Raw genomic sequence first — 71,307 nt, 5'->3', positions numbered from 1 at the left:
AAACAGACACTGTTCCTGCCTCATTCACTATTATGGCTCAGGTCTCAGGGTCCCCTGGCTGAGCCCTTCCTTGGGACCCCCCAAATGGCTCCAGACCCTCTCTGACACGTGAAAACAGAGGGGGAATAGGGTGACCAGATGTCCGGATTTCCAGGTTAAAGTTGGAAGAGTCCCAGGCGACCTGGGTTGATTGGTCACCCCATATGGGGGTGACTTGCTCAGTGTCACCCCATCACTGCCTAGTTGGGACGAGAGTCAGGTCATGAGATGACAGTGGGGGATGTTATGGGGGAGGGGATGCTGATGCAGCCATGGGCTCAACTGGAGACCTCAGAGCTGACCCTTCACAGTCTGGTTCTGCAGTCTCTGTGCTGTGGTCATATGTTCTACAGCCCTTTTCTTTTCTTTTTTCTATTTTATTTTTTAAACTTTTTATTTTATATTGGAGTATAGTTGATTAACAACGTTGTGTTAGTTTCAGGTGTACAGCAAAGTGATTCAGTTATACTTATGCATGTATCTATTCTTTTTCAAATTCTTTTCCCATTTAGCTTGTTACATAATATTGAGGAGAGTTCCCTGTGCTATACAGTGGGTCCTTGTGGGTTATCCATTTTATTTATTTTTTTAAAAAAACATTTTTCTTTTTTTAATGAAATCAATATTGCTTCTTTGTAAATTTATTTATTTATTTATTTTTGGCTGCGTTGGGTCTTCATTGCTGTGTGCAGGATTTTTCTAGTTGCAGTGAGCGGGTCTACTGTTCGTTGCGGTGCATGGGCTTCTCATTGCGGAGCACAGGCTCTAGGTGTGCGGGCTTCAGTAGTTGTGGCACGTGGGCTCAGTAGTTGTGGCGTGCCAGCTCAGTAGTTGTGGCTCGCGGGCTCTAGAGCTCAGGCTCAGTAGTTGTGGTGCACGGGCTTAGTTGCTCCGTGGCATGTGGGATCTTCCTGGACCAGGGCTCGAACCCATGTCCCCTGCATTGGCAGGTGGATTCTTAACCACTGTGCCACCGGGGAAGTCCCCATTTTAAATATAGCAGTGTGTACATGTCAATCCCCAACTCCCTAACTATCCCTTCCCCCCAACCCTTCCCCCCAGCCCTTTCCTTTTCCGTCCCTGTATCTGGGCCCGCACTTCAGATCTTAGAGCCCATACGGATCCTTCTGGAAGCTTTCACGGGTCATTCCCGTAACCGGGGACAGCATCTCCCGCCTCCTCCTTTCTCTTGCTTTACTGCTGCACAGTCATTCTTCAGATCTGCCTGGGGTGTTCTCACGTATCTCTCAAGCTGAGGCGGTAACTTATCCTCCGACACTGCTTTTAGAAAAATAAATTAGTCCTCAACCTGTCAAGGGTGCTCTCTCAGCCCAAGGTCTCCGTGTGGAGCCAGCAATCGCCTCTTCTGTTTTCTCTGATTTCTCTTATCTTCCCTCCTTCTACTCTGCTTTTGTATTCCACCCCCGATCTTTGCAAATAATAAAAATAAAGCAAATTCTAGAAGATATTTTGCCATCTGAGATTAGGGGTGTGTAGGATCTTCTTGAATCTTCCATCCCTTTGCCTCTCTCTTCAGGAAAACACCCACTGGCCCGAGCCGGCCTGTCTCCATTACATCTGAGTGAACGGGGAGCGATACATCCAAACAGGCAGGTTTGTTTTTTGGTCTACCCAACACCAAATAATTTGTCTGAGCTGACTTTTTTTTTTTTTTTTTTTTTTTTTCGGTACGCGGACCTCTCACTGTGTGGCCTCTCCCGTTGCGGAGCACAGGCTCCGGATGTGCAGGCTCAGTGGCCATGGCTCACGGGCCCAGCCGCTCCGCGGCATGTGGGATCCTCCCGGACTGGGGCACGAACCCGTGTCCCCTGCATCGGCAGGCGGACTCCCAACCACTGCACCACCAGGGAAGCCCTGAGCTGACTATTTTTTTAAAAACCCTAAATGGACTTCACAGGGACTTCCCTGGTGGTCCAGTGGCTAAGACTCTGCACTCCCAATGCAGGGGGCCCAGGTTCGATCCCTGGTCAGGGAACTAGATCCCACGGGCTACAACTAAGACCTGGCACAGCCAAATAAGTAAATAAATATTTAAAAATAAATAAATGGACTTTACATCTTGCTGAGAAGTTTATTTCAATCTAGGAATAGGGGTGTTTGGGGAAAGTTGGGTTTCAAATGGACTTTACATTATGACTGAAGACGGATAATTAGCAGGGGATCAATCCAACCTTCTGCTTTTTGTGCCTCAACATTAGATAGAAGATAAAGCAACCCAGAGACGTTGCTACTTGGAGGGTTTTGGTCCACTTCTTGCAAAGCTAATAAGCACACTCCCGTTTCTCCTTTGGTAGAAGTGTCAGCTTTTCACTCAAGAAACAAACACGTTTTCTGCACCAACTGTCTGCAAAGACTTTGCAGGGAGATGAGGGTAAGGGACAGGTGTGGAAGGCCCTTCTCTGTCCTTAGGAGTGTATGAGAGTCTGGAAGTTTCTCTAAACCAGGTGCATCCCTGTGGTACTTTATAATCACTTTCCCAGCTAGGGGGTCTGCTGCCTCCATGGCACCAGTTTTCTACTTGTGTGAAGTCATTTTACCAGCACCAAACGTTCCTCTTTCTTGTGTCCACAGTCACAAGGAGAGACACAAACTTCCACCCTGTCCACTCTGTGCTGATGTCTCTCAACAATTATTTTATGGAGGTAAAATGTGTGTCACATAAAATGCACCATCTTAACCATTTTTAAGTGCGTGGTTCGGTGGCATTAAGCACATACACATTGTTGTACAACCATCCCCACCATCCATCTCCAGAACTTTCTCATCTTCCCAAACTGAAGCTCTGTCCCCATGAAAGACTCCCCAGCCCCTCCCCCAGCCCCTGGCCCCCACCATCTACTTCCTCTCTCAGTGGATCCAACTCCTCCAGGACCTCCTGTGAGTGGGATCAGACAGCACGTGTCCTTTTGTGTCTGGCTTCTCTCACTGAACATCACATCTTCAAGGTTCATCCACGGTGTAGTGAGTGTCAGAATTTCTTTGGGAGCAGAATAAACATGGAGTGACTGGTGTTGGGAGTGGGTGATGGTGAATGATGAGGCTGGGGAGGGAAGTCAGGGCCGAGATTTTGAATTTGGTGCTAAGGGCAGTGAGTAGCTACTGACAGCAGGGGAGTTGCACGATCATATTTGTATAGACCAGGGTCTCCCCCCGAGCACTGCTGACATGGGGCCCAGATCATTCTCTCTGGGGGGCCACCCCGAGCACGGTGTGGTGATGGAGCAGCATCCCTGCCCCCACCCCCTTGATGCCAGGAGCCCCCAGTCGTGACCACCACGGATGTCTCCAGACATCACCCAGTGTCCCCTGGGGGCAGGATCAGCCCAGATGAGACCCCCTGGTCTAGGCACATCTCTCCAGTTGTCTGAAAAATGGCCAGGTGGCGGCAAGCCTGGGGTTAGCAAGACCACTACAAGCCCAGGGAAGGAGGGCAGGTTGTGAGAGCGGGAATGGCTGGGTGGGGCCCCTGGACAGGAGGAAGGAGGTGGAACAGCCAGATTTGAAGGTGACCAGCAAGGAAGAGAAGAAGGATGAAGAAGTGACAGGAGACCCCAGAGGCTGGTCTAGGGTATCGGGGTTGGGAGAGGTGGTACCCGAGAACTCAGGAGAAGGGAGGTAAGAGGCTTGTCAGGGGAAGGACACCCCATCCCGGGGACATGTTGAGCTTCAGGGGGAGACATCCAGGTGTCCATTCCTGCCTGAAGCTCCAGAGAGACATGAGCTGGAAACTTCTGTTTGGGGGTTGTCAGTGGATAAATGATCCTTGCTGACTTGGGTTCTCCTTGGGAGGGAGAAGGGCTTTTGCACGGACTGTGGTGTGGATGCCACTTACAAATAGCTTGACAAGCTTTATTTTTTTTATTTATTTATTTTGTGGCTACTTGCGTTGTCCCATCAAGATTTTGCCCCCAAAGGAGGCCAGTATTGAGAACACGAAGACCTCAGGTGAGGCTCCTCTGTCTCCAGGGCCCCTTTTCGGACTTGGAAGGTGCGCTTAGGAGGGAGGTCCTCTCCTGACCACCGGCTGTGCATGGATCTGCCCAGGCCTCATGGGAATGGGCGTCCCCGTGTGTGGGGAGGTGATGCCATCTAGAATTTGGAGAAGCCTGAGGTCATGTTGATTGAGCGCTCTCTTTTTTACAGTGGTGGAAGAGGTGGTGAAGCGCTGTAGTGTCCTTGTAGAAGTTGCTGCTCCCTGCTTTGGTTTGTCCAAGAGCCATAAATCTTGATGTCCTAAGAGAGAGAACCCCAACTTGAACCAGTTCAAGCAAAGGTTGGCTCCAGTGCCTGGGCAGTCCAGAGGAAGACCTGGCCCCAGGCAGGGCTGGGTTACTCTATCTTGTCCCCTGAGGTCCTTCCCTGGCTGTGCCCCCTCCATCTATCCAGGCTCTTCCTTCCAGATTGACCTCAGCCCTCCTTCCTGTTAGAGGCCAAGATGGCAGCCAGTGGCCCCAAGCCTAGCCATGACAGCTTAGGAGCCCCACTGGGAAGAAGGCTGCTCCCTCCCTCCTATTATTAGTTAAGCCCTATGAAGTTGATCATATCCTATTGTTTTTGGCCTACCAAAATGGCAATTTTATACTGCTGAAATTCAAGGAAGAAATTTGGTTGGCCTACTTCAGTCATGCAATCCTTTGGACCAATCACTGATGGGGATGAAGGAGTGGGTACTGTGATTGGCAGGCCTGGGTCCAGTGTGGACCAATCACTGATGGGGTTGGAGGAGTGGGTACTGTGATTGGCAGGCCTGGGTCCAGTGTGAACGAATCACTGATGGGGGTGGAGGGGTGGGTACTGTGATTGGCAGGCCTGGGTCCAGTGTGGACCAGTCATCAATAGGGATGGAGGGGTGATTACTGTGATTGGCAGGGCTGGGGGCCAGATGGGTGGGGCATCATGACTGGGGCATCTTTTCTTCCCCCAAAGAAAGGGGAGCATCGGTTCCCACCTTTTCCAGCTTCCAGAGGCGCCGCATCCCTGGCTCATGGCGCCTCCTGCATCCTCACAGCCAGCAGCGCAGCATCTCCCGTCTCTCTCGGCCTCTGACCCTCCCGCCTCCCTCTTATAAGGACCCTGGGATGACGCTGGGCCCCCTCGGGGAATCCAGGGTCCTCCCCATCTCAGGGGCCTTAACTTAATCCCACCTGCAAAGTCCCCTCTGCCCCATGACATATCCACAGGTCCCAGGACCAGGACGGGGACGTCTTCAGGGGATGTTATCTTGCCTGTCACAGTGTCCAAGCAAAATGCCATTTCTGTGGAAGGACCTGGAGACACTGTCAGATGTTTTGGACCAAACAGTCACTGCCTTTTCTGAGCTTTGCTTGGTTCCAAGGCAGATTTTGGAGCCTGATTTTTATCTGCACTCTACCAGGCTTGCCAACAGCTGGGTGAGGTTTCTATGCCCTTCGAGGAGGCCGAGTTGGGGTCGGGCTGGGTCACAGATGCACTGGCGCGCATCCAGCCCAGGGTTTGCTGGACTCGGAGGTGGGGTGGGGCTGGCCCTGAGGGTGGCCTGGCCTCTCCTGAGCTTCCTTGTTTGTTCACAGATACTGGCTCTTGGCCTCCACATTCTGGATGTTTCTGTCTGTGACCAGTTTTCCCTTCTCACATCTCTGCTTCTGGCATGTCAGTTCCTCTCCCTCTTAATTCCTTTCTATCTATTTTTATTGGGGTAAGTTATACATAACATGAAATTCACCATTTAACCATTTTTAAGTGCACAGCTCAGTGGCATTAAGTACATTCACACTGTTTGGCAACCATCCCCACCATCATCTCCAGAACTTTCTCATCTTCCCAAACTGAAACTCTGTCCCCATGAAACACTTGACTCCCCAGCCCCTGGCCCCACCATCTACTTCCTGTCTCTATGGATGTGACTCCTCCAGGACCTCCTGTGAGTGGGATCACACAGTATTTGTCCTTCTGTGTCTGGCTTCTCTCACTGAGCATCATGTCCTCAAGGTGCATCCACATTGTATCAAGTGTCAGAACATCCTTCCTTTTTAAGGCTGAATAATATTCCACTATATGGATGGACCACATTGTGTTTATCCATCATCCATCAGTGGACACTTGGGTTGCTTCTACCTTTGGCCATTGTGAATATGCTGCTGTGAACATGGGTGGGCAGATATCTGTTTGAGACCCTGCTTTCCTTTCTTTTGGGTGTATGTGTACCCAGGAGAGGAATTGCTTTAGCGTATGGTGGTTCTATGCTTAATTTTTTGAGGAATGTCCAGACTGCTTCCCAGTCAGCTGCACCATTTTGCATTCCCAGCACCAGTGCACGAGGGGTCTGATTTCCTCACATCCTCATCAACCTTGCTTTTTTCTAGTTTTTGATGACAGCCATCCTAGGGGGCGTGAACTCTGTCTTTTTAACTCTTTTCCTTCGAGAGGCTGGCAGGGCCCACTACAAGATCAGAGGTCACAGTCTCCACGCAGGACTGTCCTCGATTCGAGATCAATTGCAAGTTCAGGGATGTTCTGGGTGAACTGTGTCCCCCCTGCTGTCCTAACCCACAGCAACTCAGAAAGCGGCCTTATTTGGAAATAGGGTCTTTGCAAATGTAATCAAGTTAGAGTGAGGTCATTTGGGTGGGCTTTAAGCCATATGCTGTCCTTATAAAAAGGGGACATTTGGGTTGTTTCCACAGCCTGGCTATTGTAAATAGTGCTGCTATGAACACTGGGGTGCATGTGTCTTTTTTTTTTTAATTAATTTATTTTATTTTTGGCTGAGTTCAGTCATTGTTGCCGTGTGCGGGCTTTCTCTAGTTGCAGCAAGCGGGGGCCACTCTTCGTTGCGGTGTGCGGGCTTCTCACTGCGGTGGCTTCTCTTGTTGCAGAGCACAGGCTCTAGGCGTGCGGGCTCAGTAGTTGTGGCACGTGGGCTCAGTAGTTATGGTTCACGGGCTCTAGAGTGCAGGCTCAGTAGTTGTGGCACAGGGGCTTAGCTGCTCCACGGCATGTGGGATCTTCCCGGACCAGGGCTCGAACCCGTGTCCCCTGCATTGGCAGGCAGATTCTTAACCACTGTGCCACCAGAGAAGCACCACATGTGTCTTTTTGAATTATGGTTTTCTCTGGGTATATGCCCAGTAGTGTGATTGCTGGGTCATATGGTAGTTCTATTTAAACCTTAATTGCCAAGTAGAAATAGAGACACAGACGTAGAGAACAAATGTATGGATACCAAGGGGGAAAGGGGTCGGGGGGAGGAATTGGGAGACTGGGATTGACATATATACACTATTGATACTATGTATAAAGTAGACAACTGATGGGAACATACTGTATAGCATAGGGAGCTCTACTTAATGCACTGTAGTGCCCTAAATGGAGGGGATATGTGTATATGCACGGGTGATTCATTTTGCTGTGCAGTAGAAGCTAACACAACATTGTAAAGCAACTGCACTCCAATAAAAATTAATTTTAAAAAGCGGACATTTGGACATAGACACACACAGGGAGAATGCAATGTGAAGATGGAAGCAGAGGTGGGGGTGATGCTGCTATAAGCTAAGGGACATCAAAGATCACCAGCGACCCCCTGAAGCCAGGAGAGAGCCTGAGACAGATTCTCCCTCGTGGTTTCAGAGGGAGCTAGCCTGGCTGACATGCTGACCTCTGACTCTTGGCTTCCAGAACTGGGAGCTGACAAGTGTCTGTTATATAAGGCAGTGGTCCCCAACCTTTTTGGCACCAGGGACCTGTTTCGTGGAAGACAATTTTTTCATGGACGGTGGTGGCAGAGGGATGGTTCCGGCGGTAATGTGAGCAATGGGGGGTGGCAGATGAAGCTTCCCTCGCTCGCCCGCTGCTCACCTCCTGCTGTGTGGCCCGGTTCCTAACAGGCCACGGACCGGTACCAGTCCACAGCCCAGGGGTTGGGGAACCCTTGATATAAGGCACCCCACTTCGTGGTGCTTTGTCATGGCTGCCCCAGGAAACTGATAATGGGGGTGGTTCCCAAAACCACCCTGCGGTTTGACAATTCACTAGAAAAACTCAGAAATCACTAAGAGCTGTCATAGTCATTGTTATGGTTTAAGATTAACTGTAACAGTTAGAGGGGTTAAGATCATTGATTAAGGTCAATCAAAGGGAGAGACTCACGGGGCTAGTCCAGCTGTCTGAGTCCCTTCAGGCTGCTATCACAGAATACCCAGACTGGGTGGCTTATACACAACAGACGTTTATTTCTCAGAGTTCTGGAGGCTGGGAATCCAAGATCAAGGCACTGGCAAGGCCGGTGTCTGGTGAGGCCCTGCTTCCTGGTTTGTAGGTGGCTGTCTCCCTGCTGTATCCTCACACGGCAGAAGGGTCCAGGGGGCTCTCTGGTGGGGGGGGTCCCTTTATAAGGGCACTAACCCCATTCATGAGAGCCCCACCCTTATGACCTAATCACCTCCCAAAGACCCCACCTCCAAACACCATCACATGGGAGTTTAGGGTTTCAACATAAGAATTGGGGGAGGACACAAACATTAGTCCACAGAATCAGGAGAATCACCAAACATGAAGTGATGCTGTCCTCTCCCCGTGCACTCAGGATGCATTATTCTCCTGGCATTGATGTGTGATAACACACATGGATTATTGCTAGTCAGGGCAGCTCCCCCAAGCTATGGGGTGCAGAGATTTCACTGGGCATAACTGATTCATTGACTGTCCATGTGGTTGACCTCAGCCTCCCAGAGATCACTTCCCAGAACCAGAGGCAAAGGCCAAAGGTTTTTTGTTTGTTCGTTTTTGTTGTTGTACTTTTTGTTTTTAGAATGTTCTTCCTATTTTATTTTTTACCTCCCATTGTTTTGTCCTTAAGTCGTAGAATATGAGGAAATGTCATAGAAAATAGGGCATGGGTTATGTAGCTCATTAGGAAACCCACAAGAACCTTCTGATGACTTAACAATCCAGTTCGCTTACAGGGCAATTTTATTGGCAAAGGCCAAAGTTTTGACTACACATCCCCATAAGGAGATATCTCTACCCCCCTTGAATTCCTACCCCTTTCTCTTCCTGATGGATTTGCCTTCTCAGACACTTCTTAAGGAAAAACTAAGAGAAGAGAAAGCAGGTATGATGGCCCATGCGTACTCCCGGGACCACTTGTGCAAAGATGGGGTTTTGCTTGGGACAGAAAAACCCAAAACATGGGCTTCTCTGCTGGGGATGCCAGGATCCTGGCAGCTGACCTCAGTGCAGTGAGTGCTGTTGGGGGGCCGAACCTAGAGATTTGTGCTTTCCACGGAGGGTCGAGACCCCACTGACTGCAACATTGAAATCAATGCCTGTCTAGATGTCCGACTCGATGTAACATGGATGGTGATTACCACGTCTTTGCCTGTAATGGCTGTTTTGACTGCATCCAGGATTTTTTAAAATATTTATTTATTTATTTGGCTGTATCAGGTCTTAGTTGTGGCATGCGGTATCTTCATTGCCGCATGCAGGATCTTCATTGCAGTATACGGGATCTTTTAGTTGTGGCATGCAGGATCTCTAGTTGTGGCATGTGAACTCTAAGTTGCAGCATCTGGGTTCTAGTTCCCTGATCAGCGATTGAATCCAGGTCCCCTGCACTGGGAATGTGGAGTCTTAGCCACCGGACCACCAGGGAAGTCCCTGCATCCAGGATTTTGACGTGAAGCATGTTCACTATCATTCAGTTCTAAATATTTTTATTAATTTAGCTATTATTTCTTCTTGGAATTATTAATTCACTAGAAGTGATTTTAGATTTTCAGTCATAATTTTCTTGTTATTTCTAGACATCTCATTTAATTACACTGTGGTGAGAGAAGTGCTCTGAGAGAGTTTTTGGGTTTTGTTGAGACTTGCTTTGTGGCTACTGTATGATTAACTTTTGCAAATATTCCATGTGTGCCTGAAAAAGGTAAGTTTGTTCTCTAATGCCATGAATATATATTTCCATTAAACAAGATTGTCTGGTGTCTAGCTTGCTATTTGGTACACATGAGGTTAGAATTTTTATCTCTTCCATTTTGTGACTTTCACTGTTTACAAGAGACCACTTAAAACACCTGATAGCTTAAAAAAAAAGTCTAACCTGACAAATTCTGTCTTTTACCTTGTAAATTTAGTACATTTGCACTTTTTCTTTCTCTTTTTCTTTGTTTTCCTCCCTTTTTCTTTTATATCTTTTTCACTGTACTTTTTTGGAAGTCATCCATTTTAGTTCTATTATTAAAGTTACCCTTAAAATGTTATCATGAATGCTTCACTTAACAGATTTGGAATTTGTCAATAGTCTCCCCGAAACTTAATGTCTTTTTAAAATATTTATTTATTTATTTATTTTTGGCTGCGTTGGGTCTTTGTTGCTGTGCGCGGGTTTTCTCTAGTTGCAGTGAGCGGGGGCTACTCTTCGTTGTGGTGCACAGGCTTCTCATTGTGGTGGCTTCTCTTGTTGTGGAGCACAGGTTCTAGGTGCTTGGGCTTCAGTAGTTGTGGCACGTGGGCTCGGTAGTTGTGGCTCAGTAGTTGTGGCACACGGGCTTAGTTGCCCCGCAGCATGTGGGATCTTACTGGGCCAGGGATCGAACCCATGTCCCCCGCATTGGCAGGCAGATTCTTAACCACTGCACTACCAGGGAAGTCTCTGAACCTTAATGCCTTTTGACTGCAATCATCCCCTCTGTCTTGTGTGCTAGTTCAACCTTGGTTTTTATACATCCCTAATTGGTCATTATTACTAATTTATACATGTAATGCTTATTTAGATGTTCCCACATGTTCACCAGTTTCTGGGCTCACAGTGCTTCCTGCTTTTTACATCTTTTCTGTAAATTCAATTTTATTCTCCCCCAGATACATCCTTTAGTAGCTTTTTCAGTGAAGGTCTATTAGTGGTTAAGTTTCTAAGTCTTTTCCTAGAACTGTCTATATTACATCCTCTTCCTTGACTAAATGGGTTTAGACATATAATTGGTTTTTGTTTGTTTGTTTGTTTGTTTTTGTGGTACACGGGCTTCTCACTGTTGTGGCCTCTCCTGTTGTGGAGCACAGGCTCCGGACGCGCAGGCTCAGCGGCCATGGTTCACGGGCCAAACCACCCCGCAGCATGTGGGGTCCTCCCAGACCGGGGCATGAACCCGTATCCCCTGCATCGGCAGGCGGACTCCCAACCACTGCGCCACCAGGGAAGCCCAGGCATGTAATTGTTGATTGACCTATTTCCTCTCAGCAATTTGAAGATATTATTCTCTCCCTTCCAGTTTCTTTTGTTTTCCTTTTTTTTTTTTTTTTTTTTTACGGTACGCGGGCCTCTCACTGTTGTGGCCTCTCCCATTGTGGAGCACAGGCTCCGTACGCGCAGGCCCAGCGGCCATGGCTCACGGGCCCAGCCGGCTCGGCGGCATGTGGGACCTTCCCGGACCGGGGCATGAACCCGTGTCCCCTGCATTGGCAGGCGGACTCTCAACCACTGCGCCACGAGGGAAGCCCTCCAGTTTCTTTTGTTTCTGATGAGAAATCTGCTATCACTCTTTTTCTTTTTTTTTTTCTTTTCTTTTTTTTGTGGTACACGGGCCTCTCACTGTTGTGGCCTCTCCCGTTGCGGAGCACAGGCTCCGGAGGCACAGGCTCAGCGGCCATGGCTCACGGGCCCAGCCGCTCCGTGGCATGTGGGATCCTCCCAGACCGGGGCATGAACCCGCATCCCCTGCATCGACAGGTGGACCCTCAACCACTGCGCCACCAGGGAAGCCCCACTCTTTTTATTTTTTAAATATTTATCCATTTATTTATTTATTTGGCTGTGCCGGGTCTTAGTTCTGGCATGCAGGATCTTCAGTTGCAGCATGTGGGCTCTTAGTTACGGCATGCGGGAGCATGGAATCTTAATCACCAGACCACCAGGGAAGTCCCAAGAAATCTGCAATCACTCTGAATCAGCCTTCCTTTATAGATAACCTGTCTTTACTTTCTGGTTACTTCTATAATTTTCTCTTTGTTTTAATTCTGTAGATCATGGTGCTTTTCAAATCTGAGGATGCATGTCTTTCAACAACTCTAGAAAATTCTCAACTAGTTTCTCTTATAATATTTCCTCTCTTCCCTTTGTCTAGTCTCTCATTCTGGAACCCCTGTGAGATATACAGTGGGGCCTTCCATTTTTTTCTGTGCCCTGTGTCTGTTAACCTCTGTCACAGGTTTTCCATCTTTTTACTTCTCTTTGCTGCATTCTGGGTAACATATCTATCTTCTGAATCATTTATTTTTTTATTGCTCTGTATCTGTTGTTTAACCCATCTACTGAGAATTTAATCCTAATGACTATAGTTTTCATTGCTAGAACTTCCATTTTTTAAAAAGTTATACCCATTTTTTCATGAGATCATTTGTCATATTTTCAATTATTTTATGTCTGAACGAATTTTAAGCATACTTGTTTTATAATCTCAGATAGTTTCACTTTCTGAATGTCTTCAGTGTCTAGTACTGCCTTCTTGTGTCTGCTGATTCTTCCTGATGGTAGTTTTTTCTCTCGTGTGTTTTGCAATTTTGAGGTTGGGAGCTTATCCTTAGCATGCTTTTATCTGTGGGAATCCTGCAGAATCTGAGATGAGGGTGTGTCTCTCTTGAAAGGTTTTGTTTTACTTTGTTTTTCTGTCCTCCACCCATTGGGTTTGACTGCTTACAAGCAGAGGAGTAACTGGGTTTTCCTGGTGAAAGGTTAGTCTGGCTCTAGTGAAGATATTAAAGTGGAGGGTCCAAGTCATTGTAATAATTCAGATTTGAGGTGGTGACAACTTGCACTAGGCAGTGTGGATAAAGACAAACAATGGATCCTAGACCAAGGGTCACCACATTATGGCTCACAGGTTAACTCCAGCCCATTGCCTGTTTATGGAAACACAGCCATACCCATTTGTTTACATGTGCCTGGTACAGCTTTCATGACATAATAGTAGGGTTGAGTAGTTACGACATAGACTGTGGGACTACAAAGCTGAAGATATTTACTCTCTGGCCCTTTGCAGAAAAGGTTTAATGACCCCCATTCTAGAGAAATTCAGGATATAAAATCTGCAGGACTTGGTGACAGACAAGGTATGATGGGGGTAATTACATTCATCCCTCAGTATCTGAGGGGGATTGGTTCCAGAACCCACCATGGATACCAAAACCCACAGATGCTTAAGTCCCTTATATAAAATGACTTAGCATTTGCATATAACCTATGCAATCCTCTTATATACTTGAAATCATCTGTAGATGACTTATAATACCTAGTACAATGTAAATGCTGTGTAAATATTGTAGATACAATGTAAAGGCTATGTAAATAGTTGTTGGCATGTGGCAAATTCAAGTTTTGCTTTTTGGAACTTTCTGGGATTTTTTTCCTGAATATTTTCTATCAAGTGTTAGTTGAAGTTGTGGGTAAAGAACCCGTGGATATGGAGGGTCAACTGTAAGTGAGAATTCAGGGCTTGGGCAACTGTGTGGATGAGAGAAGGTTTGGAGAAAGAAAATTAGTTTAATTTTGGACAGGTTGTGTTTAGGTGTTGTCTGTGAGGTGACAACTGACTCTATTTGCCTGGAATTGAGGGGTTTCCTGAGATGTGGGACTTTTGTGACTAAAACAGAGAAATCCCGGGAAAACTGAGACAGTTGGTCACTGTAGGTGTTGGCAGGATATCTAGAGAGAGAGAGTGTCAAGATGGGAGTTGGAAATGCTTTCTTAATTTGCTTGAAACTAAACAGCTCCCCATTGCTGAGAGCAGCCCTGGGCCGACAGCCAGCAATGAAATGGGACCTCAGCCTTAACATCACAAGGAAGCAAATTCCAGCAACAACAGGGAGCTCAGAAGTGGATCCTTCCCCAGTTGAGCCTCTGGATGAGAATGAAGCCCAGCTCACACTTTTTTTTTTTTTTTTTTTTTTTTTTTTTTGCTGTGCTGCACAGCTTGTGGGATCTTAGTTCCCTGACCAGGGATTGAACCCAGGCCATGGCAGTGAAAGCGCTGAGTCCTAACCACTGGACAACCAGGGAACTCCCCCAGCTAACACCTTGATTGCAGCTGAGTGAGACCCAGAGCAGAAGACCCCTAAAACATGCCAGAATCCTGATCTGCAGAAACCATGAGATAATGACTGTGCATTGTTTTAAGCAGCTATGTCTTGGTGATTTGTTACATGGCAGTAGTTGACTGGCACACTTCCTCTAAGATGGCCCTTACTTGCTCCCTCCTACCACAGGGCTTTTACGTATTTTGTTCTTACTACGTGGACATCTGTTGCTTCCACTGGGCACTTACTGGATTCCTATTTATCCTTTAGAACTCAGATAACTCATCCCTCCGTCAGGAAGACTTCCCTGGCCCCCTGTCTAGATCAAAGCTTCCTTTTTACAGAGACTCAAAGCCCCATGGATGCATCTCTCCTTTCCAGCCTTTATTGTAGCTGCAATTCTAATTTACCTGGGCCTCTGTCACTAAGATTTACACTCTATGAGCTGAGAATCACATCTGTCTCATTCAGGGCTGGGTACCCAGCACAGAGCAGCCAAGCCTGGCCCTTTGTAAATATCGGATTGATGGAAACAATGAATGGAGCTTCTATATTCAATGCTAAATAGCAGTAGGCCCCTTCTGTGCCCTAATGACAGTGATGACAAGACAATTTAGAGAACACAGGAATCCTTAGAAAACCCACGGGGTGGGGGTGGTGGCAGGATCGTCTGGGGTTGAATGAACATAGTGTGTGTGTTTGTAGGAGGTGCTGTCAATGAGCTCATACACTACATTTGAGTTTCCAGCCCTAATCACAGAAGTGAATCTTGGTGTCTTTGTCCCTAAAACATTTCATCAAGTGATTCTTAGAGATTCTCTGCCTCCTCCGAAGGCAATTTAGCTCAAGTGTAAGAATAAAGGGGTAAGTGTTGTACAGCCTCGCCCCCCACCCCCTGCATAGCTCCCCTTTTTCGCTGACTCTGGATGGTGGCAGTGAGGCACAGAGTGGCTATTCCCAGCAGAGACATGTTACCTTGATAGGATAGGACATTCTGGCTGGGCCCCAGGTATAACAATAAGCATACAGCGCGTTCAGATAAATTTGAATTTCAGGCAAACAACACATACTTTTCTTTTTCTTAGCACAAGTATGTCCCAAATTTTGCACAAGACATATTAGCAACTGTATGAGTCATGGTTCTCCAGAGAAATAGAACCAATAGAATGGAGAGAGAGACGCACACAGACAGACAGCGAGACAGGAATTGGCTTACAGTCATGGGAGCTGGCAAATCTGAAATCTGCAGGGCAGGCTGGAGACCCAGGGAAAAGTTGCAGCTCACGTTCAAAGGCTGTCTGGAGGCAGAATTCTCTCTTTTTGGGGGGGCAACCTTTGTCTTTTCTCTTAAGGCCTTCAACGGACTAGATATGGCCCACCCACACTACAGAGGCTTATCTGCTTTAGTCAACTCAACTAATTAAATGTTCATTACATCTTCACAGCAACATCTAGAATCATGTTTGACCAGAAATCAGCACCATGGCCTAGCCCCATGGACACACAAAATCAACCATCACAGGGTTGTTTATGTCTTGTCAATCTGAAATTCAAGTTTGACTATATTTTTTTTTTTATAAATGGATGACCACAACAAAAGCAACAATGATTGCAATTACCAAACATGAAACACACTCATACTGTGTCGTAATATTGACATTCAGTCCAGCAATCCTCCACTGTAACAGCTCCTTTACTTTGCAGTGAAAATTGATTGGTATATTTTTTGCCTCTGAGTCCTTGTGGGATTTTTTTTTTTAATTCAAACAGAAAGTCACAAAAATTATAATCATCCTCATCAGTTCACTCAGTCCCATGTAATTAATTTTTTTTCATCTTGATCTTTTGTTAGCACTTTTATGAATTCATCCGTTTTCCATTAGAGTTCTGGAAATGCTTATTCATTCGGTTCAGCAGTATAGTCAGTTACCAGAAGGTTTGACTGTATTTTATCTGACACCCAGGCCTGCTGTTCATCTGTACGGGCCTCAAGAACAGCTCTCCTCCCTCCAGAGAAGCACCTGGCTGAGTGGGCACCTTCATGGAGCCCTGTCAAGGGAAATGGAATGGGATTGTCCCCCCACTTCCTTCTCTGTGGTGTTCAAATGGGGAAGAGTGTGTCAGAGGCCAGGTATGAATCATTCTCCGCCCACGCTGGACCAGCATCCCGGGTGGAGCAGAGGCAGAGGGGAGGTAATGAGATCCACCTCTGCAGAGACGTAAAGGTGATTCATCCCCTCTGGAGAAAAAAGCTTCTCTGCAGGCTGAGAACGTGCTGGGTTTGGAGTAAAGGTCTGTTCAGGTCTCATGAATGGAAGAGAATTATCCAGCAGGGGGCTGGGGATGGCTTAACACATTCAAGGCTCTTTTAGTAGCAAGTAGCAGAAATCAACAGCCTTAAGTGAATTTGTTGGCTCTTGACCCAGAGAAGTTTCAGAGGCAAAAGTGCCAGAGCTCAGCCTGCTTCTTGGAACTGAGATCCTGAGATCCTGGATCCTGGAGAGGAAAAATCAACCAGACGGCAGGCATTGCATTCTGCCCATTTGACAGAGGAGGAAGCTGGATGCCAGAATTGTTAGATCACACAGCTATTCTTACCCTGCATCCTCCCTAATAAGAGATTTAAAAAAAAAAAAAAAGAGTTAACTGTTACGACGGAGAATCAGCATAATGCTCAAAATTTTCAGACTCATAAAAACGAACCCAACAGTTGACTTTCAAATAGCATTTAATGGGTGAAGTGGCATTGTATTTACTTTCTATGCCACAAAACAATATCACCACACACTTAGTGGCTTAAATCGACACACATCTATTACCTCTTGGTGTCTGTGGGTCAGTAGTCTGGGCACGGCTTCGCTGGGTCTGCTGCTCAGGGTCTCCCACAAGACAGCAATCAAGGTGTCAGTCGAGGCTGCCGTCTCATCCAAAGTCTCAACTAGAGAAGGATCCACTTCCCAGCTCACAGGGTTGTGGACAGAATTCAGTTCCTTGTGGTTGCAGGACTGAGGGCCTCAGGTCATGGCCGCCATCTTTGATTCTGTCTGCCATGGTGTTCCTTCCATCTCTCAGGGGCTGACGAGCTCTAGGTTGTGCTTAGTGGGCCAGTTTACCGTGGTACAGTATTTTGTGGGCCACCCTGAGGTGAATCCACCACCCCAAAGAGAGTGAGCCACCAGCAGAAGGAGAAGGCTTCTCTGCCAGCACCTGCATTGTGACACCAGGGCAAACTCTGACATTCATATTTGCAAATCCTCTTCTGCATCAAAGCATTAGTGATGACTCATCAGCTGGGGATGGCCTTATGCAAGACGGGCAGATGTGTCTCAAGGGCCAGAGAGTAAATATGCTCAGCTTTTCAGGCCAGATCAGTCTCTGTCTTGACCACCCAACTGCACCATTGCATCACGAAGGCAGCCAAAGATAATATATACCTCTGGGCTTCTCAGACTCAGCACCACTGATATCTTGGGCTGGATCTTTCTCTGGGGCCATCCTGGGCACTGTGGGTGTGGAGCAGCATCCCCGGTCCCCACCCATCAAATGCCAAGGGCACCCCCAGTCGCGGTAACCCAAAATGTCTCCAGACATCACCATGTGTCACTATTGGGGGCAAAATTGCTCCCAGTTAGGAACCACTGATGTCATCAAATGGACATATCTGTGTTTCAATAAAACTTTATTTATAAAAACAAGGTGTGAAGCCAGCCAACCCTGGACTAGACATTTACCTTTAAGATGAGGTCAGGACTTCCCTGGTGGTGCAGTGGTTAAGAATCCGCCTGCCAATTCTAGGGGCACGGGTCCAAGCCCTGGTCAGGGAAGATCCCACATGCCTCAGAGCAACTAAGCCCATGCGCCACAGCTACTGAGCCTGCTCTCTAGAGCCCACGAGCCACAACTAGTGAGCCCCCGCACCACAACTACTGAACCCCAAGCACCTAGAACCCATGCTCTGCAACAAGAGAAGCCACTGCAGTGAGAAGCCCACTCTCACTGCAGCTAGAGAAAGCCCGTGTGCAGCAATGAAGACCCAACGCAGCCAAAATAAATAAATAAATAAATAAATAAAAAATAATAAAGATCAAGTTGAGATTTGACCAAAAAAAATGAAAGATGAGGTCAGTACACCCTGGGACTGTGTTGTCAACCACAATGCATTTAGAAAACGGTCTGATTGTGTTCTGTCAACTGACTGGGCACACCTGGGAAACCAAAACCCAATGCAGGTGACTATTCCACAAGCTGTATTCGTTCAACAAATATCTGAGTGTCTTGTGAGTCTTTTGTGATGAGGATTTTCCAGGGGGATGGATGGCTGTGGAATCTCAGGGAAGAGCTGGTTGCAGAGAGGATACTCCCTGGATGTGACAGAGGGCAGTCTGTAGCTGGGGGTGGAAGAGGTCAAGAGGGCTTCCTGAAGGAGGAGACATTCACCCAGACCAAGAGTGGAGGGGCTGCTTCAGACACCCCATGAGCAGAGATGGAGGGGTGGACGGTGGGGCCTGGAGGGGGGGGTCTACCAGACAACCCCCACTTCACCCCAGTCTCACCATGAGAGAAACACGAGACGGACCCCCAAAGAGGGACATTCCGCAAAATATCAAGACTACCCAGGGCATCACAAAGTCTGAGAAACCATCATAGCCCAGAGAGGTCACAAGGACATATGATGACTGTCGCATGGGATCCTGGATGGGGTCCTGGGACAGAAAAGGAAATTAGGGGGAAACTGAGGAAATCTGAATACACTGTGGACTTTGATTAGTAATAGTGTATCAATATTGGTTCGTTAAGGGACTTCCCTGGTAGTCCAGTGGTTAAGACTCCAAGCTTCCACTGCAGGGGGGCACGGGTTCGATCTCTGGTCAGGGAACTAAGATCCTGCATGCCATGCAGCCAAAAAAAAAAAAATTGGTTAATTAATTGTGACACAGGTACCAGACTTTATATTAGGGACGCTGGGTGTGAGGTATGTGGGGACTTTGTGCAATTGTCTCAGTCACCTCAAGCTGCCAGAACAAATATCATAGACGGGGCAGCTTAAACAACAGACATTTTTTCTCTCCCACTTCTGGAGGCTGGAGATCCAAGATCAAGGTGTCGGCGGTGTTGGTTTCTGGTGGGAGCTCCCTTCCTGGCTTGCAGACGGCTGCTTCCAGAAGGAACACAGCCGTCTATTATCTAGACCTCTGGCCTCCAGAACCGTAAGATAATAAGTCTGTGTTCCTTTAAGCCACTGGTTTGTCATTTGTTATAGCAACTGCAGGAAACTCATACATACTCTTCCTAGCAAGGGCCCCATGGGGATCCCGCGTGTGCCAGCCCAGCCAGCAATCATGTTGAATCCGTTTTTATGTTTTGCGTGGAGCCCCCGATGCCTAGGGCGCTGTTGATGGCTGTCACGTCTGCACAAGGAAGACCCTTGCTTAGGGAAAGAGAAACGCCCCCAGCTCTGACATCCTTTTTCTGTCTGTTTTCTGCTGGCTTCCAGGTTGCCGTCCCCACGTCTGGGAGCCATGGAGCCCACCGCCGGTGACTTACAGCTAGTGCCCAGGGCAACCAAGGACATCCAGGCTACAGATGCCGCATGCTGCCGGGCAGCCCTCTCGGTCATGGTGGCCACCAGCATCGTCATGGTCACCCTGGGAGTCCTCGTGGGTGAGTGGCCACAGACTTGCATGGGTCTACACAGCAGGTAGCTTGCACTAAGACGCCTGGGAGTGGCTCAAAAGTGTCCCAGAGCAAAGGGCTGAGCATGCAGTACAGAGAGGCCACCCAACAGCAAGGCTATGGGACCAGGTGCTGAGTGTGGCTGCACTTAGTTCTGGGCTAGGTGGTGGGTGCCTGGGTGTCAAGGCAATACCTGCAAATTTCAGGTTTCCCACCAGTGGGATTCTTTATTTTTTTTAATACCATGTGTTTGATTTTGGGTTTTTAAAATATTTATTTATTTTTTATTTGGTTGTGCTGGGTCTTAGTTGCTTAATGAAGATTCACAACCGGGGTGAAATGGAGACCAGTAGGGAAATGAACTTTTAAAAAACCCTTGAGAGGGGCTTCCCTGATGGCGCAGTGGTTAAGAATCCACCTGCCAATGCAGGGAACATAGGTTCGAGCCCTGGCCCAGGAAGATCCCACATGCCGTGGAGCAGCTAAGCCTGTGCGCCACAACTGTTGAAGCCCGCTTGCCTAGAGCCCATGCTCTGCAACAAGAGAAGCCACCGCAATGAGAAGCCCACACACTGCAACAAAGAGTAGCCCCCGCTTGCCGAAACTAGAGAAAGCCCGCACACAGCAACGAAGACCCAACGCAACCAAAACTAAAAATAAATAATAAATAAATTTATAAAAATAAAAACCTTGAGAAATTTGAGAAGTCCCCAAAAGTATAAGTGAGCAGTCGTTGACTTTCTCACCTCCCACAGTCAAAAGTGGCTCCCACTTCATATTTGCTTCTAATGTACGTACGTTCATATTATTTACAATGAAACATACGAAATGATGACCTGTGGTGAATGCTGTGAGGCTGCAGTTATACAAACACACAAAGGAAGGTCTTTTTATGTCAGTGGAAGGGTCCACAGAGCCCTGCCGCCTGCATAGAATTCCAGAGCTGCCCCACACCTCGACGTGGTAGCCCTGAGCCCCAGCGCTGTTTAGACTGAATCAGCTTAAATTAAATAACAGGTAAAATCCAGTTCCTCCGTCCCCACCAGCCACATTTCATGAGTAGCTCGTGGCTCCTGCAGGGGATGCTCAGATCTAGAACCTTCCATCATCAGGGGAAGTTCTGCTGGGAAGCCCTGCTCTGGACTGGGCTCCTTCTGAGATGAGCTTGCTAGTTCTGTGTGGGGATATAAAGGTCACCTTTCATCCTTGACATGATGATGGTAACTGGCAGTTTGGGGGGAAAATGCTGTCATGTGGCAAAATAATAAGTTGGCGATCCAATGTGGGATATATATATATTTTTTAATATATTAAATATATATTTAAAATGTATTTTAAAAAATATATTTAAGATATATATTATGTATAATATATTTAAATATATATATATATATTTGTGAATATCTGGAATAACTCGGAGCCTGGCACGGCTGACAGAGGCCCTCTAGTGGCTGTGGGGTGAAGTGCATGAAAATTGGGCTCTGTGGTCGTGGGGCGGGGGGTTGTCCGTGTCCGTGTGTCCTCACGCTAGGGAGAGACAGGGGACAGTTGCACACCTCCAGTCTAGAAGCACAGCTACATTTTGGGATAACAGGTAGATAAAATCTCCAGCAGGACCTCTGAAACTGAGGAAGGCTCTAAGAAGCACTTAAAATTTAAAAACAATTTTTAAATTACAATTCAAATTTGTCCCCTTCCCAGACAGCTCAAAGTTTTATTTGGAAGTATAAAATTTTACACGGGCCCTTGCTGGGCTGTTTCTCCAGTTGCCTGGGAGCCCATGGTTATTTCAGAGGGAAAGTGTGAGGCTTATTTGGGGCCCAGAACATAAGCACATGGGTCTACACAGCAGGGTTCTTGTTTTCTTTCTTTTTAGTTCCTTGCATGAGAAAACAAACCAATTTTAGAATTACTTTAGACTATTCTATCTATTAAATAAATAAATATCTAAATATCGAGCTGGTTGAATATTCATTCAAATAAATAGAGCTGGGAGCCAGCTTTCACAGTGTAGGTGGCTGCTACTTCTATTTTTTAATTTAAAAAAAATTTTTTTTTCTGGCCATACCACATGGATTGTGGGATCTTAGTTCCCTGACCGGGGATCGGACCCAGGCCCCAGCAGTGAAAGCGCTGAGTCCTAAACACTGGACCACCAGGGAACTCCCTACTTCTAGTCTTTTAATTTTGTGATTATGATCATTTTTGACTGATGGACCCCTTTGCCAGTCTCACATATTTTCGACAGTTAGAAACACATGTCTTCATGTATCATGTAGGGTTGTATTCTTTACAACATTTTGTGACTGTTGTTCTTCTTTGCTGTTGTGTACTTTTGACAACCGTTGGAAACTATTATTCAGAGGGTGGTGTCATGGGCCGGGGTTCGAGGGTCCTGGTACCCCTGGCTGTGCCCCTGGGGTATTTGGTGCCCATTCCCAGGGAGGAGGTGGGAATTGTCCCAAAGTCGAGGGAAGGTCTTCCTTCTGAGGCCATTTCAGCCATTTTTGGCTAGGATCCAGTCCTCCCCTTAAGGAAACCTGGGGATGCCTGGGGCTTTGTGTACCTGGGTGCCTTTGGGGGGTAATGGGTGAGAGCTGATAAGGGAGCACTGTTAATAATCACTCCACCCCTGGGAAGTCAGCCCACCCCCCGTTTGTTGGGGGTGACTGCCCCAGGGTGATGGGGGGGCCTTGGAGGCCGGCTTGGCTGAGCCCTGCCCCTGCAGGTGGGCGCTCTCACGGGGCCCTGGTCTTGTCCGCAGCCTCCCTCTCTACACAGGGTGTCAATGTGGAGCACACAGCCGAGCTGCGAGGGATCCGGTTTGCCCCCAGCTTGCGGCAGGAGACCTCAGACTATTACCGCACGCTGACGCCCACTCTGGAAACGCTGGTGAGGGTTCTGGGAGCCAGGGGGGCCAAGTGGGGGGCCAGGGGCTCTGACTGAGGCAGCAGAGCAATGGGGGGCCCAGGCAGCCTCTGAGGTAGGGAGGGGGCCCCGTGGGGTGAACAGGGCAGGGGCTGATGCATTCCAGAATGCAGGGGAGGGTAGCATTTGATGGGAACTGACTGCTGCAGGATCCGTAGGCCACGTTGGAAGGTTGTAAACTGCATTTCGGTAGAGAAATCAGAACCCTCCTACGTAGCTGGTGGGAATATGAAAAGGGGCAGCCACTGTGGAAAACAGTCTGGCAGTTTCTCCAAAGGTTAAAAATGGAGTTACTGGGCTTCCCTGGTGGTGCAGTCGTTGAGAATCTGCCTGCTAATCCAGGGGACACGGGTTCGAGCCCTGGTCTGGGAGGATCCCACATGCCGCGGAGCAACTAGGCCCGTGAGCCACAACTACTGAGCCTGCGTGTCTGGAGCCTGTGCTCCGCAACAAGAGAGGCCGCGACAGTGAGAGGCCCGCACACCACAATGAAGAGTGGCCCCCGCTTGCCACAACTAGAGAAAGCCCTCACACAGAAACGAAGACCCAACACAGCAAAAATAAATAAATTAATTAATAAACTCCTACCCCCAACATCTTAAAAAAAAAAAATGGAGTTACTATCTGACCCAGCAATTCCACTCCTGGGTGTCTGCCCCAGAAAAACAAAACCGTGAGTCCACACAGAAACTTGTACACGAATGTTCATGGCAGCATGATTCATAACAGCCCCAAAGTGAAAGCAACCCAAATGTCCATCAACAGATGATGGATAAACAGCTGTGGTCCCTCCACACACACGGGAGCATCACTCAGTCATGAAAAGGAAAGAAGCACTGACACTCGCTACAACGTGGACGGACCTTGAGAACATGATGCTCGGTGAGAGAAGCCAGACACAGAAGGACCCACAGTGTGTGATTCCATTGATGGGAAACGTCCAGAACAGGCAGATCCACAGACACAGAGAGTGGATTCCTCGTTGTCAGGGGCTGGGGAGAGGATGGGGGTGACTGCTGATGGGGATGGGGCTTCTTTTGGGGTCATGAGAATGTTTTAAAATTGTGATGAGGTTGTACAACTCTGTGAATATACTAAAACCCATCTAATTGTACACTTGTAAAAGGTGAGTTTTTAAGGTAGGTGACTTTTAAAACATTGTTTAAAATTTTATCCTAAGGGAAAGAGAAAGGTGACTAGGTAAGTATTCATTTTAAATGTGTGATAAGATGTTAGAGAAGCAGGGGGACAGTTAGGAGTCACCATCATCTAGACCAGGAGTCAGCAAACTTTCCCCGTAATAAGGCCAGATGGTTAATATTTTTGGCTTTTGGGGGCCAGAGAGTCTGTCTTGACTGCTGGGCCTTGTGTTGTAGCCTGAAAGCCGCCATAGATGACATGGATAAGTGGGCGTGGCCATGTGCCAATAAACCTCTATTTATGGACACTGAAATTTGCATTTCATACCATTTTCATGCACCATGAAATATTTTTCTTTTGTTTTTTTTACATTTAAAAATGTAAAAACCATTCTTGTCCATGATCTGTGCAAAAACAGGCAATGATTCTAATTCAGCACATGGGCCGTACTGCTAATCTCAATCCCTTATCTTAAAGCAGCATTGTCCAGTAGAAATGTAACAGAAGCCCCATGTAATTTAACATTTTCTGGTAGCCACGTTTTAAAAAAAAATGTAAAAAGAAACAGGTAAGATTATTTTTAATAATACATTTTATTTAACCCAGAATATCCAAAATGTTATCATTTCAACATGTCATCAACCTATATAAAGCAGGTATTAATGAGATATTTCACATTCTTTCCTTTGTATTGAGGCTTCCAAACCTGGTGTGTCTTTTTTTTTTTAAGTTTATTTATTTTTTGGCTGCGTTGTATCTTCGTTGCTGCAAGCGGGCTTTCTCTAGTTGCGTTGTGCAGGCTTCTCATTGCGGTGGCTTCTCGTTGCAGAGCACGGGCTCTAGGCGCGCAGGCTTCAGTAGCTGTTGAACCCATGTCCCCTGCATTGGCAGGTGGATTCTTAACCACTGTGTCACCAGGGAAGTCCCCCAAACCTGGTGTGTCTTTTACACTCACATCTCAGGGTGGATACTGAGCTTCCACTGGGAAAACTCCATCCATACTTAGAATTTGTAACATTTACAGACCCAAGATGCTCCAAATATACTTAAGAATTTTCCAGTGACTGAATCAAGTATCCGTTTTGAAATTGAAGCGTGAATTAATTAAAATTGAACAAAATGTGAAAATCAGTTCCTCTGTGGCACAAGCCACATTTCAAATGCTCAGTTTCTACATGCGGCCAGCGGCTGCCGTATGGGACAAGGCAGGTGTAGAACATTTTGGAAATTCGTGGAACGTTCTACAGGACAGTGCAGGTCTGGGTGTGGGCAGTGGGGATGTGGACTCAGAGGGTGCGGTTCAGAGAAGCAAATTGGATTAAGGGTGTTTTAGACGAGCGAATGAACAGGCGTGACCGTGCATCCCGTGTGTTTAGGGAGTGAGGATGGTGACCATAGGAGTTAGCACCTAAGCAGGACATTCTGCCAGGGGACAGGGATGCTGTCAGTGACTACAGTGGGAGAGCAGATAAACGGGCTTATGTGGTCACCCTACTTGTGGGTGACATGAGCTGCCGAGGGGAGAAATGTGGGCCCTTTGGTGCCCAAACCGAGACAATCCTAGGAGACGCGGACAGTGGTCACCCTAACAGCACATGAAGGACAAGGACCTTCCTGATAGCGTCTGCTTGCACAAAGTGGGCTCAGCCACAGAATTTTTTTTTTAATGTAAAATTCACATAACATAAAATTATCCTTTTCTTTATTATTTTTTTTCTTTTGGCCATTCTGTGTAGCTTGTGGGATCTTAATTTCTCAACCTGGGATTGAACCCGGGCCCCCGGCAGTGAAAGCACCGAGTCCTAACCACTGGACTGCCAGGGAATTCCCTAAAATTATCCACTTTTAAAGTGACTGATTCAGTGGCATTTAGTACATTCACAGAGCTGTGCAACCATCACCTCTAATTCCAGAACCTTCCATCACCCGAAAAGGAAACCCCACCCTCATCAGCAGTCACCCCCTTCCCTTCTCCCGCAGCCCCTGACAACCACGAACCCACTCTCTGTGTCTGTGGATCGGCCTGTTCTGGATGTTTCCCACCAATGGAATCACACACTGTGTGTCCTTCTGTGTCTGGCTTCACTCACTGAGCGTCGTGTTCTCAGGGTCCGTCCACGTGGTAGCGAGTGTCAGGGCTTCACCTCTTTTCATGGCTGAGTGATGCTCCCGGGTGTGGAGGGACCACGTGGGGTTTTTCCATCATCTGTTGGTGGAGCTATATTTTCATAGGCACGACTTCGAGATGCCTGTCCTGTCTCTTAGTTCTGTGAGTTGGCCGCACACGTGGAGTTGAAGAGGAGATGCTTTTCCATTCCCTTCCCAGCTCTCCCGCCAGGGAGTCTCCACAGGGTCTCACATTTGCTACGGTTGTTTCCGTTGTAGTTTGTCAGCAGCTTTCGGGAGACAGAGTTGGAGGCCAGCTGTGTGGGCTGCACGGTGCTCAGTTACTGGTGAGTTGGGGCCTCCTTGGAGGTGGAGGAAGCTTGGTGGTTGCCTGAGAGATTGCAGAAGATTCCAGCCGAGAAACGCCCTCCCTCTCAAGGGCCAGTGTCCTCCCCGCAGGGAGGGCAACGCCAGCATCCTGGTGCGTTTTCGGCTGCACTTTATGCAGCCGGCCCTGCGGACACCGAGCCCGGGCCTGGAGGAGGAGCTGCTGCAGCGGGGACTCCGAGAGAGGCTGCAGGGCCGCGGCATCCCCCTGGCCCCCTATGGCACCATCGTGTCTGCCCAGCTCACAGGCGAGTGGCCCCAGAGACAGGGCAACGTTGGGAGGGGCTGGAGGGACATGCTGGGGAAGGGGAGCTGACTGAAAGTTGCATTAAACTTGAGGTTTTCCATAATCGCCCCTCTCGGTGACAAGGAAACATATACCCATTGCTTTACCCTCTATGGTCTAGACCAGGGGGCGGCAACCTATAAATACTTTCATCTTTGCCACCGATTGGGTCTCTGTCCAGATGGCTCAACTCAGCTATTAAAGCACAAAAGCAGCAAAGACACTATATAAACAAATGGACACCACTGTGTATCAATAAAACTTTATTTACAAAAACAAGTGGTGGGCCGGATTTGGCTCCTGGCCCCTGGTATAGAAATAAGGGTAAATGTTATGCTCTAAAATTCTAAGATTGCTGTGCGTTGTGATTTGAGAGCCAGGCATGAGATCAGACTGCTCAGATTTTAAAATTGTTGCCTTGACCTTGCCCTGCAGGACATTTACAGTCCCCTCTCCACCACTCCTGACACACTCAATGAGTCTCAGTAACCTCGCCAGCACTAAGAGAGCTTTCTGCGGGGATGGAAATGTTTTGGGTCGGCGCCATCCACTCTGGCAGCCACCTGCCCCACGCGGCTGTTGAGCTCTTATCGTGAGGAATGGAATATTTCATCTGATTTCATCTTTGCTGATTTAAGTCAGAATTTAAGTGGATCCCAGGTGGACAGCGCAGACCACTGCTTTGCAATACGATGTCAAAGAACCTCAATGCTCGCTAAATGAGCTTATATCTCTTCTCCGTTTTGCTGCAGGAAGCCAGAAGGGGCTGCTGACAGAAAGAGACTTAAAATCAGGTATGTTTTGATGAATGGATAAAGAAGATGTGGTATATATATGTACAATGGGATACTACTCAGCCATAAAAAAGGATGAAATAATGCCATTTAAAGCAACATGGATGGACCTAGAGATTATCATACTTAAGTGAAGTAAGTCAGAAAAAGACAGATATCACTTATATGTGAAATCTAAAATATGACACGAACCTATCTACAAAACATAAACAGACTCATGGACATAGAGAATAGACTTGTGGTTGCCAAGGGGGAGGGGGGTGGGGGAGGGAAGGATTGGGAGTTTGGGATTAGCAGATACAAACTATTATACATAGGATGGATAAACAATGATGTCCTACTGTATAGCACAGGGAACTATATTCAATATCCTGTGATAAACCATAATGGAAAAGAATATGAAAAAGAATGTATATCTCTGTGAGCAGACGATTTAAAAATGAGGCACTTTGAATTATTCAGAGCCAAGCATGATTAAGAGAGGGCATTATTGTTTTTGTTTTGTTTTTAAGTGATAGAAAGTTGTTATTAAAAGAAAAGACAAAAAACAGTTTGGGGGAAAAAAAAGAAAAAAGAGTAGGTATCACCTGGAATCTCATTGCTTTTACTATTTTGGTGACTTTCCTCCCAGACGGCTCATGACACATCTACAGATACATTTATTTAGCTTTACATCAATGGTCCCCAACTAGGGGTGATCCTGCCCCCCCAGGGGACACAGGGTGATGTCTGGGGACATCTGTGGTTGTCACGATGGGGGGTGCTCTTGGCATTCAGTGAGTGGGGCCTGGGTGCTTCTCAACATCCCACAGTGCCCAGGACGGCCCCCCCAGAGAATGGTCCCAAATGTGAGCCTACACTTCAGTGGCAAATTTTATGTTATGTGTACTTTATTACAATTTAAAAAATTAATTTCACCTATTTCTTACTTAAAAAAATTTTTTTTTCTTTATTTATTTGGTTGCACCAGGTCTTAGTTGCAGCAGGCGGGCTCGTTAGTTGTGGCTTGCCGGCTCCTTAGTTGCGGCTTGCCGGCTCCTTAGTTGCGGCACGTGGGCTCCTTAATTGCGGCTCACTGGCTCCTTAGTTGTGGCTTGTGAACTCTTAGTTGTGGCATGCATGTGGGATCTAGTTCCCTGACCAGGGATTTAACCTGGGCCCCCTGCACTGGGAGCTCAGAGTCTTATCCACTGAGCCACCAGGGAAGTCCCCCTATTACTTTTTAAAAACAAGGCAGGGGCTTCCCTGGTGGCGCAGTGGTTGAGAGTCCGCCTGCCGATGCAGGGGACACGGGTTCGTGCCCCGGTCCGGGAAGATCCCACATGCCGCGGAGCGGCTGGGCCTGTGAGCCATGCATGGCCGCTGAGCCTGTGCGTCCGGAGCCTGTGCTCCGCAACGGGAGAGGCCACAAAAGTGAGAGGCCCGCGTACTGCAAAAAAAAAAATAAAAAAATAAAAAATAAAAAAAAAAAAATAAAATAAAAATAAAAATAAAAATAAAAACAAGGCAGGACTTCCCTGGTGGTGCAGTGGTGAAGAATCCGCCTGCCAATGCAGGGGATACAGGTTCGATCCCTGGTCCAGGAAGATCCCACATTCCGCAGAGCAACTAAGCCCGTGTGCCACAACTACTGAGCCTGCGCTCTAGAGCCCGCGAGCGACAACTACTGAGCCTGCGTGCCACAACTACTGAAGCCCACGTGCCTAGAACCTGTGCTCCGCAACAAGAGAAGCCACCACAATGAGAAGCACGCGCACCACAACAAAGATTAGCGCCCGCTCGCTGCAACTAGAGAAAGCCTGCACGCAGCAAGGAGGACCTAACGCAGCCAAAAAATAAATAAATTAAAATAAATTAATAAATAAATAAAACGTGGCTGATAGAAATGTAAAAGTACATACATGGCACACATACGCTTAGATTGCATAGCCCTGGCCCCGGTGCTGACTAGCATTCTCATGTGTTACATCTCTGTACTAATTCTGAGAAAATTATTTCAGAAACATTCAGAGAAAAGGAAGCAGAGAAGAGATGCCTTCCACGCTCTAGAGTTTCCGCGTGGAGAGCAGGCAGGAGAGATGGAGTGAGGTCAGGAACGTGGTTCTTGTCTGCCCTCAGGTCACTGTCCAGGGAATGCCTTTTCCTGCGGGAACAACCAGTGTGTGACAAAGGTGAACCCGGAGTGTGATGACACAGCGGACTGCTCTGATGGCTCCGATGAGGCCCACTGTGGTCAGTCTGCCTGTCTGGCCTGTTTTCTGGGCTATGTCCCCTTTCCAGGTTCAAGTGCTGGTTCTCTGGCCCACTGTGCCCATCACACACAGACACGTGGTCCTGGCATTCACTGAGCTGGGCAGAGAAAGGGAGTGGGCACCTGTGATATGACAGGAAACATGAGCAGCAAGCAGAGAAGGGAGACCTTGAGGTGTGTGGAGTGGAGAGCCTCGGGTGAGAAGGAGAAAAAAATCAGGTCAAACCGTGGGAAGCCTTGAATGCCAGGAACTGGGGGGTCTGTCCTGTAGGTAGTGGGGAGTCACCAAAAGGATTTGAGCAAGGGAAAATTACAATTGAAATGCTGTAAGAGTAGTCAACATTTTTCTAGCAATGCTAGCCCGTGCAGTAAGGTGAGAACAGTGGTTTAAGTATTGGAAAGGAAGAAGGAAAACTATCATAATTTGAATTTGATTATCTAAATGAATCAATAAATTAACTAAAAGGATATCAGAAAAATAAGACAGTTCAACAATAAGGGGAAGATAAGATAAATACTAACATAAAAAAAGCTCTTGTTTCGCTTTATACAATTAATAACAGGTTAGAAGATATAATGGAAAGAATCATACTCTTGATTAATAGCAAAACAAAATAAAATAAACTTGTGTCCTGTATATAATAATAATTATATAGAATTACAAACCATTGCTGAAGGACATAAAAGCAGACTAAATAAACAGAGAGACACAGCATCCTATGAAAAGATGGACATATAAAGATTTTGAAACTTGCAGAATACATGGTGAGGGAGACATTCATAGCGTCTGGCTGTGGAGGATGATATAGAGGTTGATTGAAATTGGCAGGTGTGGTCGGGGGGTCCCCAAGACTCCTTCAGATTCAGTGATTCACGAGAAGGAGTCACAGAACTCAGTAAAGCTGTTATATGCGTAGTTATAGCTTATTACAGTGAAAGGATACAGACGAAAATCAGCAAAGCAAAAGGTGCAAAGTCCAGGAGAGACCAAGCTCAAGCAAGCTTCCAATTATCCTCTCCCAGTGGAGTCATGTGGACAGCGCTTAACTCATTCTCCCAGCATCATATGTGACAACACACTCAAAGTACTTCCAACCAGGGGAGCTCCCCCCATGCTTGGTGTCCAGGGTTTGTGTTGGGGGTTGGTCACATAGGTATGTAGCATCCACATAGCTAACTTTAGGGTATGATTGTCCTAGAGCTGCTGAATCACAGGACCTCAGGCTGAGTGGATTAAACAACAGAAATGTATTCTCTCCCAGCTCTGGAGGCTAGAAGTCCGAGATCAAGGTGTCCGTAGGGTCGGTTCCTTCTGAGGCCGTGAGGGAGGATCTGTTCCATGTGGTCTCCCAGCTTCTGGTGGTTTGCTGGCATCTTTGGCATTCTTTGAATGCGGGGGCCATGGGGACAACAGACTGCAGACAGATGTGCCGGGAACGTGGCCACACTCCTGCCTTCTTGGGGTCCTGGATAGTGATCTCTGTCTTGCAGACTGTGGTTTGCAGCCTGGCTGGAGGACAGCCGGCAGGATTGTGGGCGGTGTGGAGGCGTCCCCAGGGGAGTTCCCTTGGCAAGTCAGCCTCCGAGAAAACAACGAACACTTCTGTGGGGCCGCCATCATTGGCGCCAGGTGGCTGGTGTCTGCTGCCCACTGCTTCAATGAGTGAGTGCACGTCCCCAAGGGCTCAGAGCCCACCCCACCCCTGTATCACACCTACCTTCCACTCTGGGAATGCCACCTTTCCTGGGTGTCTTCAGAGCCCCTTGGAACATATTTCCTTCCTTCCTTCCTTCCTCCCTCCCTTCCTCCCTCGCTCCCTCCCTCCCTCCCTCCCTCCTTCCTTCCCTCTCCTTTTTAAAAACTATTTATTTATTTATTTATTTGGCTGTGTCGGGTCTTAGTTGCGGCGCATGGGAACTTTCGTTGCGGAGCGCGGGCTCTTCGTTGCGGCGTGCGGGCTCTCTAGTTGTGGCACGTGGGTTTAGTTGCCCCGTGGCATGTGGGATCTTAGCTCCCTGACTAGGGATTGAACCCATGTCCCCTGCATTGGAAGGCAGATTCTTAACCACTGGACCGACAAGGAAGTCCCTCCCTCTCTTTTTTTTTTGTTAAATCTGAATGCATTAATTTTTTTTAATTGTGGCAAAATATATATAACATAAATTTACCATTTTTAAGTGCACAGCTCGGTGGCATTAGGCACACTCACACTGTTGGGCAACCATCCCCAACATCATCTCCAGAACTTTCTCATCCTCCCAAACTGAAACTCTATCCCTTTTAAACCCTGACTCCCCAGCCCCTGGCCACCACCATCTACTTCCTGTCTCTATGGATCTGACTCCCCCAGGGACCTCCTGTGAGTGGAATCAACAGTACTTGTCCTTTTGTGACTGACATTTCACTTAACCTGTTTTCAAGGTTCATCCACGTTGTACCGTGTGTCACTGCTTCTTTCCCTTTCATGGCCAAATAATAGTCCAGTGTGTGGATGGACATGTGTTTATTCATTCATCCGTCGACGGGCACTTGGGTTGTGTCCACCTTTTGGCTGTTGTGAATAATGCTGCTGTGAACATGGGTGTGCAAGTATCTGAGTCACAACTTTCAATTGCTTTGGGTATAAACTCAGAGGTGGAATTGCTGGGTCATATGGTGATTCTGTGTTTACCCTTTTGAGGAAACACCATCCTGTTTTCCACAGTGGCTGCCCCATTTTCCATTCCCACCAGCAGTGCACAAGGGTTCCTATTTCTCCACATCCTTGAGAAGTTCCTTTGACATTTGTTGTAAAGCTGGTTTGGTGGTGCTGAGTTCTTTTAGCTTTTGCTTGTCTGTAAAGCTTTTGATCTCTCCATCAAATCTGAATGAGAGCCTTGCTGGGTAGAGTATTCTTGGTTGTAGGCTTTTCCCTTTTATCACTTTAAATACATTATGCCACTCCCTTCTGGCCTGCAGAGTTTCTGCTGAAAATTCAGTTGATAGTCTTACAGGAGTTCCCTTGTATGTTATTTGTTCCTTCTCCCTTGCTGCTTTTAATATTCTCTCTTTAATTTTTGTCTTTTTGATTATGATGTGTCTTGGTTTGTTACTATTTGGATTAATCCCGTATGGGACCCTCTGTGCTTCCTGGACTTGGGTGACTGTTTCCTTTCCCAAGTTAGGGAGGTTTTCAGCTATTATCTCTTCAAATATTTTCTCAGGCCCTTTCTCTGTCTTCTCCTTCTAGGACCCCTATAATGTGAATATTAGCATGATTGATGTTGTCCTAGTGTCTGTTAAACTGTCCTCATTTCTTTTCATTCTTTTTTTCTTTTTTCTGTTTGGTGGCACTGATTTCCACTACTTTGTCTTCCAGCTCACTGATGTGTTCTTCTGCCTCATTTAGTCTCCTTTTGATTCCTTCTACTGTATGTTTCATTTCAGTTATTGTATTCTTCATCTCTGTTTGGTTGTTCTTTATATTTTCTCTTTGTTTAAAATGTCTAACTTCTTACTCTGTGCATCCATTCCTCTCCTGAGTTCTGTGATAATCTACGATCATTACCCTGAACTCTTTCTCAGGTAGGTTGCCTATCTCTACCTCACTTAGTTCTCCTTTTGGGGTTTTATCTTGTTCCTTTGTCTGGAACATGTCCCTCTGTCACCTCATTTTGTCTAAGTTGCTGTTTGTATTTTTATGTGTGTGGTAGGTTAGTTACGTTTCTCAACCTTGGAGAAGTGGCCTCTGTAGGACACGTCCTATGCATCCCGCGGTGCACTCCCCGCTCATCACCCAAACTACATGCTCTAGGGGTTCCCTCTAAGAGGGCTGCGTGGGTCCTTCTGTTGTCGCAGGCTGACTATGTGGGTAGTCTGGTAGGCTTGGTTGGCTGCCAGGCCCTGTCTTATGTGGATGCTGCTGGCTGCAGTTTAGCGGGGCTTGGTCACAAGATAGCCGGTTGTGGGATCCTAGGGGGCCTGGGGCTAGTGCTGGCTCACTGGTGGATGGAGTCAGGGTCCTGAAGACTCTGGGGCTGTTGTCCACCCACTGGCAGGTGAAGCCAGATCCTGGGGTTAGTGCCAGACTACTGGCAGGCAGAGCTGGTTCCTGGAGTCTGGCTGCAGTGCCCAGGGATCCCAGAGCTCGTTTCAGAGCATTGTTGGGGGGGGGGGGGGCGGGTTTTCTTGCATCTGGTGTCCGCCCACTGGTGGGCGGAGCTGGGTCTTGGCCCTCTGGTGGGCAGGGCTGTGGGCTCAGGGGGGGTCTAAGGCAGCCTGTCTGTTGATGGGTGGGGCTGTGTCCCTGCCCAGTTAGTTGATTGGCCTGGGGCGTCCCAGCACTAGCGCCTGTGGGCTATTGGGTGGGGCCGGGTCTCCGCACTAAAGAGCCAAGATGGCGGCCGCCAAAATTACGTCCCCAGGGCGACCCATGGCCGCCCGCGCCTTGCCTCCCCAGGAGACCCTCCAAGGCCAGCAGGTAGGTTTGGTCCAGGCTTCAATCAGATGACTGCTTCTGCCCCGGGTCCCGGTGCACGTGGGATTCTCTGTGTGTCCTTTAGGAGTGAAGCCTCTATTTCCCCCAGTCCTGTGGGGCTCCTGCGGTTAGCTCTGCGGGCCTCCGAAGCCAAATGCTCTGGGGGACCCTCTTCCTGGTGCTGGACCCCCAGGCTGGAGCCTGACATGGGGCTCAGATCTCTCGCTCCTGTGGGAGAACCTCTGCAACATAATTCTTATCCAGTTCGTGGGTCCCCCACCAGGGGGCATGGGATCTGATCATATCGTGAGTCCGCCGCCCTTCCTTCTCATCTTGTGGTTCCTTCTCTCTGTCTTTAGTTGGAGAAGATCTTTTCTGGTAGGTTCCAGTCTTTTTCATCGATGGTGGTTCTGCAGGTAGTTGTGATTTGGGTGTGCTCCTGAGAGGAGGTGAGCTCAGGGTCTTTCTACTCCGTCATCTTGGCCGATCTCCCAGTCTCTCCTCATCCTGGCCATTACTTGTTACTTTGTTTTTTTTTTTTTGGCGGTACGCGGGCCTCTCACTGTTGTGGCCTCTCCCGTTGCGGAGCACAGGCTCCGGACGCGCAGGCCCAGCAGCCATGGCTCACGGGCCCAGCTGCTCCGCGGCACGTGGGATCCTCCCGGACCGGGGCACGAACCCAAGTCCCCTGCATCGACAGGCGGACTCTCAACCACTGTGCCACCAGGGAAGCCTTGTTTGTTTTTAATAATAGCCGTCCTAATGGGTGTGCAGTAATATCTCACTGTGGCTTTGATTTGCATTTCCCTAATGATTAGTGATGTTGAGCGTCTTTTCATGTGCTTATTGGCCATTTGTGTGACATTTGTGTGACATTGCTCCATCTTCTTTGGAGCAATGCCCAGTTTTGTTTGTTTGGCTGTGTTGTGTCTTCGTTGCTGCGTGCAGGCTTTCTCTAGTTGTGGCGAGAGGGGGCTACTCTTTGTTGCAGTGCACAGGCTTCTCACTGCAGTGGCTTCTCTTGTTACGGAGCACAAGTTCTAGGCGCGTGGCCTTCAGTAGTTGCAGCACGCGGGCTCAGTAGTTGCGGCACGCAGGCCCTAGAGCACGCAGGCCCTAAAGCACACAGGCTTCAGTAGTTGTGGCACACGGGCTTCAGTAGTTGTGGCTCACAGGCTCTAGAGCACAGGCTCAGTAGTTGTGGCGCACGGGCTTAGTTGCTCCGCGGCACATGGGATCTTCCCGGCCCAGGGCTCGAACCCCTGTCGCCTGCATTGGCAGGCAGATTCTTAACCACTGCGCCACCAGGGAAGTCCCTTTGCCCAATTTTGAATTGGGCTGTTTTTTGTTGTTGAGGATGGTCAGAATCTTTAACAATGAGAGTGGCCAATCAGAATGGAGCTCACCAAAGGTGGGAGAAGGTTCTGGAAGCCTCTGGCAGTGCCAGGCATTGCTATTTGGTTATTTCCATCTGAGGAGTCCTCGGGGACAGGACAGGGCAACAGGAAGCATGGGTTCCCCTGGGAAACCATTACCTACGAATTGCCCCAGGGTCACTAATGGAACAGCCTGCTGGGAATCCCAGGGAAAGCTGCCCCAGGAAGTGACGGTCTGGTGGACACAGGTCACATAAGCAATGACATTCAGGGCAAGAAGAGTTACTTTTTTTATCGTTTTAAATTTTGTTTCTCTTAATATTTTTATTACGAATATATTTAAGTAGAAAAGATGAAAAAATAGGACAACAAACACCCATATGCCAGTATCTGATTTAAAAAGTTATTACTATTTCACTGTATTTGTTTTTTCTCCCACTCTCTCCATCTATCTGCATCTGTAATTATTCACACACATATTCATACATATATATCTTTGCCAAACCATTTGAAATTAAGTAGAAAACATCATGACACATTGCCTCCGAATCTCCCGCATGCATTTGTGCAAATAGACAAGAGTCTCTCACATACCCACATACCACTATAACACCCGTGAAAATTAAAAACAGCCACGCAATGTTATCTAGTAGCCAATCCATATTCAAGGCCTCACTCGCCTCACCCTAATCCCAGCCCTGTTGGATCCTGTCTTTGTTTAAAATACTGATAATTCGTGCACCATGTTTTGAGTGTTTTTTGGGGTTGTTTTTTTTTGCGATCATTCTGATTTTTGACAATGTTGCATGAAAATATTATTATTCTTATTTGCTGCATTGGGTCTTCGTTGCTGCGCGCAGCCTTTCTCTAGTTGCGGCGAGCGGGGGCTACTCTTCATTGTGGTGCGTGGCTTCTCAGCACGGTGGCTTCTCTTGTTGCAGAGCACGGGCTCTAGGCGCGCAGGCTTCAGTAGTTGTGGCGCACGCACAGGTTTAGTTGCTCTGCGGCACGTGGGATCTTCCCGGCCCAGGGCTCGAACCCGTGTCCCCTGCATTGGCAGGCGGATTCTTAACCACTGCGAAACCAGGGAAGTCCGAAAATATCATTATTAGTCTCGATGGCTGAGTTTTGAGGCGCCTCCTTAACAGTTGCCCACTGGGTGAGTGCCTTGCCCTCCTCACCCTCTGGCCCCATCCTTGGTGGGCCTCTGAGCGGGGGTTTGTCTGCTCTGCAGATTCCAAGACCCCACCGAGTGGGTGGCTTACGCAGGCAGCACCTACCTCAGCGGCTCGGAGGCCAGCACGGTGCGGGCCCGAGTGGCCCGGATCATCACGCACCCCTTCTACAACTCTGACACGGCCGACTTCGACGTGGCGGTGCTCGAGCTAGGTGGCCCCCTGACGTTCAGCAGGCACGTGCAGCCCGTGTGCCTCCCGGCCGCCGTGCACGTCTTCCCGCCCCGGAAGAAGTGTCTGATCTCGGGCTGGGGCTACCTCAAGGAGGATTTCCGTAAGCACCTACCGCCTGCAGCTTCTCCAGGCAGCCAGCAAAGCCCAGCCCAGCAAGCAACACACAGTCCGGCCTCATTAGCCGCGGATTCTGTATTTGCGAATTCGCCTACTCGCTAAAATTAATTTGTCTCCCCAAGTGGATACTCGTGGGGGGGGGAGAATCTGTGATTGTTCCCTGATGTGCAATTTGAGTCGTTCCCAGCTGAGGTGGAGCTGGGCAATGCCCTGCCTCTTGGTTCAGCTCAGACTGGAAACCAGTGTCCTTTTCGTGGTCTGTTTACTGCCACTTTTTTTTCTGCATTTTTGTGCTTTTTGTGGCAGGTTTCACAAAATCTAAACAGGCCCCAAGCGTAGAGCTGAAGTGCTGGCTAGCGTCCTAAGTGCAGGAGGGCTGGGATATGCCTTATGGGCAGAAAGTACATGTGTTAGATGAGCTTCGTTCAGGCAAGAGTTAACAGCGCTGTGGGCTGTGAGCTCAGTGTTAACGAATCAACAATGTATGTTAAGTGAAGTGTCTTTAAGCAGAAACACGTACCATCATGAGGTTATGTACGTATGGATCGGCTGTAACCAGAGGCTCTCAGGAACCTGACCCCGTGTATCCCCTGGAGCAGCGGGGCAGTGTTCACTGATTCAGTGTTTGGGTAATTTTATAGAACAGAACTGCCTCATATCGACTGTAACCTGATGGTGATAAATGCTGGGAAGGAAACCAGTAGGAAAAATGAGTTGGGGGCGGGGACAGCTTTAGGAAAGGGCCTGAGATGGTGACACTTCAGCTAAGACCAGGCTTCCTACTCCAGGGACTGGGCAGGAAGCAAATCAGACAGAAACCCCTATTCACATGGAGCCCCCAGTCCAGACCAGCACCTCCCAATAAAACTTCCCTCAGTGGTGGACACAAACCACATCGGTACCATCCACAACGGGGGCCAGCAGCCCTATGACACGGGCTAGCGCTACCAAGAAACCGAGTTTTACATTTCACTTCATTGTAATGAATTTCCATCTGCATTTAAATAGCCTCATGTGGCTACCATACCCAGACCATACCCAGACAGAACAATTCCAGGGGGCAGTAGATAATGAACAAGATAAGTGGCAAATGGTGATGTACAGAATGGAGAAAAATAAGGCAGGGGTTGAGGGGAGGGGGCTGCAATTTAAAATAGGAGATGAGAGGAGGAAAGCGGACAGATTCTGCAGGGACAAGCATTCTAGGCAGCCAGAACGGCATGTGCAAAGGGCCTGGGGTGCCAGGGTAGGTGGTCCAAGCTTGGGTACTTGGATTGAGCTGGGCGGGTGTGGGGGGGAACACCCTGGAGTATTTGAGGAAAAGGCTACGTAATCTGATTTAATGTTTAGCCAAGATGGGGCTACGGCTGGGCTAAGAAAAGATTCCAGCAGGTAAGGGGGAGCTCAGGGCGGGCAGGTTTGGGGAGGGGAGGGGAGGAGCCTAGTCTTGGGGCGTTAACTTTGACGTCACTTAGCTGTCCAGGCTGAGAGGGTGGTCAGTGGGCATTGATGGACCTGGCTTATTTCTGACCTGGGGCTGCAGCAGCTCCACCGCAGCTGGGGAAACAGAAGCTCAGCCTCCTGGCTCGGGGTGGCTGCCAGGGTCCTGGAGTGCTCACCCTGCTTGTTTCTCCCCATGCTGGGCAGTCGTCAAGCCTGAGATGCTGCAGAAAGCCACCGTGGAGCTGCTGGACCAGGCCCTGTGCGCCAGCCTGTATGGCCACTCGCTCACCGACAGGATGCTGTGTGCCGGCTACCTGGATGGGAAGGTGGATTCCTGCCAGGTGAGCCCGGTGCCTGGGAAAGAAGCCAGAGGCGCCAGACGATGCCTTGCCAGCCCCTGAGGTGGCTGGGAAAGGCCCCCAGGTTTCCCACCCGAGGTTCCCCTCTCCCCGGAAGGGGGAGTCTTCTGTTGCTGGTCCACCACCAAGATTTCCTCTGCTTGGTTTGTCACATGGCTGTGGATTTCCTTTTTCTTTTTAGTTTATATCTTTGCTCTCCTTTCTAAGGCCTGGTGGGTGGGGAGCGGCTGCTACATGTGCTCAGGGTACCACATCAGTGCCAGAAGCTGGAGAAAACAGCGGGAAATAGTAAGAGCGAGCTTGTGTTTAAGGATGAAAGAGTCACGGTAAGCTGGGTGTGAGGAGAAGGCAAAGGATAGCAAGACAGGATGAGTGAAGGCAGATGCGGCCCTGCAGGAGGACGCTGCATGATGATTGGAGGTTCCTAAGCCACTGGTGACATTACCCAAGGTCTGCTGGGCTAAGCAGAGGAGGGGATATTGTTTATTTGGGTTGGGTTTTTAACTGCCAGTGGTAGAACTGAAAGAGGTCTTAGAGATCTCATAGTCCAACTGTCCTATTTTATTTTTTTAGAAGAGGAGACTGAGGTTCCGAGATGTGTATCAGCCCACATGTGCTCTGTGAGCGCGTGGGGAGAAGGCCTCCAACCAGGGCTCCTTCTCTGACCATGTGGCTCTGGGATTGGGACTGGCTGCAGCCAGGGAGCCCCGACCCCTCCTGAGGGTGTGCCTTTGTCTCCCAGGGTGACTCGGGGGGCCCCCTGGTCTGCGAGGAGCCCTCCGGAAGGTTCTTCCTGGCTGGCATTGTGAGCTGGGGAATTGGCTGTGCAGAAGCCCGGCGTCCGGGGGTGTACGCCCGAGTGACCAGGCTGCGTGACTGGATCCTGGAGGCCATTGCCGCTGCGAGCAAGCCTCTGGCCCCCACGGCGGCTCCTGCCCCAGCCATCCCCAGCACCGCCTGGCCCACCAGCCCCCAGAGCCCGGTGGTCAACACACCCACCAGACCCACTTTGGCCCCCAGCGCCGTGCCTCTCGACTCAGCCACTGCTTCTAAGCCACAAGGTACTTTCTGGGGAGACAGCAGAAGTGGGTGTCCGCTCCGTGCGGGGTTGGGTGGATTGGTACTGGCTTTCTGAAGCTCTCTGTGGGGAAGAGATGGGTGATCGATTAGTGATGTCTGTCAAATGCCCAGGCAAAGACTAGTGGTCATGCTTCACATTTACTGCCTGATAATACCTACTGCCGGCCTGGAGAGTACTCAGAATATCCTGAAGGGTCAGCAAGAGGCCAGTGACCATGACGATGGGGCCAGGGTGGGAGAGCGACTGACCTGGGGTTATCGCAGACACAAGCACCCACACGAAGCACACAAATTCTCCACCTGTCTCGACTTTGTGGTTTCCGAGGACCCAGGTCCAGTCACTGCCCGGATCTGATACCGATCCACCTTTGTGGTCCCACAGACCTGCGAGGCTCAAAGCCAGTCGAAACTCTGCCTCTTTTTTTATTTTTTTAACACAAAAATCTCCTTTATTCTTGGTTGCTCCTACTCAATCATTTAACAATTCAAGATTTATACTGTAATTAATAATGTGAAATTCTGACAGACAGTGGTATACAAAGTGGTATACAAAGATGTGCCCCCCATCTTTATTAAATATTTAAAAATAAAGAGTAGGAAGAATAGTAAAGTACACTCCCATTAGAAAGAATACATGATTTATGTTGAGTACATACCAGTTTTTCAAAGTACTGTGTACCTGGCCAAAGATATATTGCTAAAGACACACATACACAGGGGTACACACACATGCATACAATCAAATAAACATCACACAACACACAGAAAAAGTTATGTTACAAAAAAATTTTTTTGATATATTGTTTTTGCCTATGGAAGTGAATATCAAATTAACTTTTTTTCATTTTTTCCTGCTTATTTTATTATTTATTTTTTAAAAAAATTTTTATTGGAGTGTAATTGTTTAATTCTGCCTCATTTAAAGTCACCTGCACCCACCCTGCCCCCAACCCCGTAACAACCCGACTCTGCCTTTGTCCACAGCTGCCTGGGCTGTGGCCTGTCTGCCGCGCTGACACTGGTGGGGACAGGGCTGCTGTGATTTTATCTTCTTTTTCGCCCACATCCCCCCAGCTGGGCCGCGTACTTGTACTTGCTTAAAACCTTAGGGCTCCTTTAAGCCTCGATTTCTTCATGTGTGTGACGGGATGATTGTGCCCTGGCCCAGCCAGAGCCCAGAGGCTGTGCCCTGTGTCCCGAGGCCCCTCTGGAACCAGGGTGGTACTGCCGCCCGCCGAGCGGGCTGAGATGCGCGAGCCCTCCTGTCTCGTCCCCGCAGAGTGCGGGGCCAGGCCGGCGCTGGAGAAGCCCACCCGGATCGTGGGCGGGTTTGGGGCCGCCTCCGGGGAGGTGCCCTGGCAGGTCAGCCTGAAGGAGGGTTCCCGGCACTTCTGTGGAGCCACCGTGGTGGGGGACCGCTGGCTGCTGTCTGCCGCCCACTGCTTCAACCAGTAAGGCCCCCTCGGCTCCCCCGTCATCACCGGGTCCCCCCACCATCAAATCCCCGTGCATGCAGGGACCACTTAGGCCCCAGCAGGTGGCCAGGGTCACGTCCAGCTGCGGGGGGGTAGGGGGCAGATGGGGGGCAGCGTGAAGTAGGGGACTCTGGGGAGTGGCTTCCAGGAGGATCCTGTAGAGCTGTTCTGTGAGGGACACAGAGGGGCCGAGTTGGGGGGCAGGCTCCTCCCCGCCACTCAAGGGCAGGTGGCATTGACCTCTGATTGTCACAAAGCCGTGGGGGTCTCTCATGCCTTCTTGTCCCAGAAGGAAATGAGGCCCGGGGGGGCTCCCTGCCTTGCCCACGGTCTCGTGGTGCCCTCCCCGGGACCTGGGTCCCGCAGCTCTGCCCGGTGCCCTGGGGGCGGCAGGGAGTCTGAGCGGTCCCTTCCCCGCAGCACAAAGGTGGAGCTGGTGCGGGCCCACCTGGGCACTGCGTCCCTCTCGGGCGTCGGCGGGAGCCCCGTGAAGATGGGGCTCAGGCGGGTGGTGCTGCACCCCCAGTACAATCCCAGCATCCTGGACTTCGACGTGGCCGTGCTGGAGCTGGCCAGGCCCCTGGTCTTCAACAAGTACGTGCAGCCTGTCTGCCTGCCCCTGGCCATCCAGAAGTTCCCCGTGGGCCGCAAGTGCGTGATCTCTGGATGGGGCAACACGCAGGAGGGAAACGGTGAGCCTCCGCCCCCCCACTCCCGCCTGGGGCTCTGGTCCCACACCGCCCGCAAACCACTCACCTCTCCACTAACTCAGGGCCCGTGGGCCCAGTGCGGCTGCTTTTTATAGATGGTTTTACTGGCACGCAGCCACGCCCACTCACTTACTGATAGCCCCGGGCAGCTTTCCTGCTACAAAAGCAGAGCTGAGTGGTCCTAACAGGCTGTCTGGCCTGTAAAGCAGAACATATTTACTCTGTGGCCCTTTATGGAAAAAGTTTGGGGACCCTTGTGTTATATACCCTTCACAGGCCCCCCCAAGAGTTAATGCTTCCTTTGAAACCTCAGAGTAGCCCCCTTGCAGGTCACCCAAGGTGCTAGGGAATCCGCTCAGGGACAGTGGTGAGATTCTAGGGTGGGACCCGCCTCCTTCTCACTGTGTGACTTTACATCGCTGCAAGGCCATGGGCCTCCGGGCCTTGGCCTGTAGGACGGGGATGGCACCTCCCTCGGGGGTTGTGGTTAGAGTGAAGCCCGCTACTGAACAGTGGTCCCTGTGTAAGTGGCCCTGGGGGGTGGTCTCCTTGTCCTGGCAGCCACCAAGCCTGACCTCCTGCAGCGGGCATCCGTGGGCATCATAGACCAGAAGGCATGCAGTGCCCTCTACAACTTCTCGCTCACGGACAGGATGATCTGTGCGGGGTTCCTGGAGGGCAAGGTTGACTCCTGCCAGGTGAGTCCAGGAGGGACCCGGTTTAGACCCATTTTTAAGGGGAAACAAATCAGCTCCAGAACATAAAAAGAAGCTAGCTGAACCATGCTATCAAGGCCAGAGAAAGACACAGGTAAAGAAATTCAGGGAGTTCCCTGGTGGTCCAGTGGTTAGGCTTGGCGCTTTCACTGCCGTAGTCTGGGTTCAATCCCTGGTTGGGGAACTAAGATCCCACAAGCCACGTGACATGGCAAAAAAAAAAATAAGTAAAAAAATTTTAAAAAAGGAAATGCATAGGCCAGTCTTACTTAGAAGCATAGATGAAAAAACCCTTAATAAAATATTAGCAAATTCAAGCCAGCAGGGTATGTATTACAAGGGAAATACATCACAACCAAAGTGAGTTGATGTCATAGAAAGTTCGGCTCCACACAAGACTATCCATTAATGCTATTCATTGCATTAGTACACTGAAGGGGAGAAACAGGATCATTGTCAAAATCACAGAAAAAAAGCATCTGATAATTTTTAACAACCTTTTTAATTAAAAAATTAAAAAAATTCTAACCCTATGATAGACATATAATGGAAACCTACAGCAAACATCATGCTTTTAAATTTTTCTTTATTTTACTTAAGTATAGTTTACTTACAACGTTGTGTTAGTTTCTGGTGTACAGCAGTGATTCAGTTATACGTCTGTATGTATATAAATATATTCTTTTCCATTACAGTTTATTTCAAGATATTGAATATAGTTCCTTGCGCTATACAGTAGAGCCTTGTTGTTTATTTTATATACAGTCGTGTGTGTCTGTTAATCCCAAACTCCTAATTTATCCCTCCCCCCTCCCCTTCCCCTTTGGCAACCACAGGTCTGTTCTCTATGTCTGTGAGTCTGTTTCTGTTTCACAAATAAGTTAATTTGTGTCATATTTTTGATTCTACATATAAGTGATATCATATGGTATTTGTCGTTCTCTTTCTGACTTACTTTGCTTAGTACGGTAATCTCTAGGTCCATCCATGTTTTTGCAAATGGTGTCATTTCATTCTTTTTTATGGCTGAGTAATATTCCATTGTATAAATGTACCACATCTTCTTTGTCCATTCATCTGTTGATGGACATTTAGGTTGCTTCCATGTCTTGGCTACTGTAAATAGTGCTGCTATGAATGTTGGGGGGCATATATCTTTTTGAATTAAATTTTTTGTATTTTGCAGATATATGCCCAGGAGTGAGATTGATGGATCATATGGCAACTTTATTTTTAGTTTTTTTGGGGGGCTGCGCCACACAGCATGCGGGATCTTAGTTCCCCGACCAGGGATCGAACCCGTGCCCCCTGTAGTGGAAGCATGGAGTCCTAACCATTGGACCGCCAGGGAAGTCGCTACTTTTAGTTTTTTAAGGAACCTCCACACTGTTCTCCACAGTGGCTGCACCAACTTACATTCCTACCAACAGTGTAAGAGTGTTCCCTTTTCTCCACACCCTCTCCAGCATTTGTTATTTGTAGACTTTTTAATGATGGCCATTCTGACCAGCATGAGGTGGTACCTCATTGTAGTTTCGATTTGCATTTCTGTAATAATTAGTGATGTTGAGCATCTTTTCATGTGCCTGTTGGCCATCTGTTTGTCTTCTTTGGAGAAATGTCTATTTAGGTCTTCTGCCCGTTTTTCGATTGGGTTGTTTGTTTTTTTGTTATTGAGTTGTATGAGCTGTTTCTATATTTTGGAGATTAAGCCCTTGTCGGTTGCATCATTTGCAAGTATTTTCTCCCATTCTGTAGGTTGTCTTTTCGTTTTTGTTTTTTTTTTATGGTTTCTTTTGCTGTGCAAGCTTGTAAGTTTGATTAGGTCCCATTTGTTTATTTTTGCTTTTATTTCTATTGCCTTGGGAGACTAACCTAAGAAAACATTGGCACGATTTATGTTAGAGAATGTTTTGCCTATGGTCTCTCCTAGGTGTTTTATGGTGTCACGGCTTACATTTAAGTCTTTAAGCCATTCTGAGTTTATTTTTGTGCATGGCATGAGGGTGTGTTCTAACTTCACTGATTTACATGTGGCTGTCCTGCTTTCCCAACACCACTTGCTGAAGAGACTGTCTTTTTCCCATTGTATATTCTTGCCCAGGAGAGTTCTCTTTAGGGTTTTCTGCTGTTTCCAATGCAAAAGTAAGAGCAGTCTTGGCTCAGAGAGAGGTGACTTGCTCAAGGTCACGCAAGGTCTCACAGCCCCACATGGGTGTGAGGCCCGTCCTTCTGAGGTCCTGTGCGTGTCTAGCTCTGCTGAGGAGTTTCTCCCACTCGTGGCAGCACGGGAGCGCCTGGCAGTGCTTCTGTGGAGAGGGTGCCGGTATGGTCAGCCGGCCCTCTGTCCTTCCTTTTCAGGGTGACTCTGGGGGACCCCTGGCCTGTGAGGAGACGCCTGGCGTGTTCTATCTGGCGGGGATTGTGAGCTGGGGCATCGGCTGTGCTCAGGCCAAGAAGCCAGGCGTGTACACCCGCATCACCCGGCTGAAGGGCTGGATCCTCGCCATCATGTCCTCCCACTCCCTCTCCACGCCCCCGCCGCCCACCACGAGGACGCCCACCAGCAGTCACCCTGCCAGGACGACGGCTGGCCTCATGGTCCTGGGGGTCATGGCCAGCAGACCCACCCCCTGGGCCACCAGCAGGGTGACCAGCCAACCTGCCAACAGGACCACCACCGCCATGACCACCACCACTAGGGGACAGACGCCACTTCCACATGCCACGGAGACCACCGTGGGCTCCCAGCTACCAGGTACCCAGAGAAACGGAGTGACGTGGCTGGGTGGTGGGAGTCCTGTGTCAGTTGCTAGGGCTGCTGTCACAGCGTCCCAGTCTGGGGGGTAGAGATGGAGGTGTCAGCAGGGCTGGAACCCTCTGAGGCCTCTCTCCTCGGTGTGAGGACGGCCATCTTCTCCCCACATCCTCATGTGGTCTCCCCGCTGTGGGTGTCTGTGTCCTAATTTCCTCTTATTATACGGACACCAGTCATGCTGGATTAGGGCCACCCGAACAACTTCATTTTACTTTAATTGTCTCTTTAAAAGCCCCATCTCCAAAAGTCCCATCCTGAGGTTCTGGGGGTCAGGGCTTCCACTTAAGAATTTTGGAGGGGACACAAGTCAGACCATCGTAGGCCCCGACGGCAGGGACCCGGCACTGACAGGGCAGATGCACATGTAACGGCTGGTCCCACAGGCCTAAGGGTGGGGTACAACAGGGCAGCAACTGGCTGACAAATGTGACAGAGAACATGGCCCTGAGCTTGTGTCTGGGATGTGGAGTTCATTTTTATAAAATATTAATCAGAACCATATGAAACTGCCAGATTTCTGGGTCAAAAACAAAGCCCCATCAAATGTAGGCAATTTCCTACGGCTCAAATAGATGCCGTCCACAGTGTCCCAGGCACCAAGCAAAGAATGGGGCCCGGCTTCTGTTCCCCGCCCTTCACTGCCCCCCACATTCACACAGAGGCTGGCCCAGTCAGCCCAAGTCCCCAGACACAGACCTGCACCCACAAAGTCAGGGTTATGGGCTCGCTGCAGCAAGGCAGCGCACACCAAAGAACCAAGGGGTGGCTCACCAAACAGAGGGAGAGGCAGGTGCTGTGGGATCCAGGGCAGAAGGGGTGGAGGGGATGCTGAGGAAGCAGAGTTTGACCGGCTCAGAGCAAAGCAGACCACGTGCCAGGAGTCTGCACATGGTGCCTCTCCGGGGACCACAAGAAAGTCGAGTCCAGAGACCCCTCAGCTGAGGTGCTGGACTGGGCTGGAAATCAGGGCAGAGTCTCTGTGACTGAGATCCTCCAGGCTCAAGGGGACCTCACTGCCCCTGCCCATCCAGCAGGGATGCTCAGAGGAGGCGGCGTGTTGATACTTTACGGCTGCAGCGTGTCCTTGGGAGAAATACTGGTTCTTGTTAACTCTGCAGCCGGCTGTCTCTGGGTCGGGCCTCCAGCCTGGTGATTCTTCCTTTTCCAGCAGCTACAGTTCTCAACGTGGGGGTCAGGAGGTGGAGGAGGGTTCCTGACATGGCACATATTGTTCCGTGCCTTCCCCGACCATGGAGGGCAGGGGAGGCGGCTGGCTGGTGGGAGACAGGGCTGGGGAGGGGGCACTGGCTGTAGAGCTGGAAAACAGCCTGTGGGAATTATCAGATGTGTACCTGAGCGCCCCCCCACCGGGTGCTGACGGCAGTCCCTGCAGCACTCCTTGGAGCTACCCATTTGGTCTTCCTACTCTTGTGTTCTGAGGGTGCACCCTGTGCTGCAGGTAGGGGAGGGTGTCTGTCACAGGACAGAGGGACTACCCTGGGAAGGACACTGGGTCACTAGACCCAGGTAAAGAGCCCCTGACAGGGCATCCCGGAAGACCAGCCAGTGCAGGAGCTGGTGAGACCAGGCAGGGCCTCCTGGCAAGCAGCTGGGGTGTGCAAAGGCCCTGGGGCAGCAGGGAACTGGGCTCCTAGGGGACTGAAAGAGGCCTGGGAGGAGTGGGGAGCGACAGGGGATGCTGGCCTGGCCCCCAGGTGAGGCCCCAAGGCTGAGGTTACAGGAACCAAACTTAAATGCATTATCTGAGAAAAGCCCAGAAGAGGCTCGTTTGTAGGACCAAGCGCCAGGCCCAGGGTCCCTGGGGGAAGGCGTTTTCCCGAGGTGGGTCCCCCACCCCACTCCCTGCTCCCAGGTGCCGCTACCCGGGGCTGCGCGCAGGGGCGGAGCTGGGCGGTCTGCATGGAGGAGGTGTGGTCTGACCGCCGACCCACGCCCACCTCTTCGGCAGACTGCGGCCTGGCGCCGACAGCAGCGCTGACCAGGATCGTGGGCGGCAGCGCCGCGGGCCGCGGGGAGTGGCCGTGGCAGGTGAGCCTGTGGCTACGGCGGCGGGAGCACCGCTGCGGGGCCGTGCTGGTGGCCGAGAGGTGGCTGCTGTCGGCAGCGCACTGCTTTGACGTGTGAGTCCCACCCGCCCCGAATGGCCGGTGTCTGGGACCCAATCGTAGACCGAAAACTCAGGGTGTGGCGCCTACACGCCTTTGCCTGGAAAGCCCTTTGCCCCAGGCCGCTGCCCCAGGCTGTACCCTCCTCCGCACAGCCCTCCCCTGGCCACACAAGGCAGCGGGGCGAAGTCCAGTCCCCAACCCCCACCAAACGGGGCGGCCCCAGGCCGGGTCTCCGGGCCAGCGGGACACCTCCATCCCTAGCCATCCTGCTCGGACTGACACCACCCTAAAGGTCACCCAGTGGGGAGTCCCCCTCCTGGCAGGGTGTGCAGTAGGAGGACCAGGCCAGGGGCCCTGCCCTCCACGGAGAAACCCAGCTCAGGATGCGCCTCGCGGTGCCGAGCTCAAAGCGGGTGGGCAGGCGGGAGAGCCGTAATATTTGGTGGAAATGGACACAGCTTGTAGTGTCACCTCAGTGCCTGGGGGCCAGCTGGGCGCGGGCCCCCCCCCCCCCGTCCTCCTCGCTGTTCTAGGACAAAGGGACGACTCAACCGAGGTCAAGTGCCCCATCTGAGGTTCCCCAGCCGACCGCGGACGCAGCCCCCGCGGGGCAGGGTGCCGGGGAGCCCCGGGCGAGCAGCGCCGGGGTGCGGGGACCCGGGCGGACGCTTGTCCCCGACGTCCCGCAGCTACGGGGACCCCAAGCAGTGGGCGGCCTTCCTGGGCACGCCGTTCCTGAGCGGCGCCGAGGGGCAGCTGGAGCGCGTGGCGCGCATCCACAAGCACCCCTTCTACAACCTCTACACGCTGGACTACGACGTAGCGCTGCTGGAGCTGGCGGGGCCCGTGCGCCGCAGCCGCCTGGTGCGGCCCATCTGCCTGCCCGAGCCCGCGCCCCGGCCCCCCGACGGCGCGCGCTGCGTCATCACCGGCTGGGGCTCCGTGCGTGAGGGAGGTAGGTGCGGATGGGCCCCCCGCCCCCCGAGGGTTAAGGGTCCGGGGGCGTCGGGAAGGACCCCGCCTGCGCCCCCATCGGGAGTCCCAACGGGGCAGGGCGGGCGCGGGCCCACCAGGTCCCGTCTCGCCCGCAGGCTCGATGGCGCGGCAGCTGCAGAAGGCGGCCGTGCGCCTCCTCAGCGAGCAGACGTGCCGCCGCTTCTACCCGGTGCAGATCAGCAGCCGCATGCTGTGCGCGGGCTTCCCGCAGGGCGGGGTGGACAGCTGCTCGGTGAGCACACTGTGCAACTGGACCGGGGCTCTCGGCGGGCCAGGCCCCACCCTGCGGTGTGCTTCCTCGGTTAGATCAAACAGGGCACCTTTTGGGTCTCCGAGTTTCCACTGGACAACCACTTCGTGGACACCCCTAAGAAGCCGGCGTCCCCCCCACCGCACCCTCCCCTGCCCCTCAGAGGGTCAGGAGCAGGCCGGGCAGAGGCTGTGGCCTGAGGCCCGGTTCTGCTCCTGGACCGCCAGGCGGGTGCCCACCAATGTCTGCCAGGCGGATGAACGCTCACCCGAGCACTGAACCAATTTCCCAGATAATACGAGTGAGGCTCACAGGGGAAGGCACTAGCTGGGGTCACAGGGGGAGCCCAGGTGAGACTCCCGTGGTGGCCCAGGAGCACACAGATCAGGCCAGCCCACCCTTGGCTGCTGCCGGGGAGGTGCTGCCTGCTCTGAGTGCCTTTCCTCTCCTCTCCTCTCCTCAGGGTGACGCTGGGGGACCCCTGGCCTGCAGGGAGCCCTCTGGCCGGTGGGTGCTAACTGGGGTCACCAGCTGGGGTTACGGCTGTGGGCGACCCCAGTTCCCGGGCGTCTACACCCGGGTGGCTGCTGTGAGAGGTTGGATCGGGCAGAACATCCAAGAGTGACCACCACACGGCTGCCCAGGCCTGGGACCGGCGACGTGAAGGTGGCAGACACCAGCCGGCCACCCTTCCAGAGGAGGGGGTCCAGGTGGCAGGCGGGGGGCGGAGGGGTTGTGGGTAACTGGGGTGCAATCTAACTGCATATTTTGTTCCAATAAACACAGCCCCTCGTCTGCACCCCGCTGGCTCAGCCCTCCGTGTCACAGAAACGACAACTGCCTGCCCCTCAGCCAGGGCCCAGAGGTGGGAGGAAAGATGGGGGCGGGGAGGCCTTCCCAGAGAGGGCCACCCCCAGCCTTGGGCAGCCTCACCTTCGAGGCTCCCTTTTATGTGACCGACGCTCCCTGTCACCTGGGAACCTAGGAGTGCTCAGGAAAGAAGGGGAGGGGCGCGCTGAGGCTCAGTCCCCACAGAGGCCCCTACAGGGGAGACGCACAGGGTTCTCTGCACAGGGTTCTCTCCACCGCACTCAGCATCTATTTGTGTGACCCCAGGAGGTCACGATTCAGAAGGGGTGTGGCCACAACTCCCAGGTCCAAAGCCGGATGCTATGCCCAGGGAATTAGGTTGATCGCCCCAAGCGTGTTGCCAGAGCTGCTCCAGGTCTTTTGCTCAACTCTCCAGCTCCGACCCTTAGGAGCATCCTTGCTCACGACCCTCCGACCCCCCCACCTTTAGCGGGAGTGAACACAATCTTTTTAAGTTAAAGGGTTCAGAGCTACACACACACACACAAAGAAAAAAACCAAATGGAACCACTGGGACCAAGATGGCGACAAATCTGACCTCCAACAGAATCGTCTCGTTATACGCTGATTTGACTACATTAGCATATTAAATGACACACCCACCGGCAGCCAGGACCAGGTATTAAGGATCAAAAAACAGGATAAAAAGGGGGTGACCCCCCCACTCCCTCCAAAAAGTCCTGCCCCTCCCCCGCAGACTACTACATATGGGTCCCCATCATTAGCCTCACTCCTCCCTTTAAAATTAAATCCCCCTCGCCAGGTGGGCGAGAAGTTCGTCTGTGAACTTAGCTCCCGCTTCTCCAGCCTTTGGCCACTGAATAAAACTTGCGCATCTCAGCTTCTGATTCCTATTCACCCACTACCGAACTCGAATGGAAAAAGGACCCCACCCCCACCCCGAGGCAGCCAGCCTTGGCCAGGCGAGCGGGGTCCATACGATTTAATGCAGCAACAAATTTTGGTGCCCAACGTGGGGCCCATTCCGTCCTGTAACTCAGGGCTGAACTCACTGACCCAGGGCTGACAAGGCCAGCTAAATAACTGGGCAGTGTGCCCCAATTCTGAACCTCTGGGCCAGTGAGGACTACTGAATTTAGTCTGAGATCTAAAAGCAGCCAAGGATCAAGTGGAGTGCTCCCCAGGTAAAGGCCCCCCGCGCAGCGTATCTACAGCAAGGACACTTGCTACAGACTGGGGCAGTGCCCAGGGGACACCTGACACGGGGTGGGCGCTGACCCCGCTCCGGCCGAGGTTTGGCTGTGAGGGTTGGCAAGTGAAGGGAAAGGATCCTGGTCGTCTCGTGGGAGACAGACCTCAGTCTAGAGGACTGGACTGGGCAGTTGGTCATCTAAATAGAGCCAACCCCTTGGCAAGGGGAGAGGCGAGATCGCACAATTGGTTGCCCAGTTGGACTGGTTCCCGGCAAGGGGACGGGACTGAACAGGAAGCCCTCCAGAGGCCACGGCGTGGCAAGAACGCCTCCTTGTTTCATATGTGTGTGATGTGAGCCCTAGTCTCTGTTCTTGGCGCGGGGAAGCGTCAGGCTCTGATCCGTGTGGCCTCGCCTGTCCTAACGCTCTTGGAAGTAGACGTGCCGCAACCATAGGTACAGGCTGAGCGCTTACAGGCCACTAAGGCGCTTGCCACCAAACAGACTCTCGTGAAAGGGTGCGTTGGTCGTGGACCAGGGTAGGTGAGCACCAGGCCCACTGCCAACTGGAAGCACGCAGTAGAACTGACTCAGCCCCACCCGCTGCAGAGTTCCCACCTCTAGGCTCTACTCGGAAACCCAAGAGCGCATCTTGTGTTGGTTCCTCTTGCCCTAACTGGCCATCCCGGGCAGGGTCCACGTCTCTCTCAGGCAGGTCTCTCCCCGCTACCCTCCATCGCAGGTCCCTAGGGATCCCTTCTCTGAGACACAAACCCTTTAAAAATCTTGCTTTGCCAGATTTCAGGAAAACCACTTTGCCTGGCTGGGGAAGGAAGAGGACCTCCACATTGTCCGAAGGCCTTGGGTCCTTGTAGCTGAGAGTAGAGAAAATTGGATACATACCAGATGGGCATTTGGCCTCCCTGCCTGGTTACCTGTCACCGAGCAGGGACAGGCCCTCTTTGAACAGACCTCCTTGCCTGCCAGGGAGGCCCTGCGGGCAATTCGCCTGATTGGAGAGAGAACCCTTATTTCCTACTCCGCCTTCACCCTATCTCCAGAGACCGGTGGCTGAAAGCACCCACCTACACTGAGTATCTCCTACAGCCCCACAATGGGTCTGGGAATGTCAAGTCGCTGAATTAAAAGGGGGCTTTATAACCCAAGGCCCTCTCAGACAGCGCCTCCCCTTCCAGCCCCTATGCAGACTGGTTCAGGTTTCAGTTAGAGCGCCAAGACCTCTTGGTGTGGGATCCATACTCTTATCAACCCTGGAACTCCCTTCTCCCCACAGCACTTTTCAGAATGCAAATAGTGGACTTCCCTGGTGGCGCAGTGGTTAAGAATCCGCCTGCCAAGGCAGGGGACACGGGTTCAATCCCTGGTCCGGGGGGATCCCACATGCCGCGGAGCAACTAAACCCGTGCACCACAACTACCGAGCCTGCGCTCTAGAGCCCGCGAGCCACAACTACTGAGCCCATGTGCCATAACTACTGAAGCCCGTGCACGTAGAGCCCGTGCTCTGCAACAAGAGAAGCCACTGCAATAAGCCCACTCACCGCAACTAGAGAAAGCCCAGGCACAGCAACGAAGACCCAACACAACCAAAAATAAATAAATAAATTTTTAAAAAAACCCAAAACGCGAGGTTACTTCTAATCTCTCTCCTGGTATTGGAGTCTCAGCCTGAGGGTCCTCGTGACCTCCTCCCTCCACCAAGGGCAGCTACTCCCCTTCTGACAGTTCACCTGAGACTCCTGAGTCATCTACCCCTACCTCTCCTGGTTCCCTGATGCCTTCTACTCCCCCCAATCCACCACCCCCTACCTGCTGCCCCCTCCCCGACTCTCCCACCTCCATCTCTCCACAGCTCCCTCGGGGACCAGTCCACTGCACACCCGTAGCCGCGTTCAGTACCAGCCCTTTGGAATCAGTGGGCTATTCCCCCTTCAGGAGGTCCCCAGAGGAGGGGGCAGTCTGATCATATGTACGTACCCTTGTCTTCCCAGATCTACATAACTGGAAGGATAGATCCAAGGGTTTGAAGGATACCCCGAGGGAGTCCTTAATTTAGTCCAGGGAATATTCACACCCACTTCCCCACTTGGCGGCTGTCCAAACCCTCCTGAACATCTTATTCTCCGGGGAAGAAAAGGCACCGATTATAACTAGTGCAAGGGAGGAAGCTGATGAGACCCATCAAAATAATGCAGGACAGGGCTTCCCTGGTGGCGCAGTGGTTGAGGGTCCGCCTGCCGATGCAGGGGACACGGGTTCGTGCCCCGGTCCGGGAAGATCCCACATGCTGCGGAGCGGCTGGGCCCGTGAGCCACGGCCGCTGAGCCTGCGCGTCCGGAGCCTGTGCTCCGCCACGGGAGAGGTCACAACAGTGAGAGGGCCGTGTACCGCAAAAAAAAAATAATAATAATAATAATAATAATGCAGGACACGCTCTACACCAGCCTGGAATCCAGGCCGTTCCCAGCACGGACCCTGGGTGGGGCTGCCGAGAGGAAAACGGCTGGCAGCACCTCACGCGTTTCAGGGGTGTGACTGTGAAGGGCATTCATTTGGCGAAAAAGAAACCCATAAAGGGACTAGGGTTCAGGGATCATCCGGGGCGGAAGAGAGACCCCCCCACCCCGGCTTTCCTGGAACGCCTCAGGAGTGCCGGCATGTACACGGATGTGAGCCTGGGGTCAGGGGCAGGGCAGGCCGTTCTCAAGGCCCATTCCACTTCCCAGAGCGCCCAGACACGAGGAGAAAATGACAGAAGTTGGAGACAGGGCCCCCAGGCCCACTTCCCAGGGCTGGAGCCAGCATTTCAGGGCTTCAACAACCGGGATCTGCGGGCGGATGCCGAGGAAGACAGACGAGCAGAACCAACTGCCAGTATTCTGGCTTCCATGACTCAGGGTCAACCAGCCAGCCAGTGACGATGCTCCCCCCCTCCCCACCACCGAAGGGACCCTGTGACATCGATGAGTCGCCAGGGTTTCGAAGACCACACCCACAGTGGAGAGCAGGGCTCAAAGCCAATCAGGGTGCACAGTGCCTGGAGCAGAGCCACTGGAAGGGGGTGCCCCAAAGGTCTCGGAAGGAAGCCAAGGGGACCACGGTGTCCTGGCCCACCCTCGCTGGTCCCACACATGGAAGAAGAAGAGGGCTGAAGGGGCCCAGGGGATCCCTGAAGGAGCCTCGGCTGACCCTGACCGTCGGGGGTAGAACGGTTGACATTCTAGTCACACACGGGCTACCTACTCAGTCCTGAACACCCAACAAAGCAGGATGACCAAAGAAAACTGTAAAAGGATGGGAGTGGAAGGGGAGTCACAGGAATGTAATTTTATAGAGCTCTTTTTTTTTTTTTTGCGGTACGCGGGCCTCTCACTGTTGTGGCCTCTCCCGTTGTGGAGCACAGGCTCCGGACACGCAGGCTCAGCAGCCATGGCTCACGGGCCCAGCCACTCCGCGACACGTGGGATCCTCCCGGACCGGGGCACGAACCCGTGTCCCCTGCATCGGCAGGCGGACTCTCAACCACTGCGCCACCAGGGAAGTCCAGAGCTCTTTTGAGTGTGGTTTGGAAGAGAGAATGTTATCTCACTTTTCTATGTCCCAGAACACCCAATTCCTCTAATAGGAAGAGACCTACTATACAGATTGGCAGCTATGCTTTATCTGAGACAAAAACCTTACCAATGAAACACCTAAGACCCCCTTCCGTTCTGGAGCCCTAGTGCTACTGCCCTCGGCCAAAAATAATGGCCCAGGGATATCCCTGGTGGCCCAGGGGGTAAGGCTCCACGCTCCAACGCAGGGGGCCTGGGTTCCATCCCTGGCCAAGGAACTAAGATCCCACGTGCCATGGGGCAACAAAGCCCCTGCGCTGCAACTACTGAGCCCATGCGCCACCATGAAAGATCCCGTGTACCACAAGGAGGATTCTGTGTGCCACAACTAAGACCTGGTGCAGCCAAATTAATTAATTAATTAATTATTTTTTTAAATGGCCCAATTATCCTTAAGGGGGTTAATCCCTCTGTAGGGTCCTGCAACACTGTGGGCAGAGCCAGGAGGGCACCGCCGGTCCTAATCAAGCTGCGACCCGGCCACAATCACCCAGAGCAACACCGCTTAAGCCAAGAAGCCCTGGTGGGCACAAAGCCCACTCAAGCAAGGGCTTCTCAGACCCTGCCAGTGCCCCGGCAACCCTTCTATTCTGCCAGTAAAGGAGCCGAATGGGAGATACCAGTTCAGGACCCCTGGGCCATAAATGAAGCAACGGAGGAGATTCACCCTGTGGTGCGAAAGCCGTGAACATTACTCTACCCTAAACCCTGAGAGGACCTGGTACTCTGTTAGACTAACAGATGCCTTCTTTGTGTGCCCCTAACCCGAAAATCTCATTAAGATTTTGCAATCGAAAGGCAGGAACCCCGAGAGCACGAGGAAACAACTGTGCTGGGTGGTTTTGCCCTGAAGATCGCGGTGAGCTCGAGTTAGAACAGGGAACTATACTTCAGCATGAGGATGACAATCCGATCACCAGCCCCACCAAAGAGCCTTCCGACTGTAACACAGCTAACGCCTTCAATCATCTGGCGGAGAGAGGACAGGACGTTTCAAAGGAAAAAGCCCAGCTCCCCCTCCAGCGGGTAGAACACTTAAGATTTATAGTAGAAAAGGGGCACAGGGCGCCATCTAAGGAGAGGAAGGGTCTGATGTGCCAGACGGCAGGCACCCCTAGTAAGGGAAAGCAGCTCCAGGGTTTCCTGGGGATGCTTGTATAGGGATTCCCAACTTTGGCTTAATTGCTAAGCCCTTGTGTGAACAATTAAAAGGGAAGAACCTTGACTTTTGGAATGGACCCCCAATTGTGACCAGGCACTCCTGGAACTGAAAAGCCGTCTCGTGAGAGCCAGCCCCGCCTTCCCCACCTGAGCCATCCCCTCCCTCCCCTCCATCTATATGTACATGAGAGAGGAGGAACTGCCCCGGGGAGCTTTCACAAAACTGGGACCTCTGACTTGGGGTCGTAGCTAAAGGGTGTCCCCCGTGCTTACGGGCTGGAGCTGGTAATTCTCAGCTCTTCAGAGAGGCTGACAAATTAACCTCTGGACAGGCCCTGCCCATCTGGTACTCCCACCACCTCCAGACCCTCATAACCCTGCAAGTCCCAGCCGCACTTCTAGACAACACGTCCGTGACTGAGGCCCTGCAGTGTCCTCACCCTGCCCCCCTGCCACCTCAGCCAGGCCCCAGATTCACCCGTGGTCGTGAGAAAGCTATGGAACAGGGTTACCCCCGTCGGCCTGACCTGAAGAGCTCCCCTAGAGAGAATGCAGACTCAGAGTGGCTCCCCCACGGGAGGAGCTTTATGAAAGACGGGACACGAAAGGCAGGACATGGTGGCCCAGGTGGTTTCCATCGCTCAAGGGGTGCAGGCTAAAGCTCTGCCCTCTGGCCGCTCTGCTCAGAGGCCCCGTTAACTGCCCGGATTAACTGTCCTAATCCGGGCACTAGAGCCGGGGAAAGGAAAGCTGGCAATACCTACACGCTCATGGGGCCATGTGGAGGGGGAGGGGAACGCGGACCTCAGGGAACAAAGAGATTAAGAATGAGGGAGAAATGATGTAGCTGCTGGAGACTACACTCCTGCCTGCGGAAGCAGCGGGCATCCACTGCAGAAGCCATCAAAGGAGAGCAGAAAAAAAAAAAAAAAAAAGAGAAGCAGGAATTATAAGAGGAAATAAGAGGGCAGACAGGGCAGCTAAACAAGCAGCAGAGGGTGGGGAAAGAGTTCCGAGGCCGCTCCTGCCGGATCCCCCAGACGCTAACTCCCATCCACCCGCCAAAAAAAAGGGAAAAGGCTTTGGGATGGGGCTATTTTATTTATTTATTTATTTTTTTTTTTTTTTTTTTTTTTTTTTTTTTTTGCGATACGCGGGCCTCTCACTGCTGTGGCCTCTCCCTTTGCGGAGCACAGGCTCCGGACGCGCAGGCTCAGCGGCCATGGCTCACGGGCCCAGCCGCTCCGCGGCATGTGGGATCTTCCCGGACCGGGGTACGAACCCGTGTCCCCTGCATCGGCAGGCGGACTCTCAACCACTGCGCCACCAGGGAAGCCCCGGGATGGGGCTATTTTAAAAGCCCAGAATAGGGCTTCCCTGGTGGCGCAGTGGTTGAGAGTCCGCCTGCCGATGCAGGGGACACGGGTTCGTGCCCCGGTCCGGGAAGATCCCACATGCCATGGCCGCTGAGCCTGGGCATCCAGAGCCTGGGCGTCCGGAGCCTGTGCTCCGCAACGGGAGAGGCCACAACAGTGAGAGTCCCGCGTACCGCCGAAAAAAAAAAAAAAAAAGCCCAGGATACCCAGGGTGACAGTTCCTCCGGTCGGCCTCTGCACTGCAGGCCACCAGGGAAGCTGGCCCGAGCACACGTTATGGGCAGGAGGCCTGTATCAATGGCTCATCAAGTCCATGACTACCCCCAATCTCCGCCATCTCCTTAAACAGGGGGATGAAGCGTGCCCTATCTGCCTCCGGAATAAGCCCAACACTTACACCCACCACTGGGGTCAAGGCAGCAACTACCACCCAATATGAAGGCACATGTCCAGGTCAAGACTGGCAAGCTGATTTTATAGTAATGCCCCAGGCACAAGGAAATTTCCGATTTCTGCCGGCTGTGACTGCCACCTTCTCCGACTGGATGGAGGCATTTCCCACCTGAACCAAGACTGCCTTAGAGGTCTCCTAGGCCCTGCTCAAGGAAATAATCCCTCGGTTTGGGCTCCCCAAGTCCATCCAGAGTGACAGTGGGCCCGCCTTTGTTTCCCAAATTACTAAGGGACTCTCTAGAGCTCTAGGAATTACATGGGGTTTATACTCCACTTGGACACCACCATCCTCAGGAAAAGTAGAACAAATCAAACCCTCAAAAGAAACTTAGAGAGATGAGGGGAAGATGGTGGAAGAGTAAGACACGGAGATCACCTTCCTCCCCACAGATACACCAGAAATACATCTACAGGTGGAACATCTCCTACAGAACACCTACTGAACGCTGGCAGAAGACCTCAGACCTCCCAAAAGGCAAGAAACTCCCCACGTACCTGGGTGGGGCAAAAGAAAAAAGAATAAACAGAGACAAAAGGATAGGGACGGGACCTGCACCAGTGGGAGGGAGCCGTGAAGGAGGAAAGGTTTCCACACACTAGGAGCCCCCTTCACGGGCGGAGACTGCAGGTAGCGGAGAGGGGAGCTTCGGAGCCGCGGAGGAGAGCGCAGCCACAGGGGTGCGGAGGGCAAAGCGGAGATTCCCGCACAGAGGATCGGTGCCGACCGGCACTCACCAGCCAGAGAGGCTTGTCTGCTCACCCGCCGGGGCGGGCGGGGCTGGGAGCTGAGGCTCGGGCTTCGGTCGGAGCGCAGGGAGAGGACTGGGGTTGGCGGCGTGAACACAGCCTGAAGGGGCTAGTGCGCCACGGCTGGCTGGGAGGGAGTCCGGGAAAAAGTCTGGAGCTGCCGAAGAGGCAAGAGACTTTTTCTTCCCTCTTGGTTTCCTGGTGTGCGAGGAGAGGGGATTAAGAGCGCTGCTTAAAGGAGCTCCAGAGATGGGCGCGAGCCGCGGCTGAAAGCGCGGACCCCCGAGACAGGCGTGGGACGCTGGGACTGCTGCTGCCGCCGCCAAGAGGCCTGTGTTCGAGCGCAGGTCACTATCCACACCTCCCTTCCGGGAGCCTGTGCAGTCCACCACTGCCGGGGTCCCGGGATCCAGGGACAGCTTCCCCGGGAGAGCGGGAGAGCACACGGCGCGCCTCGGGCTGGTGCAACTTCACAACGGCCCTCTGCCCGGCACGCTCGCCCCGCCTCCGTGCCCCTCCCTCCCCACGGGCCTAAGTGAGCCAGAGTCCCCCAAGCAGCTGCTCCTTTAACTCCATCCTGTCTGAGCGAAGAACAGACGCCCTCCGGTGACCTACACGCAGAGGCGGGGCCAAATCCAAAGCTGAGCCCCGGGAGCTGTGCGAACAAAGAGAAAAGGAAATCTCTCCCAGCAGCCTCAGGAGCAGCGGATTAAATCTCCACAATCAACTTGATGTACCCTGCATCTGTGGAATACCTGAAGAGACAACGAATCATCCCAAATTGAGGAGGTGGACTATGAGAGCAAGATTTATGATTTTTTCCCCCTTTTCTTCTTTTTGTGAGTGTGTATGTGTATGCTTCTGTGTGAGATTTTGTCTGTATAGCTTTGCTTCCACCATTTGTCCTAGGGTTCTATCCGCCCGTTTTTTTTTTTTTTAATTTTTTTCTTAATAATTATTTTTTATTTTAATAACTTTATTTAATCTTATTTTACTTTATCTTCTTTCTTTTCCTTCCTTCCTTCCCTCCTTCCTTCCTTCCTTTCTTTCTTTCCTTCCTTCCTTCTTTCTACTTCTACTAATTTTTTCTTTCTACTTTTTCTCCCTTTTATTCTGAGCCGTGTGGATGAAAGGCTCTTGGTGCTGCAGCCAGGAGTCAGCGCTGTGCCTCTGAGGTGGGAGAGCCAACTTCAGGACACTGGTCCACAAGAGACCTCCCAGCTCCATGTAATATCAAACAGCAAAAATCTCCCAGAGATCTCCATCTCAACACCAGCACCCAGCTTCACTCAACGACCAGCAAGCTACAGTGCTGGACACCCTATGCCAAACAACTAGCAAGACAGGAACACAACGCCACCCATTAGCAGAGAGGATGCCTAAAATCATAATAAGTCCACAGACACCCCAAAACACACCACAAGACGTGGACCTGCCCACCAGAAAGACAAGATCCAGCCTCATCCACCAGAACACAGGCACTAGTCCCCTCCACCAGGAAGCCTACACAACCCACTGAACCAACCTTAGCCACTGGGGACAGACACCAAAAACAATGGAAACAACAAACCTGCAGCCTGCAAAAAGGAGACTCCAAACACACTAAGTTAAGCAAAATGAGAAGACAGAAAAACAGCAGATGAAGGAGCAAGATAAAAACCCACCAGACCTAACAAATGAAGAGAAAATAGGCAGTCTACCTGAAAAAGAATTCAGAATAATGATAGTAAAGAAGATCCAAAATCTTGGAAATAGAATAGACAAAATTCAAGAAACATTTAACAAGGACCTAGAAAAACTAAAGATGAAACAAGCAACGATGAACAACACAATAAATGAAAATGTATTAAAAATACTCTAGATGGGATCAATAGCAGAATAACTGAGGCAGAAGAACGGATAAGTGACCTGGAAGATAAAATAGTGGAAATAACTACTGCAGAGCAGAATAAAGAAAAAAGAATGAAAAGAACTGAGGACAGTCTCAGAGACCTCTGGGACAACATTAAATGCACCAACATTCGAATTATAGGGGTTCCAGAAGAAGAAGAGAAAAAGAAAGGGACTGAGAAGATATTTGAAGAGATTATAGTTGAAAACGTCCCTAATATGGGAAAGGAAATAGTTAATCAAGTCCAGGAAGCACAGAGAGTCCCACACAGGATAAATCCAAGGAGAAACACGCCAAGACACATATTAATCAAACTGTCAAAAATTAAATACAAAGAAAACATATTAAAAGCAGCAAGGGAAAAACAACAAATAACAAACAAGGGAATCCCCATCAGGTTAACAGCTGATTTTTCAGCAGAAACTCTGCAAGACAGAAGGGAGTGGCAGGACATATTTAAAGTGATGAAGGAGAAAAACCTGCAACCAAGATTACTCTACCCAGCAAGGATCTCATTCAGATTTGATGGAGAAATTAAAACCTTTACAGACAAGCAAAAGCTGAGAGTTCAGCACCACCAAACCAGCTTTACAACAAATGCTAAAGGAACTTCTCTAGGTAAGAAACACAAGAGAAGGAAAAGACCTACAATAACAAACCCAAAACAATTAAGAAAATGGGAATAGGAACATACATATCGATAATTACCTTAAGTGTAAATGGACTAAATGCTCCCACCAAAAGACACAGATTGGCTGAATGGATACAAAAACAAGACCCATATATATGCTGTCTACAAGAGACCACTTCAGACCTAGAGACACATACAGACTGAAAGTAAGGGGATGGAAAAAGATACTCCATGCAAATGGAAACCAAAAGAAAGCTGGAGTAGCAATTTTCATATCAGATAAAATAGACTTTAAAATAAAGACTATTAGAAGAGACAAAGAAGGACACTACATAATGATCAAGGGATCGATCCAAGAAGAAGATAAAACAATTGTAAATATTTATGCACCCAACATAGCAGCACCTCAATACATAAGGCAAATACTAACAGCCATAAAAGGGGAAATCGACAGTAACACATTCATAGTAGGGGACTTCAACACCCCACTTTCACCAATGGACAGATCATCCAAAATGAAAATAAATAAGGAAACACAAGCTTTAAATGATACATTAAACAAGATGGACTTAATTGATATTTATAGGACATTCCATCCAAAAACAAAAGAATACACATTTTTCTCAAGTGCTCATGGAACATTCTCCAGGATAGATCATATCTTGGGTCACAAATCAAGCCTTGGTAAATTTAAGAAAACTGAAATTGTATCAAGTATCTTTTCCGACCACAACGCTATGAGACTAGATATCAATTACAGGAAAAGATCTGTAAAAAACACAAACACATGGAGGCTAAACAATACACTACTTAATAACGAAGTGATCGCTGAAGAAATCAAAGAGGAAATTAAAAAAATACCTAGAAACAAATGACAATGGAGACACGACGACCCAAAACCTATGGGATGCAGCAAAAGCAGTTCTAAGAGGGAAGTTTATAGCAATACAATCCTACCTTAAGGAACAGGAAACATCTCGAATAAACAACCTAACCTTGCACCTAAAGCAATTAGAGAAAGAAGAACAAAAAAACCCCAAAGTTAGCAGAAGGAAAGAAATCATAAAAATCAGATCAGAAATAAATGAAAAAGAAATGAAGGAAACGATAGCAAAAATCAATAAAACTAAAAGCTGGTTCTTTGAGAAGATAAAATTGATAAACCATTAGCCAGACTCATCAAGAAAAAAAGGGAGAAGACTCAGATCAATAGAATTAGAAATGAAAAAGGAGAAGTAACAACTGACACTGCAGAAATACAAAAGATCATGAGAGATTACTACAAGCAACTCTATGCCAATAAAATGGACAACCTGGAAGAAATGGACAAATCCGTAGAAATGCACAACCTGCCAAGACTGAATCAGGAAGAAATAGAAAATATGAACAGACCAATCACAAGCACTGAAATTGAAACTGTGATAAAAAATCTTCCAACAAACAAAAGCCCAGGACCAGATGGCTTCACAGGTGAATTCTATCAAACATTTAGAGAAGAGCTAACACCTATCCTTCTCAAACTCTTCCAAAATATAGCAGAGGGAGGAACACTCCCAAACACATTCTACGAGGCCACCATCACCCTGATACCAAAACCAGACAAGGATGTCACAAAGAAAGGAAACTACAGGGCAATATCACTGAAGAACATAGATGCAAAAATCCTCAACAAAATACTAGCAAACAGAATCCAACAGCACATTAAAAGGATCATATACCATGATCAAGTGGGGTTTATTCCAGGAATGCAAGGATTCTTCAATATATGCAAATCAATCAACGTGATACACTATATTAACAAACTGAAGAAGAAAAACCATATGATCATCTCAATAGATGCAGAGAAAGCTTTCGACAAAATTCAACACCCATTTATGATAAAAACCCTACAGAAAGTAGGCATAGAGGGAACTTTCCTCAACATAATAAAGGCCATATATGACAAACCCACAGCCAACATTGTCCTCAATGGTGAAAAACTGAAAGCATTTCCACTGAGATCAGGAACAAGACAAGGCTGCCCACTCTCACCACTCTTATTCAACATAGTTTTGGAAGTTTTAGCCACAGCAATCAGAGAAGAAAAGGAAATAAAAGGAATCCAAATTGGAAAAGAAGTAAAGCTGTCACTGTTTGCAGATGACATGATACTATACATAGAGAATCCTAAAGATGCTACCAGAAAACTACTAGAGCTAATCAATGAATTTGGTAAAGTAGCAGGATACAAAATTAATGCACAGAAATCTCTGGCATTCCTATACACTAATGATGAAAAATCTGAAAGTGAAATCAAGAAAACACTCCCATTTACCATTGCAACAAAAAGAATAAAATATCTAGGAATAAACCTACCCAAGGAGACAAAAGACCTGTATGCAGAAAATTATAAGACACTGATGAAAGAAATTAAAGATGATACAAATAGATGGAGAGATATACCATGTTCTTGGATTGGAAGAATCAACATTGTGAAAATGACTCTACTACCCAAAGCAATCTACAGATTCAATGCAATCCCTATCAAACTACCAATGGCATTTTCCACAGAACCAGAACAAAAAATTTCACAATTTGTATGGAAACACAAAAGACCCCGAATAGCCAAAGCAATCTTGAGAACGAAAAATGGAGCTGGAGGAATCAGGCTTCCTGACTTCAGACTATACTACAAAACTACAGTAATCAAAAGTATGGTACTGGCACAAAAACAGAAAGATAGATCAGTGGAACAGGATAGAAAGCCCAGAGATAAACCCACACACATATGGTCACCTTATCTTTGATAAAGGAGGCAGGAATGTACAGTGGAGAAAGGACAGCCTCTTCAATAAGTGGTGCTGGGAAAACTGGACAGGTACATGTCAAAGTATGAGATTAGATCGCTCCCTAACACCATACACAAAAATAAGCTCAAAATGGATTAAAGACCTAAATGTAGGGCCAGAAACTATCAAACTCTTAGAGGAAAACATAGGCAGAACACTCTATGACATAAATCACAGCAAGATCCTTTTTGACCCACCTCCCAGAGAAATGGAAATAAAAACAAAAATAAACAAATGGGACCTAATGAAACTTCAAAGCTTTTGCACAGCAAAGGAAACCATAAAACAAGACCAAAAGACAACCCTCAGAATGGGAGAAAATATTTGCAAATGAAGCAACTGACAAAGGATTAATCTCCAAAATTTATAAGAAGCTCATGCAGCTCAATAACAAAAAAACAAACAACCGAATCCAAAAATGGGCGGAAGACCTAAATAGACATTTCTCCAAAGAAGATATACAGACTGCCAACACATAAAGAACGCTCAACATCATTAATCATTAGAGAAATGAAAATCAAAACTACAATGAGATATCATCTCACACCAGTCAGAATGGCCATGATCAAAACATCTAGAAACAATAAATGCTGGAGAGGGTGTGGAGAAAAGGGAACACTCTTGCACTGCTGGTGGGAATGTGTGGTACAGCCACTATGGAGAACAGTATGGAGGTTCCTTAAAAAACTACAAATAGAACTACCATATGACCCAGCAATCCCACTACTGGGCATATACCCTGAGAAAACCATAATTCAAAAAGAGTCATGTACCAAAATGTTCATTGCAGCTCTATTTACAATAGCCCAGAGATGGAAACAACCTAAGTGTCCATCATCGGATGAATGGATAGATATGGCACATATATACAGTGAAATATTACTCTGCTATAAAAAGAAACGAAATTGAGCTATTTGTAATGAGGTGGATAGACCTAGAGTCTGTCATACAGAGTGAAGTAACTCAGAAAGACAAAGACAAATACCGTATGCTAACATATATATATAGAATTTAAGAAAACAAAATGTCATGAAGAACCTAGGGGTAAGACAGGAATAAAGACACAGACCTACTAGAGAATGAACTTGAGAATATGTGGAGGGGGAAGGGTAAGCCATGACAAAGTGAGAGAGTGGCATGGACATATATACACTACCAAACGTAAAATAGATAGCTAGTGGGAAGCAGCCGCATAGCACAGGGAGATCAGCTCGGTGGTTTGTGACCACCTAGAGGGGTGGGATAGGAAAGGTGGGAGGGAGGGAGACACAAGAGGGAAGAGATATGGGAACGTATGTATAACTGATTCACTTTGTTATAAAGCAGAAACTAACACACCATTGTAAAGCAATTATACTCCAATAAAAAATTTTTTAAAAAAAGGAACTTAGAGAAACTAGGTCCAGACACTTATCAACCCTGGATGTCCCTTCTCCCCACAGCACCTTTCAGAATGCAAATAGCGGACTTCCCTGGTGGCGCAGTGGTTAAGAACCCGCCTGCCAATGTAGGGGACACGGGTTTGAGCCCCGGTCAGGGAAGATCCCACATGCCGCGGAGCAACTAAGCCCATGCGCCACAACTACTGAGCCCGCGCTCTAGAGCCCAACAGCCACAACTACTGAGCCCACGTGCCACAACTACTGAAGCCTACACGCCTAGAGCCCGTGCTCTGCAACAAGAGAAGCCACCGCAATGAGAAGCCCGCACACCGCAACGAAGAGCAGCCCCCGCTCGCCAGAACTAGAGAAAGCCTGCGCGCAGCAACGAAGACCCAACTCAGCCCCAAATAAATAAATTTATAAAATTATTAAAAAAAAAAAAAAGAATGCAAATAGCCCCCAAAAGAAAGCTCAGATTGAGTCCATATGAGCTCATGTACTGGAGGCCCATTCCTGAAGGACCTGGCTCCAAGACCAACCTGAGGGATTTGGAGCGACTGAAATATGCCTTATAGAAAGGGGAAATAAGCAAAGCTTTACACGCCTACAGGGATCCGGAAATGCCTTCCCTTTCTGACATCACTTTCCATCCTTTCTCCCCTGGGGATTGGGTTTATTTGAGAACCCAGAAGGCTGGAAAACCACAAGACCAGTTAGACCCCAAGTAGACAGGACCTTAGCTAGTAATCTTGACCACTCAGACTGCCTGACAATTACACGGCACAGCCCCGTGGACCCACCATACCAGAGTGAAGGCAGCACCCATACCTGAGGAAGGAGTTACTGAGCCCCCCACTCCACACACCTGTGAACCTGTTATAGCCCTTAAGTTACCTTTCAAAAGGAAGAACTTACTGATAGATAAGTAATGTGGTGGACAGGCTTAGCAGTTGGTTAAGCCTGTCCCTTGTAACTGTCCACGTGAAATGAGAGCTTAACGCAATGGTACATTTCTCGGGGATTACAGCCTGTGGACAGACTCTATCCCAGTGCTGGTCTGTCACCCCCACCCACAAAGTGATGCCCGTGGATTAAAGGTGTTACATTTTACCCCTAAGAATGACAGTCTCACTCTCACCTTGGCTAACGGACCTGCTACACCTACCCCTCTTGAACGCAGCTTTCCTCCTTGGATCTCATCCCTGAAATTAACATCTCCAGCAAATACAAAGCACTCACTCTAAAGTGCGGTCTTGCGGCCACTGCCCATGTCAGCAGCCCCTACCAAAGGGAGAAACTTGCAGTAATACCCCGGGGCTGCTCCGGACTCTGTGCACTGCTTCTTTCACTGCCCCACAATTTAAGTGCCCCGGGATTGACTCCTATGGAAATCTCACCCACTGGTGCCCTCTGCACCCACTCAACGAATACACACAGGGACCAGACAGGAGATGTGCTTATGGGGGAGGGAAGACGCCAGTTGTCTGGGGTTTAGTGTGGGGCCCTGCTGAGGCCTGGGGAAAAGCCACTAGTCAAGAACCCCCCAATGACCCCTGCTACGCAGGTGGGCCTCTCCCCTCACACTGCAAGGGAACCCCCTCTTGGGCTAGCCACTTAGGGAGGTGGTTCAATTCCTCAGAAGTGCACTAGGCATGCTCTCCCCCTGGGTACCTGGTTCCTTTGTGGCCCGAGAATAAACCAACTGCCCCATCAGAACAACCCCAACTCCTTCCCTTCTCTGGGGTGGGCTCTAGCTTCTCCTTGCTTAAATAATGCCCAATTTATGAAACAATGCACACTAGGCCAGCCAAGTTCTAGGAACCTAGGTATAACCATTCATAACATCAGTATCACCCAGCCCTGAGATCAAAGGGCAATGGGACTCATTCTGGCAGGAGCAGGGATAGCTCTCCGACTGGTGGCCCCCTGGGGAGGTCTCACATACCATGAAATCACGCTACAAGATCTCACACCGGGGGGGGGGCTTCCCTGGTGGCACAGTGGTTAAGAATCCACCTACCAATGCAGGGGACACGGGATCGAGCCCTCGTCCGGGAAGATCCCACATGCCGCGGAGCAACTAAGCCCGTGCGCCACAACTACTGAGCCCGTGCGCCACAACTACTGAAGCCCGTGCACCTAGAGCCCGTGCTCCACAAGAGAAGCCACCAAGATGAGAAGCCTGCTCACTGCAACGAAGACCCAACTCAGCCAAAAATAAATTAATTAATTAAAAAAAAAAGATCTCACACCGATCCTTGAGAATTCGTCTGAAAACACAGAGGTTGCCTTATAAGGGCCCCGTACTTCTCTAGACTCACTAGCAAACGTTGTTCTCGACAATAGGCTAGCCCTTGACTATCTCCTGGCTGAACAAAGGGAAGTCTACGCAGTTTTGAATGAAATCTGCCGCATGTACGTCGATAACTCTGGTCAGACTGAGATCAACATAAAAGAGGTCTATGAACAAGCTCAGTGGTTACATACATGTAACACACAAGTTCAAGAACCAAGCTCCATCTGGGATATGGTCACGCAGAGCCCCCGCAGCTGAACTGGTTTCTTCCACTGATTGGCCCACTAACTGCTATCATCCTCCGGCTCACCTTCGGGCCTTGTCTCCTTGACTGCCTTGTCAACTTCGTTAGTAAATGGCTTGAAACCATCAAACTTCAGATGATACTAACACACGGATACAAGCAACTGGGACTGCGTCCTGGTGACAAACTTATTTTAGGTTAGTCAGGGAACAGTTCTGTTCCTCTAATCCAGAAAAAAACTACACCCACGTTCAGCAAAAAGCAGCTTCAGAAATCAAACCTTCGCCCTTCAGCGCCCCCTCAAGAATGAGGAGTAGTTACAAGGGAAGGGGGAATTTTGTTGCCAGACCTAAGCCAGGTCTTTGCTCAAAACCTGCCACCCTCCCCGCCACACCTTCAGCAGCAGTGAACATAAATCTGTAAGTTAAAGGGTCCAGAGATAAGAGACGACGCTACACGCACAAAGAAAAAACCAAGTGGAACCAGCTGGGACCAAGATGGCGGCAAATCCAACCTCCAACAGACCCTGAACCTCATTATGTGTTGATTTTACTATATTAACATATTAAACGACACACCTACCAGAGGCCAGTACATACATTAAAGACCAAAACAGGATAAAAACGGTGTCCCCAACTCCCTCAAAAAAGCCTTTCCCCTTCCCCAGTAGACTAATGCGTGTACCTCCCAATCATTAACCTCACTCCTCCCTTTAAAATTAAAACCCCCCTCGCCAGGTGGGTGAGAAGTTCAGCTGTGAACTTAGCTCCCGCTGTTCCATTTATTCGGCCAATGAATAATACTCGTGCTGTGTCAACTCTGCTGCGGCCCCAGCAGGATCCACAGGACTTAATTCGGTAACCGGCGCACAAGGGGAGGTGGCACCGGGGCCAGGGGTCTCCCAAGACCCAAGCTACACCCACTAACACGTGTGCATGTAGGCGGAGGGGCCGGGAAGAGTCCCAATTGTCCCAGCACCAATCTTGTTCTCATAAACTTCTGGCAGGCAGTACGCACAGGCTGGCCCCCGCCTCACAAACAGCATTTACGGAAATGGGTCCGGGGCTGGGGCAAGGCTGGGGGGGTGGCCTGCTGGCGCGTCGCGGTCACATGTTGGCTCGTTCCCGCTGCAGCCGCGAGTTATAGGCACGGGACACGGTGTTCCAGGCGTCCATGTAGCGGTCCATACACATGGCGATGCACTTCTATGGACGGGGAGGGCGCACGGCTCAGGTCTGGACCGCGGCCAGCGCCCCCACCCCCCGGCAGCGGACTGCGCACGCGCCGCGGCCCCACCGCGTCGCCCCGTTAGTCCGCGTGCATGCGCAGAGGCCTCCCCGCCGGGTCCGGGCCCGCGACCCCGCCGGCCCCCCGCGTTTACCTGCTCCGAATTGTCCAGGGAGCCCCCCGGCTTCCCGATGCACTTCCGGAAGCACTTGTCCGTCATCCTCTGTGGGGACACGCGAGCCCTCAGTTGCGACGCCGGCCCCCGGCGGACCCCGCCACCCTCGGCCCCCCGCCCCCGCCCCGGACCTGCAGCAGCTCTTGCGCGTTGGCCACGGCGATCTGCACTTTCACCTGCTCCATGATAAGCCCGGGATCCAGCTTCCCGCCGCCGGAGCTCCCGAAATCCGAGCCGAAGCCACCCTCCATGGCTCCGCAAAGTCAACCAGACGGTGGCCGCGTGCGCCCACCCGCACACACGCCGGAAGTCGGACACCGCAGGGCCCCGCGGGAAATGGAATCCGAGCGGGCTGGGGGCGGCACTACAGCTCCAATAGGGCCGCGCGGGTCCTCCCGCGCATGCGCAGACAAGAGCGGTCCAGAGTCGGGTTTCCCGTGAAGGACTCCGGGGAGAAGGGAGGGACACGGGGCCAGAGGCCCGCCCCTCCGCGCTCAAGCTCCGCCCCCCAAGGGTCCCTCCGCACTTGCGCACGGGGCGGTGGGCGCGTCTACACTGCGCCTTGGGCTGTGGGGCGGGGTGTTAAACCAGGGCGTCACGTGACCAAAAGCACTGCGGAGTGTCAGTGGAATCAGGTGGGAAAAGAATGCAAACGAGAAAAAAAAAAAAGAATGCAGAAAACTAGGGGGCCGCGGGGTCAGAGGGTAGGATCCTAAGACGCCCACTTCACTAGGGGCTGGGGCTCCTGATTCAGCAGCCTGGCGTGGGAGTAGACTCAGGGAGAATTTAAAACCAAAATGTTTATTGGAGTGTTGTATAAAAAAGTTTCCAGTCATAAAACGTGTATTACAAATCATCGGAGAAAACAAAAGACCACACGTTTGGCATGCATCGTAAAAATCACCAACAGATCTCTGAAACGTGTCTAAACAGCCGAGTTCTTGAAACCGAGCCCACTAGCGTGTAGTGCTGATGATCCCTTTCGGGCTCAGAATTAAGACCTTTCCAGTAGCTTTAATGTTCTTGAGGAATGTCAGTCCCAGCTCGGATATGCTGATATAAATAGAACTGCTGGGTAGACAGTGTGGGGAAAAACGAGCCCAAGTCTGAACTTGGCTGTTGTGGAAACAGCTGAGCGCCCAGACCGCGGGTGGGGAGCGGGGGGAGGCATTGGTGTCTCCCAGGGGTTGGTTCCTGCCGGCCACATCCCCGCAGGCCGTCCCTCCCCAGGGCTGGCAAGAGTGGGTTTTCCCCAGAAGGGTGCTCCTCATCACATGACAGGGGCTTAGAAAAAAGAATCGCTTCTGCATCATTTTAAGTGGCTTAATGTTAAGTATGTTTAAGGACAAATGCAAATTCGATTTCCCAGGCCCTGGCTGACATTGTAACATTGGACTCTGCTCCGTGCTTTCAAATACTTGATTACCAATGACGGTCACTAGTCTCCAGCCACAAGTGGCCACCAGTCCAGTGCACCCTCCCCCCACCAGCCAAGGGCATCCCAGTGCCTGTCTGGGCCACTTCCAGGCTCCACCCAGATCTCAAGCAGGCAAGAAAATTCATCTGCTGGGAACAACCCCTACCAGTGAGCCTGGGGGCTCTGCAGGCACTAGGGCAGCCCTTGGGCTGTTTTTCCGGACCTCTGGGCCTGCAGGGAGGGTGGGGCCCTCTCCCTTCCTTCCTGTCCTCGAGCCCAGCCTGCAAAACTGCTTCAGCAATTCAGACCCCAAATTCCAGGACAGACCTTTGATCCCCAGAGACTCCCAAAATACCTTGAAGGATGTAGCCAGTGCAGTTCCCACTTGCTTGAGGGCCACCTAGCCCCACTCTCCCAGAATCTCATCAGGCTCCCCAGACCCTCACGGCTCCCTCAGCTCCTGCTACGTCTGGGAGAAGGAAGACAGCCTGTGACCTCACAGGTCTGCAAGCACTCCTGGGCAAGTGCACACTGGGGGGCAGGGGGGCGCATTGCCAGGGTAGGAAACGCTTTCCAGGGGCTCCCCCGTCCCCGAGGAGCTGTTCTGGTGAGAGATGCCTCCCTCCACAGGGGAAACACAGCCCGCAGTCCAGGGACTCAGGTGGCCATGGAAAGATGCTCGGACTTAAAGCCAGAGTCTGTAGGGGATTCTAAACTCAGCAGCAGCTTAGTTTTGTCGGCCACTGGCACCTTCCCGGCCTGGGGCTCAGGCCTCAGGCCCTTGTCGCCATGATCGATTCCCAGGGAAAG

At 50.3% G+C, this 71,307-nt stretch overlaps 2 protein-coding genes across 2 annotated transcripts; one reads left to right on the top strand and one right to left on the bottom strand.

Moving 5' to 3' along the window:
- Positions 1–19,631: 19,631 nt before the first annotated feature.
- Positions 19,632–49,677, top strand: TMPRSS9 (transmembrane serine protease 9; the record flags this gene model as incomplete). Its single annotated transcript, XM_079702963.1, has 18 exons — positions 19,632–19,773; positions 22,550–22,677; positions 26,239–26,306; positions 26,419–26,598; positions 27,389–27,426; positions 29,545–29,658; positions 31,169–31,340; positions 36,745–37,019; positions 38,684–38,820; positions 39,581–39,899; positions 41,198–41,369; positions 41,814–42,085; positions 42,665–42,801; positions 45,181–45,577; positions 47,607–47,778; positions 48,456–48,721; positions 48,858–48,994; positions 49,476–49,677. 18 exons carry the CDS (start codon positions 19,632–19,634, stop codon positions 49,635–49,637), a joined length of 3,288 nt encoding a protein of 1,095 aa, XP_079559089.1. The 3' UTR covers positions 49,638–49,677.
- Positions 49,678–68,270: 18,593 nt separating this feature from the next.
- Positions 68,271–69,331, bottom strand: TIMM13 (translocase of inner mitochondrial membrane 13; the record flags this gene model as incomplete). Its single annotated transcript, XM_079703019.1, has 3 exons — positions 68,271–68,883; positions 69,060–69,128; positions 69,212–69,331. 3 exons carry the CDS (start codon positions 69,329–69,331, stop codon positions 68,785–68,787), a joined length of 288 nt encoding a protein of 95 aa, XP_079559145.1. The 3' UTR covers positions 68,271–68,784.
- Positions 69,332–71,307: the final 1,976 nt, after the last annotated feature.

Source organism: Hyperoodon ampullatus, assembly GCF_949752795.1.
Source record: "Hyperoodon ampullatus genome assembly, chromosome: 4".
Lineage (NCBI taxonomy): Eukaryota > Metazoa > Chordata > Mammalia > Artiodactyla > Ziphiidae > Hyperoodon > Hyperoodon ampullatus.
Note: the sequence above shows the minus strand (reverse complement) of the source record. Positions and strands in the feature narration are given on the sequence as shown.